Source organism: Lampetra fluviatilis, chromosome 65 (genome assembly GCF_964198595.1).
Source record: "Lampetra fluviatilis chromosome 65, kcLamFluv1.1, whole genome shotgun sequence".
NCBI lineage: Eukaryota > Metazoa > Chordata > Hyperoartia > Petromyzontiformes > Petromyzontidae > Lampetra > Lampetra fluviatilis.
The window spans coordinates 1,166,250-1,238,338 of NC_136339.1; the positions used below are offsets into that span (position 1 = coordinate 1,166,250).

The 72,089-nt window shown below is 49.9% G+C and overlaps 2 protein-coding genes across 2 annotated transcripts in view; both read left to right on the forward strand.

Annotated features, from left to right (window-relative positions):
- Positions 1-19,253: 19,253 nt before the first annotated feature.
- LOC144952013 (cornifelin-like) lies at positions 19,254-34,655 on the forward strand. Its single transcript, XM_078882402.1, has 3 exons — positions 19,254-19,374; positions 31,538-31,674; positions 34,509-34,655. The coding sequence occupies exons 1-3, from the start codon at positions 19,254-19,256 to the stop codon at positions 34,653-34,655; spliced, it is 405 nt and encodes a 134-aa protein (XP_078738528.1).
- A 28,420-nt stretch (positions 34,656-63,075) lies between these two features.
- LOC144952009 (cornifelin-like) overlaps positions 63,076-72,089 on the forward strand; it is a 17,819-nt gene continuing 8,805 nt past the window's right edge. Inside the window, exon 1 of the mRNA XM_078882391.1 lies at positions 63,076-63,196. Coding sequence (XP_078738517.1) covers positions 63,076-63,196 — 121 coding nt within the window. The remainder of the gene's footprint in view (positions 63,197-72,089) is intronic.

Consider the following 72,089-nt stretch of genomic DNA (forward strand, 5'->3'; position numbering starts at 1 on the left):
CACAGCGCCCTGAGAATGACACAGTGCCCTGAGAATGACACAGCGCCCTGAGAATGACACAGTGCCCTGAGAATGACACAGTGCCCTGAGAATGACACAGCGCCCTGAGAATGACACAGCGCCCTGAGAACGACATAGCGCCCTGAGAATGACACAGTGCCCTGAGAACGACACAGCGCCCTGAGAATGACACAGCGCCCTGAGAATGACACAGCACCCTGAGAATGACACAGCGCCCTGAGAATGACAAACCGCTCTAAGAATGACACAGCGCCCTGAGAATGACACAACGCCCTGAGAATGACACAGCACCCTGAGAATGACACAGTGCCCTGAGAATGACACAGTGCCCTGAGAATGACACAGCGCCCTGAGAATGACAAAGCGCCATGAGAACGACACAGTGCCCTGAGAATTACACAGCGCCCTGAGAATGACACAGCGCCCTGAGAATGATACAGCGCCCTGAGAATGACAAAGCGCCCTGAGAACGACACAGTGCCTGAGAATGACACAGCGCCCTGAGAATGACACAGTGCCCTGAGAATGACACAGCGCCCTGAGAATGACACAGCGCCCTGAGAATGACATAGCGCCCTGAGAATGACACAGTGCCCTGAGAACGACACAGCACCCTGAGAATGACACAGTGCCCTGAGAATGACACAGTGCCCTGAGAATGACAAAGCGCCCTGAGAATGACACAGTGCCCTGAGAATGACACAGTGCCCTGAGAACGACACAGCGCCCTGAGAATGACAAAGCGCCCTGAGAATGACATAGCGCCCTGAGAACGACACAGCGCCCTGAGAATGACACAGCACCCTGAGAATGACACAGCGCCCTGAGAATGACAAACGCTCTGAGAATGACACAGCGCCCCGAGAATGACACAACGCCCTGAGAATGACATAGCGCCCTGAGAATGACGCAGTGCCCTGAGAACGACACAGCACCCTGAGAATGACACAGTGCCCTGAGAATGACACAGTGCCCTGAGAATGACACAGCGCCCTGACAATGACAAAGCGCCCTGAGAACGACACAGTGCCCCGAGAATGACACAGCGCCCTGAGAATGACACAGCGCCCTGAGAATGACACAGTGCCCTGAGAATGACAAAGCGCCCTGAGAACGACACAGTGCCCTGAGAATGACACAGCGCCCTGAGAATGACACAGTGCCCTGAAATTGACACAGTGCCCTGAGAATGACACAGCGCCCTGAGAATGACAAAGCGCCCTGATAACGACACAGTGCCCCGAGAATGACACAGCGCCCTGAGAATGACACAGCGCCCTGAGAATGACACAGCGCCCTGAGAATGACAAAGCGCCCTGAGAACGACACAGTGCCCTGAGAACGACACAGCGCCCTGAGAATGACACAGTGCCCTGAGAATGACACAGCGCCCTGAGAATGACACAGTGCCCTGAGAATGACACAGTGCCCTGAGAATGACACAGCGCCCTGAGAATGACACAGCGCCCTGAGAACGACATAGCGCCCTGAGAATGACACAGTGCCCTGAGAACGACACAGCGCCCTGGGAATGACACAGTGCCCTGAGAACGACACAGCGCCCTGAGAATGACACAGCGCCCTGAGAATGACACAGCACCCTGAGAATGACACAGCGCCCTGAGAATGACAAACCGCTCTAAGAATGACACAGCGCCCTGAGAATGACACAACGCCCTGAGAATGACACAGCACCCTGAGAATGACACAGTGCCCTGAGAATGACACAGTGCCCTGAGAATGACACAGCGCCCTGAGAATGACAAAGCGCCATGAGAACGACACAGTGCCCTGAGAATTACACAGCGCCCTGAGAATGACACAGCGCCCTGAGAATGATACAGCGCCCTGAGAATGACAAAGCGCCCTGAGAACGACACAGTGCCCTGAGAATGACACAGCGCCCTGAGAATGACACAGTGCCCTGAGAATGACACAGCGCCCTGAGAATGACACAGCGCCCTGAGAATGACATAGCGCCCTGAGAATGACACAGTGCCCTGAGAATGACACAGTGCCCTGAGAATGACACAGCGCCCTGAGAATGACAAAGCGCCCCTGAGAACAACACAGCGCCCCGAGAATGACACAGCGCCCTGAGAATGACACAGTGCCCTGAGAATGACACAGCGCCCTGAGAATGACAAAGCGCCCTGAGAACGACACAGTGCCCTGAGAATGACACAGCGCCCTGAGAATGACACAGTGCCCTGAGAATGACACATCACCCTGAGAACGACACATCACCTTGAGAACGACACAGCGCCCTGAGAATGACACAGTGCCCTGAGAATGACACAGCGCCCTGAGAATGACACAGTGCCCTGAGAATGACACAGTGCCCTGAGAATGACACAGCGCCCTGAGAATGACACAGCGCCCTGAGAACGACATAGCGCCCTGAGAATGACACAGTGCCCTGAGAACGACACAGCGCCCTGAGAATGACACAGCGCCCTGAGAATGACACAGCACCCTGAGAATGACACAGCGCCCTGAGAATGACAAACCGCTCTAAGAATGACACAGCGCCCTGAGAATGACACAACGCCCTGAGAATGACACAGCACCCTGAGAATGACACAGTGCCCTGAGAATGACACAGTGCCCTGAGAATGACACAGCGCCCTGAGAATGACAAAGCGCCATGAGAACGACACAGTGCCCTGAGAATTACACAGCGCCCTGAGAATGACACAGCGCCCTGAGAATGATACAGCGCCCTGAGAATGACAAAGCGCCCTGAGAACGACACAGTGCCTGAGAATGACACAGCGCCCTGAGAATGACACAGTGCCCTGAGAATGACACAGCGCCCTGAGAATGACAGAGCGCCCTGAGAATGACATAGCGCCCTGAGAATGACACAGTGCCCTGAGAATGACAAAGCGCCCTGAGAATGACACAGTGCCCTGAGAATGACACAGTGCCCTGAGAACGACACAGCGCCCTGAGAATGACAAAGCGCCCTGAGAATGACATAGCGCCCTGAGAACGACACAGCGCCCTGAGAATGACACAGCACCCTGAGAATGACACAGCGCCCTGAGAATGACAAACGCTCTGAGAATGACACAGCGCCCCGAGAATGACACAACGCCCTGAGAATGACATAGCGCCCTGAGAATGACGCAGTGCCCTGAGAACGACACAGCACCCTGAGAATGACACAGTGCCCTGAGAATGACACAGTGCCCTGAGAATGACACAGCGCCCTGACAATGACAAAGCGCCCTGAGAACGACACAGTGCCCCGAGAATGACACAGCGCCCTGAGAATGACACAGCGCCCTGAGAATGACACAGTGCCCTGAGAATGACAAAGCGCCCTGAGAACGACACAGTGCCCTGAGAATGACACAGCGCCCTGAGAATGACACAGTGCCCTGAAATTGACACAGTGCCCTGAGAATGACACAGCGCCCTGAGAATGACAAAGCGCCCTGATAACGACACAGTGCCCCGAGAATGACACAGCGCCCTGAGAATGACACAGCGCCCTGAGAATGACACAGCGCCCTGAGAATGACAAAGCGCCCTGAGAACGACACAGTGCCCTGAGAACGACACAGCGCCCTGAGAATGACACAGTGCCCTGAGAATGACACAGCGCCCTGAGAATGACACAGTGCCCTGAGAATGACACAGTGCCCTGAGAATGACACAGCGCCCTGAGAATGACACAGCGCCCTGAGAACGACATAGCGCCCTGAGAATGACACAGTGCCCTGAGAACGACACAGCGCCCTGGGAATGACACAGCGCCCTGAGAATGACACAGCGCCCTGAGAATGACACAGTGCCCTGAGAATGACACAGCGCCCTGAGAATGACACAGCGCCCTGAGAATGACACAGTGCCCTGAGAATGACAAACCGTTCTGAGAATGACACAGCGCCCTGAGAATGACACAACGCCCTGAGAATGACATAGCGCCCTGAGAATGACACAGTGCCCTGAGAACGACACAGCACCCTGAGAATGACACAGTGCCCTGAGAATGACACAGTGCCCTGAGAATGACACAGCGCCCTGAGAATGACAAAGCGCCCTGAGAACGACACAGTGCCCCGAGAATGACACAGCGCCCTGAGAATGACACAGCGCCCTGAGAATGACACGCGCCCTGAGAATGACAAAGCGCCCTGAGAACGACACAGTGCCCTGAGAATGACACAGCGCCCTGAGAATGACACAGTGCCCTGAGAATGACACATCACCCTGAGAACGACACATCACCTTGAGAACGACACAGCGCCCTGAGAATGACACAGTGCCCTGAGAATGACACAGCGCCCTGAGAATGACACAGTGCCCTGAGAATGACACAGCGCCCTGAGAATGACACAGCGCCCTGAGAACGACATAGCGCCCTGAGAATGACACAGTGCCCTGGGAACGACACAGCGCCCTGAGAATGACACAGTGCCCTGAGAATGACACAGCGCCCTGAGAATAACACAGCGCCCTGAGAATGACACAGCGCCCTGAGAATGACACAGTGCCCTGAGAATGACACAGTGCCCTGAGAATGACACAGCGCCCTGAGAATGACATAGCGCCCTGAGAATGACACAGTGCCCTGAGAACGACACAGCACCCTGAGAATGACACAGTGCCCTGAGAATGACACAGTGCCCTGAGAATGACAAAGCGCCCTGAGAATGACACAGTGCCCTGAGAATGACACAGTGCCCTGAGAACGACACAGCGCCCTGAGAATGACAAAGCACCCTGAGAATGACATAGCGCCCTGAGAACGACACAGCGCCCTGAGAATGACACAGCGCTCTGAGAATGACACAGCACCCTGAGAATGACACAGCGCCCTGAGAATAACAAACGCTCTGAGAATGACACAGCGCCCTGAGAATGACACAACGCCCTGAGAATGACATAGCGCCCTGAGAATGACACAGTGCCCTGAGAACGACACAGCACCCTGAGAACGACACAGTGCCCCGAGAATGACACAGCGCCCTGAGAATGACACAGCGCCCTGAGAATGACACAGCGCCCTGAGAATGACAAAGCGCCCTGAGAACGACACAGTGCCCTGAGAATGACACAGCGCCCTGAGAATGACACAGTGCCCTGAGAATGACACAGCGCCCTGAGAATGACAAAGCGCCCTGAGAACGACACAGTGCCCCGAGAATGACACAGCGCCCTGAGAATGACACAGCGCCCTGAGAATGACACAGCGCCCTGAGAATGACAAAGCGCCCTGAGAACGACACAGTGCCCTGAGAACGACACAGCGCCCTGAGAATGACACAGTGCCCTGAGAATGACACAGCGCCCTGAGAATGACACAGTGCCCTGAGAATGACACAGTGCCCTGAGAATAACACAGCGCCCTGAGAATGACACAGCGCCCTGAGAACGACATAGCGCCCTGAGAATGACACAGTGCCCTGAGAACGACACAGCGCCCCGAGAATGACACAGTGCCCTGAGAATGACACAGAGCCCTGAGAATAACACAGCGCCCTGAGAATGACACAGCGCCCTGAGAATGACACAGTGCCCTGAGAATGACACAGCGCCCTGAGAATGACACAGCGCCCTGAGAATGACACAGTGCCCTGAGAATGACAAACCGTTCTGAGAATGACACAGCGCCCTGAGAATGACACAACGCCCTGAGAATGCCATAGCGCCCTGAGAATGACACAGTGCCCTGAGAACGACACAGCACCCTGAGAATGACACAGTGCCCTGAGAATGACACAGTGCCCTGAGAATGACACAGCGTCCTGAGAATGACAAAGCGCCCTGAGAACGACACAGTGCCCCGAGAATGACACAGCGCCCTGAGAATGACACAGCGCCCTGAGAATGACAAAGCGCCCTGAGAACGACACAGTGCCCTGAGAATGACACAGCGCCCTGAGAATGACACAGTGCCCTGAGAATGACACATCACCCTGAGAACGACACATCACCTTGAGAACGACACAGCGCCCTGAGAATGACACAGTGCCCTGAGAATGACACAGCGCCCTGAGAATGACACAGTGCCCTGAGAATGACACAGTGCCCTGAGAATGACACAGTGCCCTGAGAACGACACAGCGCCCTGAGAATGACAAAGCGCCCTGAGAATGACATAGCGCCCTGAGAACGACACAGCGCCCTGAGAATGACACAGCGCCCTGAGAATGACACAGTACCCTGAGAATGACACAGCGCCCTGAGAATGACAAACCGCTCTGAGAATGACACAGCGCCCTGAGACTGACACAACGCCCTGAGAATGACATAGCGCCCTGAGAATGACAAAGCGCCCTGAGAACGACACAGTGCCCCGAGAATGACACAGCGCCCTGAGAATGACACAGCGCCGTGAGAATGACACAGCGCCCTGAGAATGACAAAGCGCCCTGAGAACGACACAGTGCCCTGAGAATGACACAGCGCCCTGAGAATGACACAGTGCCCTGAGAATGACACATCACCCTGAGAACGACACATCACCTTGAGAACGACACAGCGCCCTGAGAATGACCCAGTGCCCTGAGAATGACACAGCGCCCTGAGAATGACACAGCGCCCTGAGAATGACACAGTGCCCTGAGAATGACACAGCGCCCTGAGAATGACACAGCGCCATGAGAACGACATAGCGCCCTGAGAATGACACAGTGCCCTGAGAACGACACAGCGCCCTGAGAATGACACAGTGCCCTGAGAATGACACAGTGCCCTGAGAATAACACAGCGCCCTGAAAATGACACAGCGCCCTGAGAATGACACAGTGCCCTGAGAATGACACAGCGCCCTGAGAATGACACAGCGCCCTGAGAATGACACAGTGCCCTGAGAATGACATAGCGCCCTGAGAATGACATAGCGCCCTGAGAACGACACAGTGCCCTGGGAATGACACAGCGCCCTGAGAATGACATAGCGCTCTGAGAACGACATAGTGCCCTGAGAATGACATAGCGCCCTGAGAATGACACAGCACCCTGAGAACGACACATCACCCTGGAGACTTGGAGCATTGAGCCGGACCCGAAACCCGGTGACCTGCCACCGTTGTAGCCGTACGAGGCACATTGCCTGTGGGTGCCGCACTGATGCTGCTCCACCGGGCCGCTTTACAAACCAACAGCTGTTCTCTACCCCTACAGACAACCAGCAGGCGAGTCGCGGCAACCTGAACACCTCGGCAGTTCTTATCACAGACCTCTCATATGCACCATCAGTCGTTACACCTGCTACTACCCGACGATCACAGCCATCCTCGTACATTCGCAATTTTTCACCACAACGGTGGCCTGCTTCGGGTACACAATGACGCATGTGGGCATGGAGGTAGTAGCAGCCACAGCTGGGACGTCGGTAGTGGTAGGCTCGGTGAAGGAATTGAGGTTTAGATGCTGGTCAATACGAAAGCATCAGCGATTATTATCACCCTGCACGTTTTTTATATGCTTCCCCACAGGGCCCAGCAGTGGTGGCCTATACAATAATTCAACCTAGCACTGGGGGAAGCATGGGGATTTTAGGACCGTTAGAGACCCAAATTAGCATGGGAAAACTGGTCGTATTGGGCCCTGTACTCGTCTCTAGCACGTTGACGTTTCCCTGTTTGCTGGTGACAAACTAATTAAATCAACTCCCGAGAAAATTTGTAATAGACAAGGGGTGCTTTGAAATGTCGTCAGGGGTACGTTGATATTTTTTCTGCCCCGACAACGGCACCCAGGCATCAGCTCAGGTGCAGGCAGTCGTTAAGGAAAAGCTTATGGAACCCCCAGCAATACAAATCTTAATTCCCCTTCAATATCGAACACCGCTGGTGACAGCTCGACCAGACATACCTGTATTGGTATCACCGGCAATGGCAATCATGGTTCCACACACCTTAGTGGGAGCGGACACCATCCTATGTCGCCACCAAAAATTTTTATTCAAGTTTTAAACACGGTGAACACACCTGTCAGTATACATGGGGGTGAAGGAGTGCAGGTAAGAATAATGACAGAAGAAACTGATCCTGTGAGCGAGGAGGCTATGCCCTGTCTTAAAACCATGACATCGCAGGATGCTAACTTTTCCAAGCCACAGCATCAGGCCCTTCCTGCATTGTTACAAGACTTTGAGGACATTTTTATTAAGGGATTTAGGTCGCACTAATTTAATGTCTCACCACATAGAGACGGGAAATGCGCCGCCCATGCACCAAAATCGATATCGCATGGGACCTGTCGAGAAAGCTCACTTACAAAACGCAATCGACAAGATGTTAATAGCTGATATTATCTTGCCATTCATGAGTCCATGGGGGGCCCCTATTGTCCTGGTGAAAAAAACAGATGGTTCATTGTCGTTTTGTGTCAACTCCCGTCGACTGAATAAAGTCACAATGGCGGATGCTTATCTGCTACCGTGGATAGAAAATTTCTTGAACGCATTAGCGGGAGCCAAATACTTTTCTACATTGGACCTATCATCAGGGTTTTGGCAGCTACCGTTGGATGAGGATTCAAAAAACACCGCAGGGGTTATTTAATTTTAACTGTCTCCCCATGGGATTACAAATGGCCCCAGCCACATAACAATGGCTCATGGAACTGGTACAGACAGGTCTCAAATGGGACGTTTGCCTGATATATTTGGACGACGTAGTTGTGTTTGGACGATATTTCCAGGAAAACTTACAGCGGCGTAGGCTGGTTTTCTCATGAATCAGGGAAGCACATTTAAACCTCAAGCTGTTTAAATGCCACCTTGGCCGGCCCTCGATCAGATATTTGGGGCACATAGCAAATGCAATGGGGGTAGCTGTATCCTTGCCATATATTAGAATATTTGTAGGTTTTGTTTCCTATTAACGCAGATTTGTACAGGATTTCGTGGCCATTGCGAAACCCCTACACATACAGCTAAGGGGCAAAAATTACAATGGGGTACGATAGAGAACAGGGCTTTAAAAAATCTGTGGATGCTCCTCACGGAGGCGCCATCATTGCCATACCCACATGTTTCATTGCCCTTCATGCTGGACACAGATGCAAGCGATGTGGAGATTGGGGCCATCCTGTCTCAGGTGCAGTTGGGCAGAGAGGTGGTGATAGTATATGGCACCTGGGTATTGTCATCGGCCTACTGTGTAACGAGGAGAGAACTCCTGGCCATTCTGAATTTTGTACAGCAATTTTGCCCATACTTATATGGACGAAAATTTTACCCAGCACTGCAATACTCGTTTTGTATCGACAAACCCTCTGATCAAATGGCCAGGTGGATTCAGAGGCTGCAATAATTCTCCTATGAGGTGGTCCATAGGAAGGGGTTGAGCCACACTAATGCGGATGCTTTATCACGTCTGCCTGAGGCAGGTACTTTTGCCTGTGCTAAGGGCTCGCTCAGGTGTAAACCACTCTCACCTGACAAGGCGTGCCTCACAGCACCTATGCACATGCGGGAAGGCAAACCGGAGCCTCCTCTGGCCGACCAGGATTTGGGAATGAGTCAAGGGGAATGGAAGTAATTGCAATGGGAAGATGAGATGATTGAACCCATTCGTGCCATCGCTAAGTCTCGCCCAAAACAGGACCGGCCTCCAACAGTTCGACATTCCTAGATTACTGTTGTATCTATGCCCTGTTTTCCAAAAAATAATATTAAGAATAATTAGGCCAAAAATTATTTTTTTATATCTATATATATATTTTTAAATAAATAATGAAAACAGCCCCTACTCCTCACAAGCACACCACGAATCTGTGAAACGGGGAGGGCCATTAAACGGTAAGACTTCAGAGCACAGAGAGGTCAGAGACATCCAGATGGACAAAAGGTCGATGGCCTAACCTTCCCAAGACGTCTGGAGATACACGTATAACGTGCAGAGCAGAAAAACACAACTGTTGCAACTCGCGTTTTCTTTAACGTTTTCCTTAACGAAAAGTAGAAACTTCACAAAAAGAATCAACCAGCCTACAATAGGGGCTTGTTATTATATATTCCCTCATATTACTCGTATTCACCGCATATATATTATTTTGTATTGTATGTTTCTATCTAAATGACCTTACCAAAAACTAAAGAATACGAATTCCAGAAAGCTTAAGTGGAAACTTAGTTACACTTAACCTCAGGACATTAAAATATAACTCAGAATAAAACATCAATCCCTGGAGACAAACGCATAACCAAACTTGGCAAAGCCCTCAAAATAATGATGTAACGAGAATCATTACGAATATTCATTAAACATAGACCGAATAATAACCACGATATACTAAGACCGAGGGAACTCATAAGAAATATCAAGAATAAATGTAACACACAGGACCACATAAATGTATTGCAAAAATCTCCTCAGCCACCTTTGTCTCCAACGGTCTGGCACAAACAGATGGCACCATAAATACTTAGGGGGTTAGAAAGGGTCGCGAGGAGGGGTCGGGAGGGTGTCTGGTTTTTTTTTCGGTTGGTTGTCTCTCTCGCAAGAGAGGAGAGGGTGTTCACGTTTTTGAGTTTAAGCAAAACGCAGAAGTCTGTGAGCAGTCTGGTTCGAGTCGCGCTCAGTCTCGCAACTCGGCTTGCGACGCGGTGTTGCGACGGGGCTCGCAAGGGAGCTGGGGCGCGTCGTGCCTCGAGGAGAGATGGAACGAGGAGGGGTCGTTCGAGTCGCAGAAGTCTGAGTTCAGCCTAGGTCGAGGCTGGGTTTCAGCCGTGCTCTGGCTGGCGGAGCGTCGTGAGGGAGCAAACACCAATACCGATGGCCGGTGTCGTTTCTCGCAGAACGGAGTGGCGAGGTGTGGTTAAGTGCGAGTGAAGCTTGAGAAATTCCAGCTATCATTCTCGTGAGAGAACCTGAACCAACGAAACCCCTGAAGTGAGGGCGGGAGAGGCATCAGCGAGTACCCGCGTGAAGCTGGTAGCTGCACGCCAAGGGAGAAAGAGTGTCAGCACTGACGACCTACGGATGAGCTGCGAGCGCTATTGGGCACCGCCGAAGGCGAGCATCGTGCCGACTCAACAATCATCCAGCAGTGGAGAAGACTGGAGCTGCCACCAAGAGAGAGAGAGAGAGCGCCATCGAATGCGCCGTGTGTTTGACACACACACACACCGACCAACACCCAGTGAGAACAGACAAGACGTCCAGCAGCGACGACGGAATCATCGCGCACCACGACGCCACTCATCTAGCAGTAGAGAGAGCGCACGAGCAGCACGACCCGGGCGTCACCGAGCGTCGTACCGACGCCATCAAGCGCCAAGCAACCAAGTTTCCTCAAGGAGCGTCGTGCCGACGCCACTCATCTAGTAGTAGAGAGAGAGAGCACACGAGCAGCACACCCGGGCGTCACCGAGCGTCGTGCCAACTCGTCATCCAGCAGTGGAGGAGCTGCCGCGCCATCCGACAACGGAACCATCACGCACCACGACGGCGAGCGTCGTGCCGACGCCACTCAATCTAGCAGTGGAGAGAGGGTGCACGAGCAGCACCAAGCCCCCGGAACCATCAAGCGCCAAGCAAGCAAGTTTCTTCAAGGAACATCGTGCCAACGCCGCTCAATCTAGCAGTGGAAAGAGGGAGCAGCACGGGCTCGCTGCGGCCACGCACAAGCGAGAGAGAACCTCTCTGGCCGCTCTTTGTATATCCCCTCCTCCCCCCCACAAGCTCCGACACAACTCTCGGCTCTAAAAAATTAAATTAATCTTACAAAGGGGACAACGCACACACAACACGCACACGAATAAGACTTTCAAAAAGTTATCTTTGTGTTTCAAAAGGGTTGCCATTTCAAGGTGGTGCGCTCAATATCAACTGATCGTGCAAAGCAGTTGCTGCCGTCGAGTTACATGAATAAGAAATGTTTGAGTCATTTATTTTCGTTAATTGCATAATCTTGCCGATTAATCTATTGACGTATACTTTTGCCTTTGCATATTAGAGTGTCATATGATTGTTTAGAATTAAAATTGCTTAACACCAAGTGTTCGAGTGCTTCTTTCCCAGTCCATGCAAAACTGTCTTATTCATAAGAACTGTAACCTGCGATGAGATATGAATTTGGAGACCTAACATAACATAAACACACTAAGATAATCAGTAAATGTTTAATCAAAGATAATCGTTTATCCCGATTGATACAACTCTGGATAACGAAACTAAGCCTAGTTATCATAACTGCACACATTAACATAATCGCAAGCATTTGCATACATTAATACGATTATATCAGTGATTATCATAATGTATACATATACTTACATACATTAACATAATTCATGCGAATTATGTATTTTTTAATTTTTTGTTAATTTTAATTATTTTCATCTAAATTTCATAATCCGGCATATACAACATTACGAAGGGCTGTTGATGCATTGGGAAATCGACACACGGTCCTACTGTGTCATCATACTGACTTCCAAACGCAAAAAGTTATTTGCGAAGGTGCAAGGCAGCTGCCTCCTGCATTTGGGGGAGCTGGAAACACTCTCTATTATAAAAACGTATTCTTTTTGGCCGGGCATGATGGCAGATAATCAAGGATAGATGGCCTCATGTGTAGAATGTGTGTGGCGGAAACTGCCAGCACACCCGGTCAAAGTTCCCCTACAGTCAATCGAGGTTTACCAGGTCAATGAGTTGGTGGCCCTAGATATATTTGGACCCCTACCTCGTACCGACAGAAGTCACAAATATCTGCTAGTCGGGGCCGAGTAGTTCATGCGATGGCCAGTGGCATGGCCCCTGCCAGATCAAACTGGCAGGGATTCATCTTCTTGGTTCTTTCGGTAAAGTCAAGTAGAAGGGAAATAATAAAATAATAAAAATAAAACATAATCAAATAATTATCACGACGTTTTGGCCACAACGCAAGCAGCCGTCCTCAGGTGAAGACCAGGTCTGTCGGGGAGACAGCGTCTGAATGCGCTGTCTCCCAGACAGACCTGGTCTTCATCTGAGGACGGCTGCTTGCGTTGTGGCCGAAACGTCGTGATAATTATTTTATTATGTTTTATTTTTATTATTTTATTATTTCCCTTCTACGTGACTTTACCGAAAGAACCAAGAAGGTGCGAAAGAAGTTAAACATTCATACACCGCACCTTTGAAAAGGCACAGTTGGCTATGTACGGTAGAAAAGAAGTTCAACATACATACAAAAAGCAATGGAATGCTAAACCACTGATAACGGAGTAGCTAGCGGTGGTCCTATCATGAGCCACATAAAATACAATGATTAGGGGTAAGTTAATTATCACCACCTTGACACACACCCTTCTGTGTCCAGCCGTCGTGTCACGTGAGCATGGATTGGGGGAGGCTTGGGTTTAAAAGTGAGGCGGGCATCCCCCGTCCTACCTGCACCCCACCTCCGATCCACTTCTCGTCGAGTGCCGAGGTGAGTGGCGGTGTTTGCAGCACATGCAGGGTGGCAACGGTAAAGCATTGTTGGGGGAGGGGACGATGGTGATGAAGGTGGTGATCGAGTTGGTGATGGTGGTGATCATGGTGGTGATTGATGATGGTTGGAGTGGTGATGATTGTTGTGATGATGGCGGTATTGGTAATAGTAGTGGTGGTGATGGAGGTGGTAATGATGGCAGTGGTGGTGATTGTGGTGCTGGTGGTGCTAGCAGTGGTGATAGTGGTGGTGAGGATGGTGATGGAGGTATTGATAATGGCGGTGGAGACGTTGGTGTTTGTAGTTGTAGAAGCGGTTGTTCAGGTGATTGTGGTTCCTAATTCAATTTTCAATTCAATAATCAGCAATTTTTTTGTTTTTACTGCCTTTCATTTTTTTCTGTCTTATTCATATAATTTTATTCACGTAATTATCATGAATTTAACGTTTGGATGCAGTTTGCATGACATTTTCACAGATAAAAATGAAAAAATCCATTCCCAGACAGACATTCTATGACTCTAACGTGATCGTGACAATTTCTTGCGTTAAGCGACGACTTACGGTATCATCAATCTTCCTTTATCGACCATACTGCAGCAGACCCTTGGCTTTCGCGGGTTTATCGCTCTCGATTTTGACCTAACCGTAGCGCTAACCTTAACACGACCGCTTCCCACTCATGGACAAACAAACACACCCCGCTTGGATCATCATCAGTAAAGTAGTAATACTTAAACGACTCTTTATTTTCTAGGAATATTTTTTGTAACGGTTTTTTTTTCATGTTTACTTAAATGATGTATTTTTTCGTTTATTTGTCACGCATTACGGTACTGATTTAAATTGTGATGTTGCCTATTGTTGGATGCCGTGTACCTAACGTCGTTATTTAGGGTAAGGCATTGAATATCGCGGTTTTGGCTATCGTGGCACTTTCCAAGAACGTAACCTCCCCCCCGATATCCAAGTGTCTCCTTTAATGTGGAGAAACGATCCACGATTCGAATTTCCTGGCTGACTGCTAGCTGGGCACCTCTCCAGCCCAGCAATAACTCGATTGTTAGTGGCTGCTGCGGGTCTTTGCTATCGAAACTAGCTGGGTAACTGGCTCCACGGGATTTTCTGTGTAACATATGAATGTTATTTTTTTACTACGTGACTTTACCGAAAGAACCTAAGAATATGAATCCTTGCAGTCACGAAAGCTTCAAATCTAGGAATATAAATGTTGAACTGATTTGCAGAAGAGATATGCTCGAACTAAAAAAATCCTCAAATTTTTTAATCTGCGCTCCTATAACCGCAATTCTTTCGCCAGAATATCCTTTAATGCTCACAATCCATATTATCTTGGGATATCAATACGTAGAAAGCGTATTAGTGCTCCAATTGCAAGATTGAGAGTAGAGCATGAAAATAACACCCGTATCTTATTTTAGTGCCAGAACAAGTACATATACAACCTGTTTCCGTTCTATGCATGTGTGTATATGCATGTGGGGAGCGGTAGGGTGGTGGTTAGTGCGCTGCACTACGAACTCGGCCACCCGAGTTCGAGTCACGCTCGAGGGCCAAAACCAGTAAAGATTATCTGAAACCGGTCCTGGACCTCCCCTAGGTCGACTCAGCCTCAAATGAGTACCTGGTGCGGTGTGTAAACATTGCCACTCATGAGGGAAAGGCGGCCAGGCGTGGTGCTGGCCACCCACCCCCCTGTGTGCCGTGCCCTGCCTTTAAGGCTATACAAGAGGATCTTTGTCTCTGTGCCACTTTGAACAACCCTTATACCAATTCAGATTTTTCAAGCTGTGTGTGTGTACAAATTTGGTAACAATCGAAAGTGGGTTATCTGCAGGCGTGCAAGCATCTACAGATGACGACCTTTTATTCACAAGCTATGGGCGTGAAAGAAAACATGTCGCTTGAACTATAACATTCAAATAATCCGAAAGCTTTTGTGTGCACCACAAAGTCCCCCTAGCAACGGTATCCCTTAGCAACAGGCGTCCCACGCAATAGCGTCCCTAACAACAGACATCCCTAGCAACGGCATCCCTAGCAACGGCATCCCTAGCAATAGCGTTCCTAACAACAGACATCCCTAGCAACGGCGTCCCTAGCAATGGCCTCCCTAGCAACGGCCTCCCTAGCAACAGGCATCCCAAGAAATAGCGTTCCTAACAACAGACATCCCTAGCAACGGCGTCCCTAGCAATGGCCTCCCTAGCAACGGCATCCCTAGCAACAGGCGTCCCAAGCAATCGCGTCCCTAACAACAGACATCGCTTGAAACGGCGTCCCTGACAACAGCATACCTAGCAACATGCTTCTCGAGCAATGGCGTCCTTAGCGACAGGCATCCTTAGCAACGGTGTCCCCTAGCAACAGGCGTCCCTAGCAACAGCCATCCCCTAGCAACGGCTGGTCCTGAAGGACGCCTCGTGAGAGGTGCTGGAATGGAAGGAATGAGAATGCATTTGATGAATGAGTTATCGAATGAGGTAAGAATAAAAAAAATGTTGCCTCAAAAACGTTCACAATGCTGCTCATATGTACTGAAAAATTCAACAGCTGATGCCTTAAAGCGATTATGTGGTTGTAAAATCAAATGTTTCGCTGTTTTATAGCACACGTGCGTGAATGATCAGATTAGTTATAAATGACTGAAAAATGAGAGTGCCAAGATTGAATGAATGAAAGTACGAGTAACTGAATGACAGAGAAATTAGTAGGAGGCAAGAGTGAGAGACTGAGGAAAGAATGAAGACATTATAGAACGAGTGAGTAAATGAGGAAATGCACGTGTGAATGGAAGGATTGAAAGGATTGAGGGAGTGAATAAATTAGTGGAATGAGAGATACATCAGCAAAGGTGGAAGAGAAAATTGGCCAGAACAAATTAAACGAATGAATTAATGGAATGAGTGACTAAAAGAGAGATACACGAGATACACGAGTGAGGGAGGAATGAGTGCGATAATGAGGGAGAAATGTGTGCAAGTTACAGTGTGCTTTAGTTGCGTGATATAGGGTTAAGTGGTGTAACTGTGTGGTATAGGGTTAAGTGGTGTAGCTGTGTGCTATAGGGTTAGTGGTGTAGTTGTGTGGTATAGGGTTTAGTGTGTAGTTGTGTGGTATAGGGTTTAGTGGTGTAGCTGTGTAGTATAGGGTTTAGTGGTGTAGCTGTGTGGTATAGGGTTTAGTGGTGTAGCTGTGTAGTATCGGGTTTAATGGTGTAATGTAATGGTGTAGTAGTGTACACAAGTGGCATCGTGTGTACTATAGTGGTATGATGATGTCGTGGAATGTATTCGTGCAGTGATGTGGTGCAGTGGTGTGCTGTTTTGGTTTGGTGTAGTCATGTGGTAGAGTGGTTCAGGATGTAGTGTGCTGTAGTGCACGGTGTAGTTGAGAGTCTAGTTTAGTGGTGTGGTGTAGTTGCGTGTTGTAGTGTGGCAGTGGTGTCGTGAAATGTGGTGGTCGTGTACAGCAGTGGTGTAGTGTTTCGTGAGTTAATGTAATGGTGTAGTGTAATGGTGCAGTGCAGTTGTTCAATCTTGATTTGAAGCTTTCGTGACTGCAGGAATCTATACTCTCTGGTTAGTTATACCTACGTGACTTTACCGAAAGCACCAGAGTAGTGCAATGGTTATCAACCTTGATTGGCTCCTGTACCCCCTCCCCTCCTTGTCTGACCCAACACGGTTTTGATAAATAAATGTAACGAATGATAAACATTGTCAAAAACATTTTTTGTAAATGTTTTAATCTTGTGAGGTTTATCCGAACGAGCGAGTAACTGCGAGTGAATACAAAAACATTCTACGGACTTTCTGCGCAGGTGACGAGATGTGTTCACGCTGGACGGTTACTCTTGGAAACCAACATTGTTTCCGATCAATGAGTTTAGAAAGGTCTTTCACGTCGTTCTAGGTTACAAAACGGATTACAATGTTATCATAGTTATTTCATTATTGGCAGATCCGTACAACATGATTATTCACCAATGATTCTCACCTACGATGTAATTTCACACATTTATAAATCACCTCGCGTACCACCCCCTGGGACATTGACAGGGGGTGAGGTGATGCCTCTGGTGTGGGTCAATCAGTTTCAAAGACAATGTACACATTATTAACAGAACATGTTTGTTTTCACGTTCTATCCGTAACGTGTGTGGTTAATGCAGACTTGATGCCTTGCAAAAGGTGAGCCCATTTGGTGTTTGAACAACTTAACACCATGCCTGTTTTATTGCTAGAATGGTAAAATATATTCTTACGTTTGCATCACATGAGATGCAAAGTGTGAAATCACAGCCACCGAATAAGCCCAAGGATACTCTTTGGTTCATTCGGTAAAGTCGCGTAGGTATAAAATTAAATAAATCACGACGTTTCGGGCGCAACACAAGCGTCCGAAACGTCGTGATTTATTTTATTGTATACCTACGTGACTTTCCCGAATGAACCAAGAGTATGGATTCCTGCAGTCACGAAAGCTTCAAATCTATATTGATGCCCAAGGATATTCGAACCACCCCTCTGAGCCTTCCCTCTAGGTCAGGCATGGTGCAAATATAACTGATGGCTGTCCACCTTAATAGGTGCTCGCTAAGCAGTACTTGACCATGCGGACAGATAGTCAATGTACACGGTGGTTCCGATTGTCTTTCGACCCCCCTCCCCATTTAAACACATTCCTGCGTAGGGAGCTGGTAGGAACATTGGATTGCTCGGTCAATGGCTAGGGTCAACGGCGGCGTGGTGTATTCCGCAAATATTTCCGACTGTGAGGGCGGGCACAAGCCGGCGTGAGTAGGTTAAACGTTGAGTTTTATAAGGGCACCACGGGGTGACCAGCCCCTCCCCACCCAACCCCACCCCTCCCACCCCCCACCCAGCCCCACCCTCTCCACCCAGCCCCTCTCCACCCTCCCCACCCTCCCCTCCCCACCCAGCCAAACCCTCCCTACCCAGCCCCTCCCCACTCTCCCTTCCCCTCCCCACCCAGCCCCTCCCTCCCCATCCAGCCCCTCCCTGCACGACGGACAGACGGACAGAATAATCCCCTGTGGGCTGGTGTAACCATGAGGTTCCTACCAGTATTATCTAAGAATATTTTTTTAAAGTAAGGTTTCATTTATAATCAACGATTTTTGGGTTTAGATCGCGTTATTTATAAATGTGTCGTAACCCTCCACCACCCGACACGGCCAATCAGTAAAAAAAGTGTCACGTTGACAAAAGACAAATAGTTCACTGCTTTAGCCCACCGGTGTGTTGAAGCGTGAAACCACAACATTTACAATTTGAGTACGACGTTTCGCTGGTAATTGCATCCAGCATCATCGGGCAATTCGCCAGAATGGTGAGGCTCTGCTGTGTCTCCCGTTCTTATATAGAGCAGCAGCAGGGTGACGTCATCATTAACTCATTAACTCATCAGGTGCAAAGATTTGAGGGGGGGGGTTATTGTAATTATATACTTGATTAGTAATAAGGCTATTGTTACGATGCGAGTTGTAGATTAGTAATCATTTGGAATGTGTTCTATTGTTATTATGCTACATTAATAATCAGTTAGTGCTTGTTTCCCTTATAAGGAATTGTAATGCATCTTCATTTAAAACATATCTGAATATGCAAAAATGGAAAAGAAAAAAATGTAGGGGTAAATTCATTGAAGGAAGTCACAAGACATCCGGACCATCTTGTAAGTTGAATCACCGAGGGCCATGGATCTCTGTGTTGTGTGTGTGGTGTCTGTGTGTGGTGTCTGTGTGTGTTTATCTGTGTGTGGTGTCTGTGTGTAGTGTCTGTGTGTAGGTTTTCGCTATGGAATTCCAGGTGCAGTACCCCGTGATCCAGCAGCAGTCCGAGCTGCAAAAGACCCACGCGGTGCAGAAGATGCAGTGGTCTACCGGCATATGCGACTGCTGTAACGACATGAATGTTTGTAAGCAATGGCCGAGAGTGAGGTGGATGGTGGGGGTGCACTGTGGGGGGGGGGGGGGGTACGGGTGGTGGGGTGGTACAGGCAGGGAAGGTTTGATGGGGGGGGGCTCTCCCCCTAAGGGAAGCAAGCCGTGAGCTGTGCCCCCCACCCCTATCAAAGGCCATCAATGTAGCAATGTCCCTTCTTCTACTGGCTCCTTATCCCCACCAAACTTGAACCATGGAATAGGACTTCGGTAGTGGCCAGCTGACTGCAACCCACCGCTCCAGGCCCACATGCAACAAAATACAAATATCGCCCCCTCCGCCACCTGTAAGCCTCTAACAGGATGATGTTGTTGTTGTTGTGCGCAATTATTGTTTACGAGCAAAACCTATGAAGGCCGGCACGGAATACTAAACTATTAACTTCTTTTTTTTTTACTAGGAAAGGCCCACTGAGCTCGATAGCTCTTTTTCAGAAGCGATCTGGCCATCACAAATTAAAGCACAAAGAAGTGGCTTATAGCGTGGAAATATAGACCAGCCAAAAGCTCTAAACGCGTGATGTTGATTCTAAATGTGGAGGGGAAAATCTGAGAACCCGGAGAAAAATCCACATGACCACGGGGGGGAGAGACACAAACTCCAAATATACAGCAGCAGCAGGCATCGTCAGGGTCGGGATCGAACCGACGACCTCCTGTAGACCAGGCGAGGTAGTCAACATCTACCACGACCTCCTGTATACCAGGCGAGGTAGTCAACATCTACCACGACCTCCTGTAGACCAAGTGAGGTAGTCAACATCTACCACGACCTCCTGTATACCAGGCGAGGTAGTCAACATCTCTGAGCCACCGTTGCGCCCTTAACATCTCGCCGCATAATAGGGGGGGGGGGGGGCAACACCACGCCCGGTCACCCGATGTCTCTCTACCATGCCGATGTGTACACAGCGTACGTACCAGGTACGAAGCATTTTAAGGCCGTTGTCTTTATAGGGAAGGTCCAGAACCGCTTCAAATTTTCCCTGACACTGTTTATTGGCCGTGAGCGGGAATCAAACCTCGGGTTCGTAGCGCAGCGCTGCGCCACCGCTGCCCATACACACACACAGAGACGACGCTGCCTTCGTATCGCCTCTAAAGACTGTTGGGGCATGTGTTGTTAGCGAGTAGAAACCATGAAAGCCGGCACGGTACACGAGGGGGTGGTGTGGCAAGCACCATGCAGGTAAGGTTTGATAGGGGGGGGGGGCGATGTTTCCACACAGGCACCAGGTAGTCATATGAGGAGGCTGAATCGACCGAACAAACACGCCCTGAAACGCACACAAAAACACACAAAGCGCTTCGAGTCACACTCTAATCCCATGTTGTCAGGCAACAGCAGCAATAAAGTACCCCCTCGTGTTCCGTGCCAATCGTCACTGCTCGTGTCACTGGGCCAATTGATTTCAATACATTACCTACCTCTCACGCAAGTGAGTCGTCTCGCACACAGTCGCACACTTTTTTTCCCCGACAATCACTCACGGGGCAAATAAATATTAGGGCATTCGTCGATTGATAAGCCGGTTTTTCTCCACCAAAATAATTTAGAGGAAAATACAATTAATAATACAATTAATAATACAATTGAAAATACAATTAAGAACACATTCCTGCGGAGGGAGCTGGTAGGAACTTTGGGTTGCTCGGTCAATTGCCAGGGTCAACGGCGGCGTGGTGTATTCCGCAAATATGCCCGACTGTGAGGGCGGGCACAAGCCGGCGTGAGTAGGTTAAACGTTGAGTTTCATAAGGGCACCACGGGGTGACCAGCCCCTCCCCACCCAGCACCATCACTCCCACCTCCCACCCAGCCCCACCCTCCCCACCCAGCCCCTCCTCACCCTCCCCACCCAGCCCCTCCTCACCCTCCCCTCCCCACCCAGCCCCTCCCTCCCCACCCAGCCCCTATCTGCACGACGGACACAATAATCCCCTGTGGGCTGGTGTAACCAGGAGGTTCCTACCAGTAATAGCCTACCGTACATTTGTAATGCGCAGCAGAGGATTCACTCAACAACTCAGAATCGCCAGAAGGAATTGCAGAAAAAGCAGCCACGCAGTGGTGAGCCGTGGCTACCAACAATGTCCCAAACTCTGCGGTCCCCTATCTATGTTAAGATGTTTTCCAGACAATTTAAGTGTTTACACGTGGGAGGATATTGGAGTACCCTGAGAAGATCCACACAGACAGGGCAGGTTGTGGAGTGCACGTGTTTAGTCTGTTGTCCTTCCCCTGCACCTCGGATTGACACAGTTGGATATGTACGGTGCGAAAGAAATTCAACATAAAGGAGTCTCTCGATGATTCGCACGAATGACTGGGAGGACGGCCGTGGATAATTCAAAATCGCGGATAATCAAAAAATATAAATTTTCTGCGGATCTCTATGACGAGAAAGTTGAGTTCGGTTTAAGCACGTGACTTGTAATACATATTTCCATGAATAACAATGTATAATTGTTTTTAGATGATTAATTTAGGCTTGAGGGAAAATGCATGAGTTATGAATTTCTGTTAAAGTCTCAGGTGCGCAATCCGCAAATCGGCTAAAGTGCACGTGGATCATCGAGAGTCTGCTGTATAGTAGACATTAATATAGACATACTGCGTTCCTCTGGTGAGCTACGGGAAGGGAATTATGCAACATCTGGGTTTGATCAACCAACCCCGCTGCCTCCGCAGTGCTGAAGCCAAACTTCCATCAGTGGAATTAAGCCAACAAACGTCTCGATGTGTTGCAGGACCCTCCTGGAAATAGCATTGAGACTCGATGAAGCTTTCTTGGTACACACAATTAACTAAAATTTGATTCTTATTCAGATTACTGATTATTATAATTGAGAGTGGATTGTATTAACACCTAGATAATCTCAGTCACTTGAAAGATACCTTCGTTTACATTTGACACGTGAAAAAAATGTGTGTCGTCACACGCTCCTCTACCCGGCACAGTCAATTAATAAAGTATGTCACGTGAGCAGAGGTCCAGGTTTTGTGACCACTTCAAGACCACCGATCGAGCGGTGGGCGTGTTGGAGAGTTTATCTGACGCGCATTTAAACAATCGGATAATTTGATGCAACGCCGATGGTGGCAGCCAGCATCGTCAGGCAATTGCGAGAATTGTAGAATTGTCCTTCAGTCTTGAACTTCGTGGCCTTGTGCCACCGTACTACGCTTTCTTCGTCTCGCTTAATGTCCCCCCCTGCCTCGCCCACTCCGATCTCAATCTCTCCCACTCCTCACCGTTCCCCCCTCTCCTTATGCACAATCACCGTTTCCGCTCCTTTTTCCTACTTTCCCCCTTGCACTGAAACAAACTTCCCCTCCACATTAAGCGAGAAGCACCCTCCCTCTCTAATTTCCGCTCCTCCCTCAAGACCACCACCTCTTCTCCCTGGCCCATCCTTCCCTCAATCCCTAGGCACCCTAGTAACTCCGGTACCCACTAACCTCCCTCCCCAAACCCCATCCCTATTTACCACATCATTTTTAGATACCCTCATTATACTAATTTTAGATTTGAAGCTTTCGTGACTGCAAGGATTCATACTCTTAGGTTATTTTGGTAAAGTCACGTAGGTAAAAATAATAATAATAATGAAATAAAATAATAATAAATGAAAATAACTATTATTATTATTTCATCTAATTATACTACTCATAACCCTTGTAAAATTCCTTGGATGAAGGCGCTATATAAATTTTAGGTAAGATAATCGATTATCCGGCACCGCGCGATTATCTGGCTGCTGCTTACAAAATTATTCAGCGGTCCCTGGCGCCTATCCGAGGAAACCGCGGAAAGGCTGTGACCGAGTCCAGCGATCGGCAGCACCACGTGCGTGACGAAGAAAGAGGCTACGGTTGAATTCAGTGTTAAATATGATATAGAGTACATTATACACTATACATACAACTTAAACGATGAAAATACTGCACGTATAGATATCACCCTATGCTGCAGAGTCTTCGAGATTGGAATTTAAGTCTGGTACAGTAATATAGTCACTTTTCAAAGGAGGATATTTATTTTGTGGATTTGTTTATTTATCCAAATTTGATATGGTAAACAAATTTAAAACAAAAAATAACCGATACAAAACACCCAAGAATATGTAAAAATGAGCTGTTTTAAATGTTAATGATGTGGCGATTATCTAGCGTTTTTGAAAATCCGGCGCCACCTCCCCCCCGAAGCTGCCTAATGATCGATGCTCTACTCTATGATTATTTTTTATTATTTGCTGTGGGATATGAAGAGACAAAAGGGAAGCCCGCGTGTAAAGAAAAGAAGAGGGTGTTTGAGGCTGGGGGATGCTCAGCAGAGAAATGCATTCGGCCATATTTGTCTTAATCAGAATTAGAACCAGGATATTTCTTCTGCAGGAGGAATCCGATGAGCTATGAAACTCTTTATTCCACAGATATCCAGTCGGGGCGCGAGGTCAGAACGGTTTTTTTTTTTCTGGCGCCCCATGCCTCACCCCTAAAGCAACCGGAAAATCGATCATCTCCTGCACGTGGTGCGATGCCATTAATGTGCATCAGCAAACTGCCCTCTACTTACCGGGGTCAGAACACTCGAGGCATAATTGGAAGCTAGTGAGGTCAAACCCTCGTTGGATTACCTCATGCACAACATCATCATCATCTCTGTGGAGCCGCTAAAATGCGAAGCCCACTAAAAACCAAAACGAATCAGTAACCAGGAGTTGCCCACAGGAGCGACTGGTCCCCATCATGCTAAACGTAGAATTTCCACCACCAGCCTAGATGATCCCAAAACCTCGTCTTCAATGAACTCTCCTCTCCCGTCTCCCACGCTCGTTAGGCTCGTGTCGCGTTATGACCGAGGCTCACTTTGGTTGGCGGTGGGGTGTCACTGCATCCCCCACTCAGTCAATCCAAAGACTCGCGACCTCGCGTGGTGCTTTTATCGTCGTTGCTCTACCAGCCCCGGCACAGATGGTGCAAACGCCAGAAGCCACAGTTTGCTGTATATTTGGTGTTGACTGTTATGTTATCCAACTCTCTGTTGTATTACATTCCATTTCTAAGTATACTAGATTTGTGTTTCTGTTTCATGTATACCTGATGATGATTGCTTGTGTTGCAATCGAAACGTCGCATGCTAGTATTTAATTTATTATTTTATCTTCATACGTTACTTTACCGAAAGAACCAAAGAGAAATTCCTGCAGTCACGAAAGCTCCAAATTAAAATTGAACCACTTCTACGGGGAAGTTTTAAGTTTGTCTTTTTCTCTCTCTGCTTGTGTATCGATCTTCGTGTTTGTGTCTTTCAAATTTCACACTTACCTTCTAATTTAGCAATTTTTGGAAGAACGTAATCAACCAGGCTATGCGTTAATTATGTGTTGACCGACCCTCTGTGTTGCATTGCATTACATTTCGAAGTTTTGCTAGATTTATTTCATTTAGTGTACTTTCTCTGTCTCCACTCGTTTTGTCGTTCTTATGTTCTGCTCTCTCTGTGTGTCTCGGCTGTTGTCTCTCTCCTTCTCTGCCTTTGTCTGTTCCTCGTGTTTGTGTCTTGTCTCTCTTTAGAATTACACACTTAAATTCTAGCTTAGCAATCTTTGAAACACGTAATCAACCAGGCTATGCGTTAATTGTGTGTTGACCGACTCTCTGTGTTGCATTACATTACATTTCGATATTTTGCTAGGTTATTTAATTTAGTGTGTCTTTCTCCTTGTCTCATAATTTTGAAGCTTTCGCACCGTACCACTCGTCGTGCTACTCATTGACATGCTAATTTCTCTGACCCCTCCCTCTCTCTCCGCCCCCGCCCCCTCTCTCTATTTAAGGCCTCGACACAGAGGCGTGGCTTTCTCTGTGTGCCTATGTTTGTTCTCTATGTATCTCTGTGATATCTGTCTGCTTATATGCCTGTCTATAAGTTTCTGGTTCTGTGTTTTATCTCACTCTCAAATTTAACATTCTCAGGAAGAACGTAATCAACCAGGTAGGGTGTTGACTGTTATGTTATCCGACTCTCTGTTGTATTACATTCCATTTCTAAGTATACTAGATTTGTGTTTCTGTTTCATTTATACCTGATGATGATTGCTTGTGTTGCAATCGAAACGTCGTATGCTAGTATTTATTTAATTATTTTATCTTTATACGTGACTTTACCGAAAGAACCAAAGAGTGTATATTTGGAGTTTGCGTGTCTCTCTCCCCGTGGTCTCGTGGATTTTTCTTCGGTTCCTTCGGGTTTTCTCTCCACATTTAGAATCAACATCACGCGTTTAGAGCATTTGGCTTGAATACATTTCACACATAATCCGTAACCCACTTTGTTACGCTATCATTTGTGATGGTCAGTGTCGCTTCTGAAAAAGAGCTACATAGCAGCTCAGTGGGGCCTTACCTGGTAACATAAATAATTTATTATATTATGGATTCACAAAAAACTCTTATTATTTATATTATGCATAAAAACCTCTTATGGATAAATACAAAGTTGTTACAGCTCATCAGACAAACCAGGCGTAAGCACGAGGACGACGAGATAAGGAGTGTATCCAACGTAGGCCTCTTATCTCACACCCTACTTGGCCTTGGTCCAATAATCTCTGGCGTCATTGTGATGATAAAAAACAGCCAAGTGAGCTGTTTTGCGGCTGTGGGCATGCCGCCTTCTCCAGACATGTATTGTCTTCGTTGCTGCATGCTCACGAACGGAATACCTGCTGCTAGTGGTGAAGCCTGTAAACGATTAACATGCTCTAATGTCCAGTATTGCTATCTTTATATTGGGGGGAGGGTGTTATCATTCAGTTTGCGTCAAAGAAAGGATCACCTGTCATGTAATCTTATCTTGCCAGGTCTTTGTAAGGCTTGAGCCTGTTGCCAGTTACGGGGTTAGTCGGAAATCAATTAAGCTGTGGAGTTTAAAGGTGGACCAGTCACGCAACATTGGAAGATAGTAGCAAAGTTGCGTGCAACGCGAAAGTTGCAGTGGCTTTACTTTGGGGAGAGATACATTCTACTACGGGTGGTTCAGAGCACTTGGCTCCTGATCGGAAGTAGGCAAGTGCACATCCCGCCTAGGAATCAACTCCGTCGATCATCACAATAACAATCCTCATCATCGTCGTCGTCGTCATCATCCTCATCGGGTTTCTCAACCATTGTTGGCTTGCCACCTGTAATGAGTTTGCAGCCAAAATGTCCAGGAATTGTGATCTCCGTTCAGGACGCGTGATAACCCGTCCAGGAGTTATCGTGCGTCTTTGCTTTCATGCCGGCCCCATCGATCTAGGATTTCCTCAAAAGGGGTGGATCGCGCAACTTGATGCTGCTCTATTGATACGATGATAGCCAGGGTAGCTTAATCATCGGGCTTGGCCCAGGGTATTTTAATTAAACATTAAAATGTAATAATTGTTCTTAACATGTTTATCTATTGATTCGGGGGGCCCCTTGTAACTGACTGGGCTCTGATGCGTCTCATAACGCTGCCACATCACACCCCCTCCCCCATAGTTACGCCCTTGGGCACCACCAAACAATGACCCAATCTTTGCAGGGCCCTCATAAGGGGCCGTCCATAAATTACGTCACGCATTTGGGGTGGGAGGTCAGACATTTGTGACGATGTGTGACGAGGGGATGGGGGTTGAGAAATGTGACGTCACATTAAAATGCGCAAATTTAAATAAATATAGACAACACGTTCTACTTAAATAAATATACTTTTAAATCAATGTTTTCTGCTACAACATCAGAGTGCAGCGCCACATTAAATACGCACTACAATGAAAATAGTTTAAAGCGGTTTGAAGCATGTTTTATTTGGGGGGGGCAGAGCTTAGTGACGTCATATTTGAGGGTGGGGTATGACTTTTTTGACGCCCTATGAAGAGGGGGGGGGGTCGGAAAATCGTCCAAAATCGTGTGACGTTATAGTAGAACTCCTCTCAACGAGCACCCCTGTTAACGACTAATCGTTTAACAACGGGCCTCGATAGAGCCTAATGTGTAGTGTATAGTAGTGTAGTGTATAGTCATGTAGTGTATAGTGTAGTGTACAATGTGGTGTATAGTAGTGTAGTGTATGGTAGTGTAGTATATAGTAGTGTATAGTATTCAAATGTATAGTGTAGTGTTTAGTAGTGTATAGTGTAGTGTATAGTAGTGTAATGTATAGTGTAGTGTATAGTACTAGCAGTCGCCGCCCGCTTCGCGGGCGGTGTGTATATACTTGGTTGGTGGGGAGTTGAAGTGGCTGGACACAATATACATGTTTTGTTGATTTTTTATGTTTATTTGTGTGAGGTTATATGCATTTTTATGAGACGCTCAATCGACAATATTCAAGAATGCAACTTATTTAAATATAGAATTCAACTTATTCAAATATCTGGCGATACACGATATTCTTCGTGTACACTCCGTCTTCCTCCTCGTCGTCAGGTCCCTCAATAAGCGCCTTGATGTTGGATCTTGCCGTGACTCGCGATAGTGCCACGTACAGTTGGCCGTGCGAGAAGCATGGCGTTGGTAGATATAATCCCGGTTGTGAACAGTTTTCCCTTGCGCCTTGTTGATGGTCATCGCGAAGGCTGGGACAATGGGGAACTGTTTGCGCCGAAGTCGAAATGGGAAGTACTTCGTGTCCAATTCGCGGCGGATATAGTTGTTCTCAAGCAGCGAGTCCAAGACCAAGTGTGGGTACTCGGAAAGCTGCGGGAGGTCGTCAAAGTCCGACAGAGCCATCCCACCTGCCGTGAGGAACTCGTGGAGGCTGTGAAGGGTCTTGAACTTTACCATTTCTTTTTTTTTATGCTGCTAATCCTGCATAATGCACGGGTATAAGTAGTACTAATCACATACCTGCATTTCCCATATCCTCTCCCTTTGATGCTGCTAATCCTGCATAATGCACGGGCATAAGTAGTACTAATCACATACCTGCATTTGCCATATCCCCTCCCTTTGATGCTGTTAATCATGCATAATGCACGGGCATAAGTAGTACTAATCAAATACCTGCATTTTCCATAAAAATGCTAAATTTCTCTTGATATGCACATGTTTTTGTCAAGGCGCCCTTCCCCCCCTTCCAACCCAGCTTATATATATTCTCCAAGCACGTGTGCTGTTTCATTCAGACGCTGTCGCCTCGACAGACCTGGTTTTCACCTGAGGACGGCTGCTTGCGTTGTGGCCAAAACGTCGTGAGAATTATTTTATTATGTTTTATTTTATTATTTTATTACTTCCCATCTACGTGACTTTACAGAAAGAACCAAGAAGATTTACCATTTCTTCTTTGTTGGTCAGCTGGCGGTACTGGTACTCGTAATCGCGAGCCAATTTATCCCAGAGAGCCTTCGTATCTGCTGGCATGGAATACATCAGAATCGTAGCGAAGAGTTGATGAAGCTGGTACGGCATCTGAAAGAGCGAGGCTTCTTCCAGACACGCAACCCATTCGCGATCGCTCTCAAAGTAGCCTGCTCGCATGGCTGCTTCCAGCGGTTTGTTTTGTTTTATTTTATTCGTAACGCACCATCCATATGCGCGCCACCATCCACCATGCCCTTGCATCGCAAAGACACAGCTCCGGTGTGCGTCAGCGTGTGCGCCATCCACAGTGACATTGGTCAGCAATTGCACCGTTCCGATCGCACATAGATTGGCCCCTGCATCCTCCGTCTGTTTGTACACACAGACAGATCCGCTATGGGGCCACATGTTTTTTTTTCTTATAAAATTTTATTTTGTTCGTGTTTTTACGTTAACGTTTACGTATTCGCATTGTGGGTGTATTACGCATGCATCAGATTTTTGGGTTCCTCACATATGGTATCAGAGGTGGGTCACTCTCAATCGATCAATAACGGGGATCGTTTCAGTTATGACAGCTTGCAGATAGAAACATTGCATGATCGTATACTAATAATGACAGAATTTGTACCCCAGTGGAGGGCATCCCCCACCCGGCGCTTCTTACCGGTACTGTGAGACTTACAAATCCAGACCTCTCCTCCTCCTGAACCGTTCACAATACCCTGTGGTAGTACCATAATCATCTCAATAAAGCGATCACTTTCCAATGCCCATTTTGATCCCGGGAGTTACCCGGGTGGTGTCACACTGTACTCATTGTTTTCGCATGTCGCAAATTCCGATATGGCTTGTGCAACGTCCAGAGAATGACAGCGGCGGGGGCCGGGCTGCAACCTTTTTAGACAGTTTATTACATTTCAAAGTGCATGGGATTGGCACTCCAAAACATGAAAAATGTACAGTAACTCCAAATGCATCTGTGCCAAACATGATACGCGGACACATGCTGCATATTATGCAACACATGCCCTTACCAGCAGCAGCATGCACAACATCTCAATTACACAACCGAAGTAGACAGCAAGCCGTCCATGGAGACGTGATCAACGTCAATACATAATAATGGTAATAAGCCGGATAAACCGAAAAGTACCCATTGTACCCATCAAACAGTCAGCTGGGTTGCCCCATGGGGGTATCGACCCATGGGCGAAACTGTAGGGGGCGCTACGCAACTGGCCGTGGTCCCGGCAGGTGAAGCTGCCAGCTCAGTCCGCTAAGACTCACTGTATAGCGACCCCTGCCTACTCGTAATGTAAAGTTGTTTGGGGACTCCACTAATCGCAGCACGCAGCACCCATTTTTTACATAAATAAACGTAATATTAGCGTAACTACCATTCGCACACTTGCATACACACCACACTCACACAGCGCAGGGTCTGCGCCCACAGTGCACTGCAGCACTGCGGCGCAGACCTTGCCAAACCTATGCTATCGCTCTCTTCGGGGCGTGTTAATTATTTATTTTTTATCGAATCAAAGTGAGCTGTGGCTTTTTGCCGGCTGTTTTATTTTTATCGAATCAGAGCGAGCTGTTTGGGCGGGTCCGTGAATAAATTAACGTCCAGATACGCACGCAGACGACCAAACCAGCGTAGTTGTTAAAGATTGTAATGTATAGTGTAGTGTATAGTATTCAAATGTATAGTGTAGTGTTTAGTAGTGTATAGTGTAGTGTATTGTAGTGTAATGTATAGTGTAGTGTATAGTATTGCAATGTATAGTGTAGTGTATAGTAGTGTAATGTATAGTGTAGTGTATAGTAGTGTAGTGTATAGTGTAATGTATAGTGTAGTGTATAGTAGTGTAGTGTATAGTGTAGTGTATAGTAGTGTAGTGTATAGTAGTGTAGTGTATAGTGTAGTGTATAGTGTAGTGTATAGTAGTGTAATGTATAGTGTAGTGTATAGTAGTGTAGTATATCGTAGTGTAGAGTAGAACCCCTCTTAACGACCACCCCTGTTAAGGACTAATCGCTGAACGACGGGCCTCCATAGAGCCCAATGTGTCGTGTATAGTGTAGTGTATAGTAGTATATAGTAATATAGTACATAGTGTAGTGTATTGTAGTGTATAGTATTATCGTTTATAGTGTTTTATATAGTAGTTTATAGTAGTGTTGTATACAGTAGAGTAGTGTTTAGTAGTGTAGAGTAGAACCCCTCTTAACGAGTACCCCTGTTAACGACTAATCGCTTAAGATGGACCTCCATAGAGCCTAATGTGTAGTGTATAGCGTAGTGTATAGTAGTGTAAAGTGTAGTGCCTCCATAGCGCCTAATGTGTAGTGTCTAGCGTAGTGTATAGTAGTGTATAGCGTAGTGTATAGTAGTGTATAGTGTAGTGCCTCCATAGTGCCCAATGTGTTCGCTTACTGACCATTCCCCTGTTAACGACGGGCTGTTGTAGGTACGGTAAATATTAAATAATGCATTGATTAACCACGTTTCTTTTAATATGATGCGTTTATGTTGTTGTTAGTGTCTTTATGTATTAATATCCATTGTTTAAATATTATGAAGTACGTTTTTTGGGTGAAAAAGGTTAACTCTCGATGCTATCGGAACGAATTAAGCCTTTAAGGTGCATTTTCTTGACTCGCTAAATGACCAATTCACTTAACGACCGGTTTCATGGAACCAATTACCGTCGCTAAGAGGAGGGGCTCTACTGTCGGGCCAATTAACGAGCGTTGGTGTGGACTCTGCTGTGACGATGCCGTTGCTGCGTTCCCAGGTCTCTGCGGCACCTTCTGCATGCCCTGCCTCCACTGCCGGATGGCCAATGGCTTTGGCGAGTGCATCTGTTTGCCCCTCCTGCCCGGCAGCTCCGTGGCGCTGAGAACCGCCATACGTGAGCGCTACCACATCCAGGTGAGGAGACGCCAGCTCAGCGGTGAGCTCTTGTCGATGTGGGCCCTGCCACTGGCTTATTGCACGTGTCCTGTGATCCAGCCACTGTCGATGCGAGGTTTTTGATAGATCGCACAAGTGTTGGGAAAGTATGTATCTTCTTTTCGTGGATCTGGAGCAGCAGCCATAGCCTGCGTGTGCTAGGATAAGGTGATACAAGAGGACCCCCCGACTGGATTATTGCACGTGTCCTATGCTCCGGGCCACCCGGAGTGTCGATGTGAGGGTGATGATGAGTCGCAAGCTCACAGGTGTTTGGGAAACAACGTCAGTCTATGGGCGTCGAGCAGGAGCCGTGCCCTGGCATTTTACAGGAGCAACAATGTGTAATAAAGGTCGTGGAAGCAACTTCTAGAATCAGGTTCTTTATTTCTATTTCGTTTACAGCTCTCTTCATATGAACTCTACTACTGTCTTACTCCTTCACGCTGTTGACCGACAGCGTGAGAGGGAGGGAGAGAGAGAGACTCTTGCTGCCACGTGGCAGGCCCTGAACCCCCGCTTCTGCATGGTCTCACCCTCCGTTCGTTCCAGATCTGACCACGTGTTGCCCGTCTCAACCCCTTTTAATACCTGGGTCACGTGGTACCTTTCAACCAGTCGTGGGTAACCTCCCTGGAATCTTCCAGATTCCATCCTACGATCCCAGGACCACGCCCCTAACTCGTCCCCCCATTGGCTGTGGCTAAAACCAGCAAATCAAATCATCTCCTTCCAGGTGTCACCTTCCCATTACGTCAGGGCCACGCCCCTAGACCTCTCCCCATTGGTTATGGGCCTGGACCGGTAGAGCCAATTATCATGACGAGGTGTGATCAATCAACCACCCGGATATACCCTCACATTACATCAATGTACAGAAACAATGTCCAGATTGGAACACGTGGAGTTTCAACTCCACGTGTTCGGTATGTATGTGGATAGTCTTTTTTTATCTCTGTCCCCCTGGCACGCGAGGGTATTTTTCCAGGTTGTCCGGTTTCCTCCAACACATAAGCACTCATTAATTTGCCAATAACACCGTGATATGTAGAGGGCCGCAGAGCTTGGAGTAATAGTTGGTGGCTGCTGCTATTGCCTTCATGCTCGTATGTGGATCGTCCTCCTCGCGACCCTGAGTCGCCTCCTCCCCCCTCTCGCTCTCGACGAGAGCGAGCTGCGTCCTGCGCCTGTCGCTAAATGATTCGTCATATGCAGCGGCGCTCCACTATATACTACCCTACTATAAACTTGATTTGAAGCTTTTGTGACTGCAGGAATTGCTCTTTGGTTCTTTCGGTAAAGTCACGTAGAAATAAAATAAATTTAATAATAGAGCACGACGTGTCGATTGCAACACAAGCAGTCGTAATCAGGTAGAACTAAATTTGAGGGAGATACAAAGCACAGACACGGAGACACACAGACAGACACACAAGCAGAGAGAGACAACACAGAGACACACAGAAAGAGACACACACAATAGACACACACTACTATACAATACACTGTACACTACACATTGGGCTCTATGGAGACCCGTCGTTAAGCGATTAGTCCTTAACAAGGGTGGTCGTTGAGAGGGGTTATACTCGACATCCGTCGGAAACCAGCGGCCAGGAAATGTAGAAAAGAAGGACTTCACGCGCAACCATTATTTAGTTGTTGTCGTAATCATTGGTCGGAATCATTGCTGTGGAGGATATAAAATGCAACGAAAGAGATAAACGGGGCGTCACCCCTCTTGCCTCCGCATTGACAAAACAAATTAAACTCAAAAGTACTTCTCACGAATCGAATCAGCCGCACACACTGATAATTGCTCCACGTCACGCGCAGTGCATACACATCAGCACTGAGGAGACAAAGGCGGCCAGGCGTGGTGGTGGCCACCCACCCCTTCGTTGCTCCGCTAACACCATTTGCCCCGACGGTCTGTTAAGGGGCCGTCAATAAATGACGTAACGCGATTTTGGACGATTTTTTACCCCCCCCCCCCCTTCGTCACACGGCGTCACAAAGTCAGACCCCCCCCTCAAATATGACGTCACAAAAAAAATAAAACATGCTTCAAATCGCTATGAACTATTGTCATTGTAGTGCGTATTTAATGTGGCGCTGCACTCTGATGTTTTTGGAGAAAACATTTGTTAAAACGTAGATTTAATTAAGTAGAACGTTATGGGAACCTCATTTGCCAGTAAAAATATGATAATTGTTTTTTTACCCTTCTATCTGGCAACAAAACTGACACCTTTTTAGAAGGAGTCATGTTTGCATAGACCGCAATACCTGCAGTCATAATACAAACAAAAGACATAACTCTGATAATGTGCACTGTCCTTGAAGTTGATTGGTCCACACCCGAGACAGCTTTCCTTAGAGCCTAGTCTCACATGGGATGGACCAGATGACGCCTTTTGGCTCTAAGGAAAGCTGTCTCGGGTATGGACCAATCAACGTCAAGGACAGTGCACATTATCAGAGTTATGTCTTTTGTTTGTATTATGACTACAGGTATTGCGGTCTATGCAAACATGACTCCTTGTAAAAAGGTGTCAGTTTTGTTGCCAGATAGAAGGGTAAAAAACCAATTATCATAAGTAGAACGTGTTGTCTTTATTTTTTTAAAGTTGCACATTTTGATGTGACGTCACATTTCTCACCCCCCCCCCCCTCGTCACACATCGTCACAAATGTCTGACTCCCCCCCCCCGCTAAGTGCGTGACGTTATTTATGGACGGCCCCTAATGCCATAACTGGGGATCTTTGTCTCTGTTTAATTTCATGTTTGTTTATGAATTTTGTGTTCTAGGGCTCCATATGCGACGACTACGCGATGCACATCTTCTGCTGCTGCTGCATCTCGTGTCAGATGGCGCGAGAGATCAAACTCCACACGAAGCAGCCTGGCCCCATGCAGATCGTGAGAACCGCCGTCATCGATGAGCAGAAGCAGTAGCAGCAGCATCCACAGTAGTAAATACAACAGTAGCAGCAGCAGACACAGTAGTAGATACAAGCAGTAGCAGCAGCAGTAGCTACAGCAGTAGCAACAGTAGTAGATACAGCAGTAGCAGCAGCAATAACCACAGTAGTAGATACAGCAGTAGCCACAGCAGTAACCACAGTAGTATATACAGCAGTAGCAGCAGCAGTAACCACAGTAGTAGCTACAGCAGTAGCCACAGCAGTAACCACATCAGTCGCTACAGCAGCCACAGCAGTCGCTACAGCAGTAACTACAGCAATAGCCACGGTAGTAGCTACATCAGCATCCACAGTAGCCACAGCAGTAGCCCACCATTATTTTGAGCCGTAAAAAGGGTCTGGGAACTCTGTTCCAGGAATTGCTGTTGTTGTTGGCATCCCAAGTTGAATCTCGCCGTATGTTGTCCTCTTTGATTTTGCGTTGGGGCATTGCTGCTCGTGGTGGTGGTGCGTGCGTGAATGTTACGGATAGACTTACATTTGGCTTACCAAACAGACGTTTTGGAATCTTATCTTAACGGGATTTAAATAGCGCATTAATCAACGTGCTTTACGGATAATTAACAACGATACAACAACAATAACGCGTGTGTGAATGTAATGGTGGGAAATGAGGTGAATGAAATAGATGAGAGGAAGCAATGGGGGCGAATCTGTCGTGATGATGATGCGTGAATTCGGTGAAAGCAAAATTGATGACAGTAAATGACGATGGTGAATGGATTGAATGAATTGGGTTAATGAGTGATAGCCGTGTCGTCGGTTAAATTGAGGCGCACACTGGACTTTGGAGGCAACACTATTGATTAGCTAACACTTAACACTTAACATCACGAATTAAAGTGGTAGCCACCGTTCCTAACTTAGCTAACCCACGGGGGTTCTACATCACTGGACCAGGACCGCCCACCACGCTTCCTGGTCGACTAGCGGAGAGCTTCATCCCAGAGTTTCAGTTTCATGTATATGGTATAGCCCTGTGAGCCATTCGGCTCTTGAATCGGGTGCAACCGCAACAAACAAAAACATGAACAAGAAACATCTTAAAGTGACTACGCGCAAAACAAAAAAATCCAGGAAAAACAGCAAAGTCTTCCAGAAAAAGCACCATATATCAATGCTGTGTGCAAAAATTCCAGTGGCATGCAAGTCAAACAATAACAACCATAAGACAATTTATATGTAAGTTATTAGAGATGACAAAGCAGCATAGCAGAACAGCACAGAACAGCCCAGTTGTCTGTCCACACCCCGCTTATAACCACTCCGGCGTGGCCAGCTCCGCCCCAGGCCACGCGCCCCTTCCCGATCCTTCGTGAAGGCCCGAGTCCCAACCGCGTGACCCCCCTGGGGTCCCTGGCCCCCCTTTATCCAGTCACGTGTCCTGTTGGGTTCACGCAGAGTGTGTCACGGACCGACACGACCCCGTGACACCTGCCTACAGCCCCCATATCGAGGCAATGCAGTAGTGTCGTTCTACTACACTACATCCGTATAAAGAGAATAATCATTATTATTCTGACAGTAGATGATGTGTGAGCATGACGACTGTGATTGAATGAATTGCGTGGGGGGCGAGAAGAGAGAGAAATGGCGAAGGCGTGGATTGAGCACAAGGTGGGTCGTGCGGTCAGTGAGCGCCTACGAAGGCCGCCACGTTGAGATCTGTGCCGCCGCGATGACGAGTGTGTGTGCGTGACGACTGCGCGATGACGAGTGTGTGTGCGTGACGATTGCGCGATGACGAGTGTGTGTGCGTGACGACTGTGTGTGTGACGAGTGTGTGTGCGAGCTTGGGGAGCGGTGGTGTCGTGGTCAGCGCTACGCTGCGCTACGAACCCGGCGACCCGATTTCGATTCCCGCTCGCGGCCAACACCGTTGGCGATTATTTGAACCGGTCCCGGGCCTCCCCTAGGTCGACTCAGCCTCAAATGAGTACCTGGTGTGGGGAAACAAAGGCGGCCGGGCGTGGTGTTGGCCAACCACGCCTCGTGTGTCATGCCGTACTCGTTAACAGCACTTGCCTCAACAGACTGTTGAGGGCTATGGGGGGGATCTTTGCCTTTCATTACTGTGTGATGTTTGGAGTGCATACGATTTCATAAATAAATAAAAAGATTCTGATCTGATAAATACATTGAACCTTGCCTGTGTTGGATCGATTTTGATTTGTCAATCGCTTTGCGCCGGGCACAATTGCCAGAAACGCGAAGCAGCCAGCAACAAGAAGCCCTATCAAAGTTGTAATACAGTTTTTGTATTATTATTATTCATCGATTTGTGTTGAAGTGTTCATACGTGGGTGGAGCGGCCAGTGGTGACTCGAGTTCGATTTAATTCTGGCCGCACGGCTAACATTTCCCGAATGTTTTGCGTTAAACATCGCCAATACTATATCCTTTTGTTCTTTTGGTAAAGTCACGTAGGTGAAAAAATAATAAAATAAAATAATAAAATTCAATCACGACGTTTCGATTGCAACACACGCAACCACAGCAAGAATTGTTTTACTGAAGTGGGAGAGATGCCAGGGTTATGGCAGTTAAATGAGTCAGAGAGGGGAGGGTGGGTGGGAAAGAATATCGATCCTTGCAGTCACGAAAACTTAAAATCTAGAATGAATCGCCAATACTGCAGAGAAAAAGGCAGCCAGGGAAACGATCCTTTGCCACAACACCTCATGGTGCGGCTATGCTGGCCGTTAATGGAATTTGCCACAACAATCTGTTGAAGGCGATATGGGAGATCTTTGTTGTGTGTGTGTGTACCTGTGCATAACAACAGCATTTGCCCCAGCAGTGTCCGTAGGCTACACTGGATCTGTTTAACACGTAGGCTTTCGCGACCAATGTTATTCATAATCAACGTTTTTGGGTTTAGATCGCGTTATTTATAAATGTGTCGTAACCCTCCACCACCCGACACGGCCAATCAGTAAAAATGTGTCACGTTGACAAAAGACAAATAGTTCACTGCTTTAGCCCACCGGTGTGTTGAAGCCACAACATTTACAATTTGAGTACGACGTTTTGCTGGTAATTGCATCCAGCATCATCGGGCAATTCGCCAGAATGGTGAGGCTCTGCTGTGTCTCCCGTTCTTATATAGAGCAGCAGCAGGGTGACGTCATCATTAACTCATTAACTCATCAGGTGCAAAGAAGCTTTAGCCCACACCGGTGGGCTAAAGCAGTGAACTATTTGTCTTTTGTCAACGTGACACATTTTTACTGATTGGCCGTGTCTGGTGGTGGAGGGTTACGACACATTTATAAATAACGCGATCTAAACCCAAAAACGTTGATTATGAATACACTGGATCTGTTGGAAGTGGGAGGTTTATTCGATGAGCTATGAAGCTCTTTTTCATAAATGTCAAGACAGGGCACGGGGGTAAGAGACAGTACAAAACATGATAGTAGTGCAAAGTACAATAAAGGTAAACAATTTAACACGTACAGTAGGCTTTCGCGACCAATAATATTCATAATAAAGGTTTTTGGGTTAGATCGCGTTATTTATAAATTCATGGAGGGCTTCACTATTCTTGAAAATTGCCCGATGATTCTAGATGTAATTACCAGCTCAACGTCGTACTAAAAAATGTAAATGTTGTGGATTCACTCTTCAACACACCGGTGGGCTAAAGTAGTGAACTATTTGTCTTTTGTCAACGTGACACATTTTTTACTGATTGGGCGTGTCGGGTGGTGGAGGGTTGCAACACATTTATAAATAACGCGATCTATCCCAAAAACCTTTATTATGAAAGGTAAACAAATTACCCAAACACATACAAATACAACTAAACCATCCCCATCCTACCAGGCAAAACCCACTGAGGTATTAACTTATTTTTCAGAAGCTACCTGGCCACAAAGTGGCTAATCAGTGTGACATTTATAGCACCTCACTTGGTATGCAGGAGAATATGGACTCCATCCCGACCCTGACGCCTGCTGTATAAATTCTAGATTTGAAGCTTTCGTGACTGCAACCAGTCTACACAACAACCAGTCTACACAACAAAGGCTCATACCTAGCAGCCTGCTTCAGCTGCACCGAACCTCACAATAATAATTTCCGGGTGCCTGCCTTGGCTCCTCCCACGCTCAACCAGTATATATACAAGTGTAATAATCCTTCGGGAGACGGCTTCGGAATCAGTCCTTTTATTTCCACTCCACAGTACACTTTGCTCACTCACTCTCCGTTGCTGGCAGACAACTGAGAGAGGACAGACTACGCACTCAGTCCCCACCGCGCACGTGGCATCCCGAGCCCCCGTCCGCGCGTGACCCTGCTCTTGTCAGTTTCAGTCTGCTCCCGATCGTTCTCTCTCACTCGCTCTTAATACCTTCGTCACGTGGTTCCCCCAGCCAATCGTTCATGGACAGCTTCGACCATTCTCGATGGTTTCCTGTCAATCCCGGGACCACGCCCCTCATCCGGCTCCCCATTAGCTGGGGCCCCGAATGGCTAGGCCAATCACTCCTGATGACCTGTCGTGATGACGCATGGGCCATGGTCCCTATCTCAACCCTTATTGGCTACAAGCAGGACCGGCAAGCCAATCCCCACGTGAACCCTCTATGGCTGTTATTACATCACCCCCCCCCCCGCCCCCCCGGTGAAAAAATTTAGCCGTCTCGGCTGGGAAAAGGGTGAAGAACCAATTCCGCAACATCTTATTAGGGCACCAAGGTGCGTTTAACAATTTGAGGGTGAACCGGCATTCCCGCGCCTAACAACATGTAAAACAGTCACCCATAATAATTGTAAAAAAAAATCACAACATACATTAGGGCGCCCCTGCAGCGCGGTAAAGACAGGGAATCAGCGAACGATCAAACGTTAACGAAACGGAAGAGATTTCGACCGCGTACGCGACGCGGGACCCTTTCCGCTCCCAGCGCAAGGTCGCTTTGCTTCCGGATGGACAGGAGGTGGCAGGCTCGAAAAAGAAGTCGGTTGTTGGAGCTTGGTCACGTCCAGGGCGGGCCCCGTTGGAGGGGGGGCAGCGGGGGCTTCCTCAGCCCTCAGAACCTGTTCATCTGCAGGAGGCACAACACAGTCCCCCCTGGGATCAACGGGCGTGTCAAGCGGCGCAGTCGGCCCAGCAGAACCCAGCAGGTCAGCTATTGGGGATGAAGGACCGACACGCGCGTCAACATAGGGTTTAAGTCGCGAGGAATGAACATACCACCGACGTTTGCCGTATTGAACGCGGATACTTTGCGAGTTCCGAACATCTACGAGCGTCACAGGCCCCCGCCATGGCCTGTGCAGTTTAGGGGATGTGCCCACCGATACCTGGGGGCAGTGAAGCCACGCCAGGTCTCCCACTGACCAAGGCATGCGAGTATGCGATCGACGCGCATACCGTTCGTTCCTTGCCTGAGCACGGGCCGTCACACACCGGGCAGCCTCTCGCGCTTCCGTTACTCGTTCAAGCGAGTCACGCACGTGGTGAGGCAGGGAGCGGGACGGTTGTTTACTCGGCGTACCCAGTTGCACATCGATGGGTGGAACATTTTCACGGCCATACATAAAAAAAAACGGTGAGTATCCCGTGGACGTGTGCGGAACCATGCGGTATGCCGCCAAGACGCCTGGTATGTGCAAGTCCCAATCGGTTTGCTTTTCACTGACCGTGTGACAAAGCATAGCGGAAAGGGTACGGTTGAATCGTTCCACCATACCATCTGTTTGTGGATGGTATGGGGAGGTGCGAACTTTCTTTGTACCTAGCGCGTCACAAACTTCCCTAAGCAATTTAGAGGAGAAATTCCGGCCTTGATCTGTGAGCAGCCTTTCAGGTGCCCCCTTGTCCATGACATACCCGTTCAAGAAAGCGTCGGTGATGGACGCTGCCGTTTGGTCGGGCAGAGGCCAGGCCATCGGCCATCGAGAAAAATATTCCACCCCGACCTGAAGGTATTTATTGCCCCTAGCCGACGGGGGAAACGGCCCCAGAATGTCGAGAGCCACTAATTCGTTGATACGGGACACTTCAATGGAACGCAACGGTGGTACATAGTGGTTCCGAGGCAGCTTACTTTTCGCACAGTCATGGCACGAGCGGACAAAATCATTGATGTCCGCCGTCATACCGGCCCAGAAAAAATCCTTTTGCATCGCGGCCACAGTCTTTTGGACGCCGAGGTGCATCAACTTATCAGCGTGCAGAGCACGGAGCAGGTCGTAGCAAAGCGAAGTAGGCACCACCAAGCGTGGTCGGTCAGACACCCCGTCAGTACACATTAGCAATCCCGACTTACCCCGGAACATCTGCTACTTCCAGCCCGCCAATTGCGATTTCTGTTTCCCAACCAATTTACGTAGCGGAGACAGCGAGGCATCGGCCTCCTGCTCGCGCATCCAGACCGCGTGCGGCAGCCGTAAGGTATCATCGGTGTCCACCGACACCTGCTGGTCCTCCTATTTCGCTTTCGCCCCTGCGTCGTCCTCATTCGCTATCGCCCCCATAACCGGGCAGGGCGACGTGTGCGGTGCGTGCCCGTCAGGCAAGTGCACGGAGAAACGGGCGGCAGCCTTGAGAGCGCATCAGCATTCGCATGACGGGCCCCCTTTCGGTATGTTATATCGAAGGAAAATTCCTGTAACGATTCCAACCACCGGGCCAATTGGCCTGACGGCTGATCCAATTTGAGGGAATATTGCAAAGCCGCATGATCAGTGCGGACCAGGAATTTCCGTCCATACAGGTACGGTCGGTACAATCGAACAAAATGGACAATTGCCAAAAGTTCCCGCCTTGTCACGCAATATCGCGTTTCCGCAGGGGACAGAACCCTGCTGCCATACGCCACCACCCTCTCAACCCCGTCCTTACGTTGCGACAAAACGGCCCCAATGCCGATATCACTAGCATCCGTATCAAGGATGAACGGCTGTGAAAAATCTGGGTAATGTAACGTAGGCGCCGTGGCAAGGTGGTCCCGAAGTGCCATAAAGGAACTTTCTTCCTCCGCCCCCCATTTAAACCTTTGATTTTTGCCAGTCAGAACGTGTAATGGTTTTGCCAACGTCGCAAAGTTCTTAACGAAGCGGCGATAATAGGAAGCGAATCCAATAAACCGCCGAACATCACCCACTGAAGTGGGTGTGGGCCACTCACGTACACACTTCGTTTTCAGAGGGTCAGTGGATACACCGTCCGAACTGACAATATGACCCAGGTAACGGATGGAGTGTTGCAGGAGGTGGCATTTCCTCGGTTTAAACTTAAGGTCAGCCGCACGCATTCTTTGAAAAACTGTCTCAAGGCGTTGGAGATGTTCCTCGAACGTGCGGCTAAAGACAATTATATCGTCTAGATATATGAGGCACGTTTCCCACTGCAGTCCCGCCAACACCAATTCCAAGAGCCGCTGAAACGTGGCCGGAGCCGCGTTCAAAGAGGCCTTGCGGCGTGCGGAATGCCGTTTTGGGTTTTGACTCGTCATCGAGGGGAAGCTGCCAGAAGCCCGAGGACAGATCAAGGGTGGAAAAGAATTTAGCACCCGATAAAGCATCTAATGAGTCATCCATCCTCGGTAAGGGGTACGCGGCCGCTACCGAGATTTTGTTCAACCGGCGGAAATCAACGCAAAACCTCGTACCACCATCTTTTTTCTAAACCAAAACGACGGGCGCGCCCCAAGGACTATTGGATGGCGAGATAATATCCGCCGCCAGCAATTCATCTACCGCCCCACGCACGTGTTCCCTTTCCGCCGGGCTCATGCGGTGAGGGTGCATACAGACTGGCGGCGACGCACCGGTTTCAATATGGTGCGACAAAAGCGATGTGCGTCCGAGGTCCAAATAATTTCTGCTGAACACATCAGCGTACTGCAGCAACAGTGAACGCAAGGCGTTCCTTTGTTCATTTGACAAGGAAGAATTCTCTCCGCATAAATCCGCGATCCAGCGTTCTTGTGAACGATCATGCGGAGGCCCATCCGCGGGCATCCGAGCGCGCGGCGGTTTTTCACAAGAGGCGAAATTGGTAGTGGCGTGAGCCAGCACCGATCCCTCCGGAACAACAACGCGATCAGGTCCCCCATTCAAGACCTGTATGAAAGGTGCCTGACCTGGGCGCACGATCGTTTGTGCCGCCGCCAAAGAAAAATATTTCGATACGGTATTCGATGGGATAATAGCACGCCTTTCGCACGCCTTTCGCACCCCTTCCCATTTGAAGTGGTTTTCGGTAACGTAGCGGAATAAGCATTTGCGCTCCCGATGGAACCTCCACCGTAGCCGCAACTACAGCAGTAACTGCGTTACCTGTAGGCGCCTTGGCCAGCAGGGAAGGCAGGAACGCCATCCTACGACCCCCCGGCATTTCCAAACAGTCCTGGTCGACCCGTATTCGGAACGGCATCCGGCGCAGGAAATCCGTACCCAACAAGCATGGAACAGCTAGCGAGCGAGAAATTAACACAGGTCCTGCGGCGGTAATATTTCCGATAGCGATGCTCACATCCACCTGTCCGCAGATACCCATGCTCCCCCCATTGGCGGCAACACACGCATCATTAACCTTGCGTATTCTCGACGCAGGAATGGACAACAAATGAAAAATTACATCCGAAATGATGGTAGCCGATGCGCCAGTGTCCACCAAGATACGGACGTCAACGCCGTCGATGGTACCGTGTACCGTCGACGAGCCTGACGCCGCAGCCACAATCCTGCGAGCCAATTTCTTCCACTGTGTAGCAGAGCGTGTCAATCGAGCAGGAGAAGTAAAATTACCCTTAGGAGTGTAAGAATGAGTGCGAGTGGATGAGTGATGTGACATGACCTGCCGGGTGTGCGATTTGTGCCAACTCGCCCGAGGTTGTTGCAGTTCCGCAGCAGGTGGAGGAGATGGAGGTCCCCTCGGCGGAAGAGGCGAAAGCAGAGGTCGGCAGCAGCCGTCGCGGGCGAAATGGCCTCATCTGCCGCACTTGAAACACGCGGCCGACGTCGGCCGGCGGTCGGACGACCCGGCCCTTGCGCGCGGACGGCCCGTGTAGTCGCCACGCTGGTCGCGCAGCTGCCGTCCCGGAATCCCGTGCGGAACAGCAGCAGCCAGCAACGTCGTCGTCGCCCGAGTCGTCAGAGCAGTGGACAACCAGTCGCGGAGACCACCCCAAAGGCGGCCCGCCGATATCGGGTTTCCCCGTCCACGCCGCCATCTGGTCCCAACGCTTGCTATTAAACTTAGCGTCCAGGCAGCGCGCCACCCATCGCGATGAAAGCGGTTCATGGCCGCACACTGGTAGAGAGATGTTGAGCTCCTGAGACAACTCCAGCATGCGGGAAAGGATGAGTGGATCCAAATGATCGGCCGTCGCGTCGGGGTAGGCGGCCATGGCCAGCGCCATCAACGCCCCTCGATAAGCCAACGGCGATTCCTCTGGTGCTCGGCGACGCGACATAAATTTTCTGGTGGCTGATGTCGGTGGGTCATAAAATTCCGCCATCTCTGCGAACGCATCCCGCAGTGTCTTCTTCTTGGACGCCGGGATGGAGCGGAAGACTCCCAGAGACACATCATCGAGAAGTGTAGGTAGCGCTCCCAGCGCTTCTTCCTCCGTCCAGTTCACAGATCTAAAAGCTGACTCGAAGCGCCACGTAAAAGCACTCCAATTGCCCCCGGCGATAAATTCTTTCATTTGTGGAAGGCGATGTCCGCGGTGGCACGCGCGCGCCGCGGGCGTCTCCGACTGCCGTTCCCGCTCTCCACCCGCTGCAGGCAAAATGGCGTCCGGCGGCCGCGTGGTGGTAGGTGCGCTCAAAATGGCGTCTGACGACTCCGGCGCAGCCACCCCACCCAAGACGATGGCGTCCTCCTGCGTGGCAGGAGCAATGACGGACTCCGATTCCTTTTCAGGACCTCTTCCCGCGGCGTCCAGCTGATCGGCGATCTGGCGACCCACGGCTGGTGAGGACGCCACCGCGGTCACCAGGCTTAGCAGAATGGCGCGTAACGACTCAATCTGCACCGCCATCAGCCGCCATTCGTCTTTTGTTCCTGCGGTGGTCGCATCTTCCCCCGGTCGACGCTGAGAGGCGTCGAGGAGAGTGTCATCAGCAGGCGGCATAAGGGCTGTAGCTCCCAACAGCTCATCTTCATCCGTCTCGACCTCTTCCTCCGATAGAGGCACGGGCAGGTTCTTTTTTCTGGGGTGTTTAGACATCTTGACGATCGTCCAAACATTCGCAGAATTACTTCTGACACCAGTGTAATAATCCTTCGGGAGACGGCTTCGGAATCAGTCCTTTTATTTCCACTCCACAGTACACTTTGCTTACTCACTCTCCGTTGCTGGCAGACAACGGAGAGAGGACAGACTACGCACTCAGTCCCCACCGCGCACGTGGCATCCCGAGCCCCCGTCCGCGCGTGACCCTGCTCTTGTCAGTTTCAGTCTGCTCCCGATCGTTCTCTCTCACTCGCTCTTAATACCTTCGTCACGTGGTTCCCCCAGCCAATCGTTCATGGACAGCTTCGACCATTCTCGACGGTTCCCTGTCAATCCCGGGACCACGCCCCTCATCCGGCTCCCCATTAGCTGGGGCCCCGAATGGCTAGGCCAATCACTCCTGATGACCTGTGGTGATGACGCATGGGCCATGGTCCCTATCTCAACCCTTATTGGCTACAAGCAGGACCGGCAAGCCAATCCCCACGTGAACCCTCTATGGCTGTTATTACACAAGGACTGTTTTCTTGGAATTTCTCTGACTTGATACAGCAATCGTGCTGTGACGGTTCCACCTGAAGACGGAAGCTTATGTTGCCTCCGAAACGTCGTGATTTTTATTTTACTTTTATTAATTTTAATTTTTTACCTACGTGACTTTACCGAAAAACCTAAGAATATGCCTGCTGTATATTTGGAGTTTGTATGTCGCGAACCCTGTGGTCGTGTGGTTTTTTCTCCGGGTCCTCTGGTTTTTGCCCGCCAAATTTATAAACAACGTGCATTTAGAGTACTTGGCTGCTATACATTTCCACGTGATAAGCCACTTTGTTGAGTTATCAATTGTGATAGCCAGGTCACTTCTGAAAAAGAGCCACATAGCTCAGTGTGGGCCTTATCTGTTATCATTCTAACAAATATTTAGTTTAATAGTTTAGATTGGTTTAATAGGGTTTAAGCCTATGGGAACCTCATTTGCCAGTAAAAATATGATAATTGTTTTTTTACCCTTCTATCTGGCAACAAAACTGACACCTTTTTACAAGGAGTCATGTTTGCATAGACCGCAATACCTGCAGTCATAATACAAACAAAAGAACATAACTCTGATAATGTGCACTGTCCTTGAAGTTGATTGGTCCACACCCGAGACAGCTTTCCTTAGAGCCTAGTCTCACATGGGTTGGACCAGATGACGCCAAAAGGCGCACAACTGAAAGACAATGCACTATCAGAGTATGAGAGCTCGGGGCAAGCATCTACACTATGGGAACCTCATTTGCCAGTAAAATATGATAATTGGTTTTTTACCCTTCTATCTGGCAACAAAACTGACACCTTTTTACAAGGAGTCATGTTTGCATAGACCGCAATACCTGCAGTCATAATACAAATGTAGGGGTGTTACGGAGGGGCTGTATACAATGGGATCAGATGGGAAAGAAACACAGTGGGCGTGGCTATGTCGGTGCACGGGCAGGTGCTCCCAGCGACGTCCGCATCGGGCAGCCTGGGGGGCTGACTCGGAGCTGGGATCCCCCGGGGCCCCACCCCTCAGCGGGGGGTTTGGTATAAAAGGGGATGAGCTGGTGGGCTCGGGAAGATATGTTAAGCTAAACCAGTGAAGACCGAAGATCGTCTAGATAGGGCCCTGGACTCCCCTGGATCGCCGCCCTTATCAGGGCCGCACAGGACCGAGCCAGCGGCGTGGTCCCGAGAGCCAGAGCCAGTGCTCTGGGACTCCGGGTACCGTAAGCCCGACTTACCAGTGTCGGGCCAGATAGCCTCCCCTAGCCCGTTAGTAGAGGACTAGGAGGTAGGTTAGGCATAGCTAGCAAGTGTATCCCCAGCTAGCCGGGTGAGGGGGCCGATACCCCCTCCAATGTTGTATGTCCGTGATTGTGCCAACTGACGCGGAATAAATACGTGTGCCTCCAACCCCGGCGTCCAAGAGTCCTCAACGATATTACACAAACAAAAGAACATAACTCTGATAATGTGCACTGTCCTTGAAGTTGATTGGTCCACGCGTGACGTTGTTTCTAAATGTGGAGGGAAAATCCAGAGGAACTGGAGAAAAATTCACGCGACCATGAGGAGAGAGACACGCAAACTCTAAATATACAGCAGGTGTCAGGGTCGGGATCGAACCCACAACGTCCTATATACCAGGAGAGGTTGTTAACATCTCATAGCAACCGTGACGCCAAACCACACGAACTCTCTTCTCTGTTGAAGCCCTCCCTCTGTTCGTGGCCAGCAGAAGACATCGACACTGAGAATCAGAACATTTATTTATACTGGAGGAATCCAATGAGCCTATCAAGCGCTTTTTTAATAGATGTCTCGTACACTGATATCGTCATCATCATCTCGTTGCTGAGCTCATTGATGCTGCTTCTGCTACTGCTGCCATCTCGTGCAACAGAGAAGCAGCAGCACACTCAACTTGTTGATGTCCAACTGAACACCGCAATTCGATGGTGTATCACTGGAACCCTGAAGTCGACCCCAACACCTTGACTGCCCCTGTTATCACCACGTCTTCCCCCCCCCACACCCATCCGCCGCTACGCTGCAACCCTCTGGGAAGTGCCCTGCGAATGGAGGATAACAGTCGCCCGCTTTCCATACATCAGGACCTCAATAGCGCCCTTCGTCGTCGCTTCAAGCCACGCAAGCCTCATTTTGGACCCCATGGGCTTAACCTTCAACGATGCAAGTTCAACCCCCCGATGAAGATTGGAGAGCTGAAGGGAGTTAAAAAAAAACTCACGATCATACCATCAAGGACTGAAGGGGTTTGGGGAATACGGAACAAATAAGATGAAGCCGAAACAGATACGGGCCCGGGCTATGCTCCCACGGTTATGAACAACCACCGCATGCAAGACCACTGAATTGCAGATGAAAATGACACCGTTGTTCCTTCGTGCCAGATGTTGATCATCGGTTGTTCGCTTGTTACGGTTGGAAGATCCGGCAGACCTTCCAATCATAACTCGTTTATTGCTGTCTTGAATTCCGTTCTGTATACACATGCACTTCACACCTACACACACAAAGTGTTTAATAACCAACAAAAGAGTTGTTTCTCTCTCCCTTCTCCCCTACCATCAGGGTTACCGCGAATCCATTGGATATGCACAGCTCGTGTTAAGTTGAGGACTTTTTCTTCGGGGCGGGGGGGTTATGTAGTGCGAATACTTACATTATCCGAGAATGCTGTCAAGGGGGGAAGGAGAGAGACAGTGAGTTGAGAGCGAGAGGGAACGCCCAAGGAGAGATAAATTACGTTATCGGGTGAGGTGGGGCGAGCGGGGCTCTTCATGGAGGGAATCGGAGTAAGGTGGACACGTGGGGTGTGAGCTCACGCAAGAATAAAGAAAAGTGTGGCCTCTTGGACTTCGTCTGGTGGACTCTTTACACATACATACACCGCACCTCCGATTAGCACGGTTGGCTGCGTACGGTGCAAAATAAGTTCAACATACATACACCACACCTCCGATTAGGGTGATTGGCTACGTATGGTGCAAAAGAAGTTCAACATACATACACCGCACCTCCAATTAGCATGGTTGGCTATGTACGGTGCGAAATAAGATAAATATACATAGATACACTGCACCTCCAATAAGCACGGCTGGCTATGTATTGTGCGATATAAGTTAAACATTCATACACCGCACCTTTGAAAAAGCACAGTTGGCTATGTACGGTAGAAAAGAAGTTCAAAATATATACAAAAATCAAGGGAATGCTAAATCACTGATAACGGAGTAGCTAGCGGTGGTCCTATCATGAGCCCCACAAAATACATTGATTAGGGGTAAGTTAATTATCACCACCTTGACACACACCCTTCTGTGTCCAGCCCTCGTGTCACGTGAGCATGGATTGGGGGCAGCTTGGGTTTAAAAGTGAGGCGGGCATCCCCAGTCCTACCTGCACCCCACCTCCGTTCCACTTCTCGTCGAGTGCCGAGGTGAGTGGCGGCGTTTGCAGCACATGCAGGGTGGCAACGGTAAAGCATTGTGGGGGGAGGGGACGATGGTGATGAAGGTGGTGATCGAGTTGGTGATGGTGGTGATCATGGTGGTGATTGATGATGGTTGGAGTGGTGATGATTGTTGTGATGGTGGCGGTATTGGTAATAGTAGTGGTGGTGATGGAGGTGGTAATGATGGCAGTGGTTATGATTGTGGTGCTGGTGGTGCTAGCAGTGGTGATAGTGGTGGTGACGATGGTGATGGAGGTAGTGATGATGGAGGTATTGATGATGGCGGTGGAGATGTTGGTGTTTGTAGTTGTAGAAGCGGTTGTTCAGGTGATTGTGGCTCCTAATTAAATTTTCAATTCAATAATCAGTAAAAAAAAATTGTTTTTACTGCCTTTCATTTTTTTCTGTCTCATTTATGTAATTTTATTCATGTAATTATCATGAATTTAACGTTTGGATACAGTTTGCATTACATGTTCACAGATAAAAAAAAAATCCATTCCCAGACAGACATTCTATGACTGTAACGTGATCGTGACAATTGCTTGCGTTAAGCGACGACTTACGGTATCATCAATCTTCCTTTATCGACCATACTGCAGCAGACCCTTGGCTTTCGCGGGTTTATCGCTCACGGGTTTGACCTATCGCAGGCAACCTCTGCACACCCATTTAGTTATGGCGGGGGTTCGTTTTGGCCTTTCGCGGGCATGCCCGAAAGGATCACTTGAGAAGCTTCTCGATTAATGGTGCTATGTGGCTGATGCCTGGCTGGGCGAGCGAGGGATGCGAGGCAGTCAGCTCCACCTCAACCTTTGAATCTCGCAGACAATCAAAGACCCGCCGACAATGATCACCCTGTATAGCAGGCATGTCCAAAGTCCGGCCCGCGGGCCAATCACGGCCCGCGGTCAGATTTCATACGGCCCGCAGCTTCGGTCTCATAATGTGTTATTCATGGCTCGCTATCGTCAGAAAAAATAAATCATAAAACTTCCTCCTTCTGCCACACGGTGGGAGCACCATTATAATGCCCTCTGGCTTTGCATACGTGCCGCGAACCTTTTTCGAATTATTTCTGCCATGGCGACTGCAAAAAAAAGAGAAAAGTTGACAGTGAGGGCCGCCGCTTTCAGGAGCGGTGGGAATTACAATACTTCTTCACTGGAAATCGAGGCAATTGTGTTTGTCTAATTTGTAAAGAGACGGATGCCTTTTTTAAGGATGTCAACGTAAAGAGACACTACAAAACTAAACATGCTACAACATACGACAAGCTAACAGGGAGTGACCGCGCTGAAAAAGTGAAGCAACTCCGTGCTGCTCTGGCATCGCAACAGCGATTCTTCACGCGGGCCTGTGAGTCAAAGAAAAACATCACCAAAGCCAGCTACGAAGTGGCCATGTTAATAGCTAAACATGGCAAACCTTTTACTGAAGGTGCATTTATCAAAGACTGTGTCATGAAAATGGTGTAGAACATTTGCCCCGAGAAGAAGCAAGAATTTATGAATGTTTGCCTGGCACGCAACACTGTGGCACGGAGAATTGAGGACATATCGTCAGATATTCAGAGACAACTGGGGGACAGGGGAGTGGCTTTTGATTATTTATCATCAGCCTGCGATGAAAGCACCGATGCATCTGACACTGCATAACTATTTATTTTTTTAAGGCGGAGTTGATGACAACCTGAACGTGACAGAGGAGCTGCTTGACCTCAAAAGCCTTAATGGGCAAACCAGAGGAACAGATTTTTTCGTTTCTGTTTGTGAAGCTGTTGATGATATGAAACTACCATGGAGTAAAGTTTATGGGATCATTACCGATGGTGCACCTGCCATGGCTGGTGAGCGAAGTGGATTGTCCACACTGATCTGCAATAAAGTCAGCGAAGAAGCAGGCAACGCTTTTAAACTTCACTGTATCATTCACCAGCTGGCTCTCTGCGCCAAAAATCTCAAATTTGACGATGGTATGAAACCAGTGGCAAAGGCAATCAATTATATTCGCTCTAAAGCTCTATACCACTGACAGTTTCAGCAGTTCTTGCGTGACATCCAGGCTGAATACGGTGACGTAATATATCACAACAATGTGAGGTGGCTAAGTCGGGGGTCCGCACTGCAGCGATTTTTCTCTCTCAAAGAGGAAATTGGACATTTTTTGGATGAGAAGGGACAACCAATGGAAGAACTGTCCGATCCTATATTGTTGGCAAATCTGGCTTTTTTGGTTGACATAACAAAGCATCTGAATGCGCTGAATGTTAATCTTCAAGGAAAAGATGCAGTGGTGAGCCAGCTATATGCTCACATCAAGGCCTTTGGAACCAAACTGCAACTTTTCCAAAGACACTTGTCCCAAACAGAGCCCTGCACCGTGCACTTCCCAGCTTTGAAATAGGTCATTGACAGTTTCCCACAGGACAACATCGGTGCGTAAATGAAGAGTTATGCAACAGCTATCGCAACTCTTTCTGTGGAATTTAACAAACGCTTTCGGGACTTTGCAGTTATTGAAAAGGACATGTTGCTTTTCTCTTCTCCCTTCTCGGTGAACCCTGATCATGCTCCTCCACAGCTGCAGCTGGAGCTCATTGAGCTGCAGTGTGACGATAAGTGCCGCGGAAAACACCAGCAGTGTTATCTTGTTGACTTTTACCAGCAGCTGGACAAAAGCAGGTTTCCAGAAATGCGGTCATTCGCTAAGAAAATGCTGAGCTTATTCGGCTCCACATATTTGTGTGAGCAAACATTCTCAGTCATGAACTTAAAACAGAACCAATTGAGGTCAACGATGAGTGACTCCCACTTGCATGACATTTTACGCATCTCAACCACTGCCCTCAAGCCAGACCTGGTCTCTTTACTGAAATCTAGATCTCAGTATCACCCTTCTCATTAGTATCAGCAAGTTATCTGTTCCTTGATCAATCTGAAATTGAGTGTTTTGAACGGTAACATCTGTCACTATTAACAGTGAAAAGCCTAAAGCACACTAATGCACTTGGACTTATGGCACTTGTTTTATTAAACGCTTGAATAAGATTTGGTTATAACTGTTGATGTTATGTACCTGTAGATGTGACACAAACTATTGCTTTCTGAAAGATCTTGTAAAAGGCAAGGGCAAAATTCACTCATTTAAAAGTTTAATGATAACAGACCACTTTGCATTACTTATAACTCCTGTTTAAAATGTTCATGAGGTAAAGATATTTAATTCATGGAAATTTAAGGTATTCTATACAGTTTGTTCAATGTTATCTGACTGAATGAAAGGCAGAATTGTGTTTTTAGAATTGTTCACGTCTGCCTGAGTGACTTATATTTGGTTACATTGTCATTTGAAAAATAAAGGTAATTGTGACAATGAAAATTGTTTTATAACAGTGTGTGTTTTCACGTAACTTTTGTGGTAAAAAAATGTCGGAAGGAACTATTGACCCCCGGGCATCTTCGCTTTATCAAATTTGGCCCTCTTTGCAAAAAGTTTGGACACCCCTGCTGTATAGCCTATTAACAGACTGTTGGGGCAAGTGCTGTTAGCGAGCACCTTTTAAGGTCGTAAGGGGTGGGTGGTCAGCTGCCTTTTGTCTTTCTAGTGGCGACATATATATATAGAACCAGGTTCTTATTTGAGGCTGATTTAACCTAGGGGAGGACCCAGACCGGTTCAGATTATCTTCACTGGTGTTGGCCGTGAGCGGTAGTCGAGTTCGGTCGCCGGTTTCGTAACGCAGCGTAGCGCTAACCTTAGCACGACCGCTTCCCACTCATGGACAAACAAACACACCCGCTTTGGATCATCATCAGTAAAGTATTGAGTATTTAAAGATTTTTTATTTTCTAGGAATATTTTTTGTAACGGTTTTTTTTCATGTTTACTTAAATGATTTATTTTTTTGTTTATTTGTCACGCATTATGGTACTTATTTAAATTGTGATGTTGCCTATTGTTGGATGCCGTGTACCTAACGTCGTTATTTAGGGTAAGGCATTGAATATCGCGGTTTTGGCTATCGTGGCACTTTCCAAGAACGTAACCTCCCCCCCCCCATATCCAAGTGTCTCCTCTACTGTGGAGAAACGATCAAAGAGTCGAATTTCCTGGCTGACTGCTAGCTGGGCACCTCTCCAGCCCAACAATAACTCGATTGTTAGTGGCTGCTGCGGGTCATTGCCATCAAACTAGCTGGGTAACTGGCTCCACGGGATTTTCCGTGTAACATATAAATGTTGAACTGATTTGCAGAAGAGATATGCTCGAACTAAAAAAATCCTCAAATTTTTTAATCTGCGCTCCTATAACCGCAATTCTTTCGCCAGAATATCATTTAAATGCTCACAAGCCATATTATCTTGCCATATCATTACGTAGAAAGTGTATTAGTGCTCCAACTGCAAGATTGAGAGTAGAGCATGAAAATAACACCCGTCTCTTATTTTAGTGCCAGAACAAGTACATACAGTGAGGGAAAAAAGTATTTGATCCCCTGCTGATTTTGTACGTTTGCCGACTGACAAAGGAATGATCAGTCTATAATTTAAATGGTAGGTTTATTTGAACAGTGAGAGACAGAATAACAACAAAAAAATCCATAAAAACGCATGTCAAAAATGTTATAAATTGATTTGCATTTTAATGAGGGAAATAAGTATTTGACCCCCTCTCAATCAGAAAGATTTCTGGCTCCCAGGTGTCTTTTATACAGGTAACGAGCTGAGATTAGGAGCACACTCTTAAAGGGAGTGCTCCTAATGTCAGCTTGTTACCTGTGTAATAAAGGACTCTTTCACAGTGTCGATCTCTGTTGTCCTTTATTTGGGTTCGTGTAATCTCGCTCCCACGGCGTCCTTGCTCAGGCCCGCTTCTCCTCCGTCGATCACTCCACAGCCACCCTGCTGCTCTGTTCTGCAACCACACTGCTGCTCTGCCCTGCAGCCACACTGCTGCTCCGCTCTGTAGCCCCACTGCTGCTCCGCCCTGCAGCCACACTGCTGCTCCACTCTGCAGCCCCACTACTGCTCCGCTCTGCAGCCCCACTACTGCTCCGCTCTGCAGCCAGCCTTCCACAGCCCGCTAGCCCCCTGCGCCCTGACACCGTTGGCCGACGGTGCCCAGGTCTCCCAACACGTGGCGATCGTGCCACCCTCCCCGTACTGCCCAGCGTGGCCTCCTCCCGTTTCACTCCGTCTCAACTCCCCGATCCCCTTCCGGTTCTCTCCCTAAATCCTCTCCCCCACGTGACCCTAACTCCTCCCTCTCCTCACGTGACCCAGACTCCGCCCCCCTCAATCCTTGCTCGCATTACACGACCCCCCCCCCCCCCCCCCGATGAAAAACCCAGCCGTCCCCGGCTGCAACAGAATAAAATAATGCAAGCAACTTTTTAACCATCGGGCATCACCGGACAACGGAGATTATAACAAGACGATAACAAGAACAACAAGAACAACAATCAACGAAAGGAAAGGGATTTGGAACGTGTGCGGGCCGGCGGCCAGTCCCGATTGGGCGGCGGCCCCCCCACAGACCGAGAATGCGACGGGGTTTCAAGAGCGACGGGATTAGAACCGCCCGCCGCTGTTGGAGGCCCGTCAACACCAAGGTCCCGTTCCCCAGAGAGACCCGAGTCCGGGTCTCCCGCAACCGTGTCTGTGGTGGGGTTGGAAGGGCAGCGGGGTCAAGTTTCCCCATCGCCGTGGTAGGCCCACCCAGAGCAGGATTCGTTGCATCCGCCTGTGTCACGGCCGGTTCGTCTGTAGAAGGCACGACAGGCGCGCTTGCAGGGTCAACAGGCAAAGGCAGAGGTGTGTCAGATGCAACAGACACCGGCAAGGCAACATCAGGAGATGACGCATCCGTCAGCGGGGCCACGTAGGGCTTCAACCGAGACGTATGGACGTACCAGCGCCGCGATCCGAACCGAACACGCGCGGACTGCGGGTTAGGAACCTCAATAAGCTTAACCGGCCCCTGCCATGGTTTATGCAGCTTAGGGGAGGACCCCGCCCGCACCTGCGGGCAGTGCAGCCAGGCCATGTCCCCCACTCGCCAGGGGCATTTACCATTCGAGCGCCGGGCGCAACGTTCATTCCGTGCCTGGGTCTTGGCAGTAGCCAATCGGGCCCCCTCCCGTGCCTCGGTGACGCGTCAAATAGTGTCTTAAATGTATTCGGGGAGAGGCTTAACAGGACCCTTCGCCCCCGTACCCAGCTGTACGTCCACCGGCGCCACATTCTCGCGGCCGTACATTAGAAAAAATGGAGAATACCCTGTAAACGCATGAGGCATCATCCGATACGCGGAGAGTACCCCAGGGATATGCAAATCCCAATAAGCTTGTTTATCGTTAACCGTGTGACATAGCATGGCCGACAGCATCCGATTAAGCCGTTCCACCATGCCATCCGTCTGCGGGTGGTAGGGAGACGTACGAACCTTCTTGGTTCCCAGAGCAGCGCACACTTCCGCCAATAATTTAAAAGAAAAATTTCGCCCCTGATCCGTGAGCAGCCTTTCCGGCGCCCCTTTGTCCATTACATATCCAAACAGGAAGGCGTCCGTGATAGACGCCGCCGACTGGTCGGGTAAGGGCCAAGCCATCGGCCAGCGGGAAAGATATTCCACCCCGACCAGCAAAAATGTATTGCCCCTAGCGGATGGCGGGAAGGGTCCCAAAATATCCAACGCCACCAACTCGTTAATTCGAGACACCTGTATAGACTGCACCGGCGGCACATATGGGTTTTTAGGCGGATTCCGCCGGGCACACTCGGGACACGCCCGAATGTGTCCGACGATATTCGTCGTCATGCCGTGCCAGAAGCAGTCTCGCTGCAACGTCAACAAAGTTTTCTGCACCCCGAGATGTAATAGAGTGTCGCAGTGCAGAGTCCGAATCAATTCGTACCGTAACGACGACGGTACTACCAGACGCCAGCGATCATGCAACCCCTCCCTCCACATCAGCAACCCATCCCGGAGAGCGGCCCCCGGCGTCCCACCGGACAGCAGTCCCCCCGCTCCCTTCGCAGCCTGACTCCGTAAAGTCCCCAACGAGTCATCAAGCAATTGCTCGCGAATCCATACCGAGCGCAGCAGGTTCAGAACGCCATCGGCCGGTCCTGGGCACACTGGAGCCTCAGGCACCTCGACAGCTGACACAACAGGCCAAGGGGGTTGCTGAACCGGCGTACACCTATTCGTACCCGACGCGCAAGTGCAAGGGGACCCCTGCGGTAATCTGGAGAGCGCGTCCGCGTTCGCGTGACGCGACCCCTTCCGATATTGAATTTCGAAGGAAAATTCCTGCAGGGTTTCCAACCATTGTACCAGTTGGCCACATGGTTGGTCAACTCTCAGGGCATATTGCAGAGCCGCATGGTCCATGCGCACAATAAACGAACGGCCGTATAGATACGCCGATATTGGTGGAGAAAATAGACAATAGCCAATAGTTCGCGGCGAGTAACGCAGTAGCGGGTTTCTGCCGGGGACAGTACGCGGCTACCGTAGGCCACCACGCGTTCCACGCTGCCCTTGGACTGTGACAGAACGGCCCCGATCCCGGTGTCACTAGCGTCCGTATCCAGAATAAAAGGGCGATCAAAATACGGATAGTCCAATGTCGGCGCCATCGCCAAACGATCGCATAGGCCCTCAAACGCCGTTTCCTCCGGCGGTCCCCAACTGAATCTCCGACCCTTCCCGTAACGAGGTGCAAGGGTCTAGCGATCATAGCAAAGTTCGGAACGAACCTGCGATAATATGAGGCGAACCCAAGGAAGCGACGTACGTCCCCAACTGAGGCCGGGGTTGGCCAGTTGCGAACGCACGCCGTCTTCTCTGGGTCCATGGCCACCCCGTCCCCACTGACTATGTGTCCCAAATAACGCACGGATCGTTGCATTAGGTGACACTTTTTGGGTTTAAATTTCAGATTGGCGGAGCGCATCCTAGCAAACACCGTTCCCAATCTCTATAGATGTTCGTCAAATGTGCGGCTAAAGATGATGACATCGTCTAAATATATCAAACATGTCTCCCACTGCAGACCCGTTAACACCAGCTCCATCAACCGCTGAAAAGTGGCGGGGGCAGCATTCAAGCCCATCGGAAGACAATTAAACTGAAATAAGCCCTGCGGCGTACGGAAAGCCGTCTTTTCCCTCGAGGACTCATCCAGGGAAAGCTGCCAGAATCCCGAGGAGAGATCAAGCGTTAAAAAAATATTTCGCCCCAGACAAGGCATCGAGGGAATCATCCATATGCGGCAGGGGGTACGCGTCTGCCATGGACACTTTGTTTAATTTGCGAAAATCAACGCAAAATCGCAGTTTCCCATCCTTTTTCTTCACAAGGACTACCGGCGCGCACCATGGACTGTTAGACGGGGATATTATGTCAGCAGCCAGCATGTCCTCCACTGCACCGCGAACATGATCCCGCTCCGTCGGGCTCAACCGATGCGAGTTCAACCAAATCGGAGCGGCGTCCCCCGTATCAATGTGGTGGGAAAGCAAGGAGGTGCGTCCCAAGTCAAAATCATCCGAGCTGAACACGTCGGAATAGCTTAGCAACAGCGCGCGAAGCGCGGACCGTTGTTACCCGGTCAGGGATGAGTTCTCCCCGCACAACTCGCCAACCCATCGATCATCCTGCCCCGTGGGGCCCGAAACCCCCCCCTACCATGTCCCGGCGGCCCCGGTCGTCATGGGCCGTGAACGCAGTCGTGGCATGAGCCAAATCCGTTCCGGCCGGTACGCTAACATTCTCCGCACTCCCATTCAGCACTTGTAAAAACGGAGGCTGACCCGGCCGGACAATCGTTTGTGCCCCAACTAGTGCCGAGCCGCCCGTTATAGCAAAATTGCAGTTCAATGCAATTTTGATTAACCCTTATTTGAATGGGCATTTTTGCAAGGAAATCGGTCCCCAACAAACAGGGCACCGCGAGGGACCTGGAAATCAAAACGGTCCCTGAAGCCGACACCCCCCCAATCGATATGTTGGCATCCACCTGGCCCACAATGCCCATACTTCCCCATTTGCCGCTATGCAAGAGTCATAAACCGGTCGCACTCTCCCCGGCGGAATGCCCAAGAGATGGAAAATGACGTCTGAGATAATGGTCGCGGACGCACTGGAGTCCACCAAAATACGCACCTCGACCCCCTGAATAGAACCAGGCACAGTGGACGACCCAGTAGCGGCCGCAACCACCCTTCGTGCCAATCTCTGCCACTGCGTCAGCGAGAGACATGGGTCAATCGGCGGCCCCCCGTTGTTAACGACACACGGACCGCGCGGCGATGGTGATGCATGAGGTGACAGGCCTTGCCGGGTGTCTGATGCGCACCGACTTGCCTGTCCTGGATGGTCCTTTCGCGTCACGTCCGTGGCCGAGGCCTCCTGCTGGGGCGGTCCCGGGATGCGAGCCCAACAATCCCTGGCAAAGCGGCCCTTACGGCCACAACGGAAACACTCCACGTCGTTTCGGCGCGCGGCACCCCCTCTGTCCCGACGCTCCCGCGTCGGCGGCCCGGACCCCAGCCCCGCTCCCCCTCGAGCAGGCCACTGGGCGGAAGCGGCCGTCAACTCCTGCGGACCCTTGTCGTCAGGAACGTAGACCGCCTTCTTAGGATCCCACCCTGTAGCACCGCCTTCGACGATGGGGCCCCCCATCCAAGCTGACACCTGTTTCCACCGTCGAAGGTTAAATTGGGCATCTAAGCACTTAGCTGCAGCACGGGACGTCAACTTATCATGGCCGCACACCGGCATGGGGATCCCCAAGTCTCTCGATAATTCCAGTATCTTGCCCAATACGAGGGGTTCCAACAAATCAGGCTCCGTCTCAGGATATGCGGCCATAGCCAGTTCCAGAATGGCGCCTCGGAATGCCATTCATCAGGCGCCCGTTGCCGCTGTACGAATCTACGATGAGCATCGTCCGGAGGCTCATACGCGTCCGCCATTTCCTCAAAGACCCCCTGTAGCGTCCTCTTCTTTTCGGCCTTGATGGAGCGGAAGAACCTGACAGACTCGTCGTCGAGAAGTGTTGGTAGGACTTCCAGGGCCTCCGCGTCCGTCCATTTGGCGAATCGTACAACCGCTTGAAAACGGCAGGCGGACGCGCTCCAATCGCCACCGATGGAGAACTCTTTAACAGTTGTTAAATGATGGCTGCGGGTCCTTGCTCCGCCGTCCTCCGTCGATGGTGACTCGTGCGGCAGCGACAAGATGGCGTCACTCCGCAACGTGTTCAAGATGGCGGCTCCCCGCGGTGGAGGGCGTAAGATGGCGGCTTCCCGCCGTTCCTCCTCGGCCACGCCCAAGATGGCGGCTTCGTGCCGCGTGGTGGAGAGGACTGACGGCGTCGGCAAGGCCCCGGCCCGCTGTTCCCCGCTGGGCCTCCCCGAAGTCGTCGCCGGCGTCACGAGGCCGCACAACTGCGTCAGCACCGCCTTAAGTGGCTCCAGCTGGGCCGTCACCTGTCGCCATCCTTCATCAGTGTCCACTTGCGCGGATGGACCCACCGAAGCGGCAACGTCCTGCAACCCCGGACCGTCGCTCATCCCAGCGTCGCTTCCCCCCTCCATCGTTGGTAGCGCCACCACTGGAGGGAGGTCGTCTTCAGAAGATGCTGCAGAAGATGGTGCAGGGACGTTCTTTCTTCTGAGCTGTTTTGACATGCCGTTTCACTTCTGACACCAGTGTAATAAAGGACTCTTTCACAGTGTCGATCTCCGTTGTCCTTTATGTGGGTTCGTGTAATCTCGCTCCCACAGCGTCCTCGCTCAGGCCCGCTTCTCCTCTGTCGATTACTCCACAGCCACCCTGCTGCTCCGTTCTGCAGCCACACTGCTGCTCCGCCCTGCAGCCACCCTGCTGCTCCGCTCTGCAGCCTCACTGCTGCTCCGCCCTGCAGCAACTCTGCTGCTCCGTTCTGCAGCCTCACTGCTGCTACGTTCTGCAGCCTCACTGCTGCTCCGCCCTGCAGCCCCACTGCTGCTCCGCTCTGAGTGCAAGTTACAGGATTAGTGGTGTAGCTGTGTGGTATAGGGTTAATGGTGTAGTTGTGTGGTATAGGGTTAGTGGTGTGGCTGTGTGGTATAGGGTTAGTGGTGTAGCTGTGTGCTATAGGGTTAGTGGTGTAGTTGTGTGGTATAGGGTTAGTGGTGTAGTTGTGTGGTATAGGGTTAGTGGTGTAGTTGTGTGGTATAGGGTTGGTGGTGTAGCTGTGTGCTATAGGGTTAGTGGTGTAGTTGTGTGGTATAGGGTTAGTGGTGTAGTTGTGTGGTATAGGGTTAGTGGTGTGGCTGTGTGGTATAGGGTTAGTGGTGTAGTTGTGTGGTATAGGGTTAGTGGTGTAGTTGTGTCGTATAGGGTTAGTGGTGTAGTTGTGTCATATAGGGTTAGTGGTGTAGTTGTGTGGTATAGGGGTTAGTGGTGTGGCTGTGTGGTATAGGGTTAGTGGTGTAGCTGTGTGCTATAGGGTTAGTGGTGTAGTTGTGCGGTATAGGGTTAGTGGTGTGGTTGTGTGGTATAGGGTTTAGTGGTGTGGCTGTGTGGTATAGGGTTAGTGGTGTAGTTGTGTGGTATAGGGTTAGTGGTGTAGCTGTGTGGTATAGGGTTTAGTGGTGTGGCTGTGTGGTATAGGGTTTAGTGGTGTGGCTGTGTGGTATAGGGTTTAGTGGTGTGGCTGTGAGGTATAGGGTTTAGTGGTGTAGTTGTGTGCTATAGGGTTAGTGGTGTGGCTGTGTCGTATAGGGTTTAGTGTGTAGTTGTGTGGTATAGGGTTTGGTGGTGTAGTTGTGTGGTATAGGGTTAGTGGTGTAGCTGTGTGGTATAGGGGTTAGTGGTGTGGCTGTGTGGTATAGGGTTAGTGGTGTAGTTGTGTGGTATAGGGTTAGTGGTGTGGTTGTGTGGTATAGGGTTTAGTGGTGTAGCTGTGTGGTATAGGGTTAGTGGTGTAGTTGTGTCGTATAGGGTTTAGTGTGTAGCTGTATGGTATAGGGTTTAGTGGTGTAGCTGTGTGGTATAGGGTTTAGTGGTGTAGCTGTGTAGTATCGGGTTTAATGGTGTAATGTAATGGTGTAGTAGTGTACACAAGTGGCATCGTGTGTACTATAGCGATATGATGATGTCGTGGAATGTATTCGTGCAGTGATGTGGTGCAGTGGTGTGCTGTATTGGTTTGGTGTACTCATGTGGTAGAGTGGTTCAGGATGTAGTGTGCTGTAGTGCACGGTGTAGTTGAGAGTGTCGTTTAGTGGTGTGGTGTTGTTGCGTGTTGTAGTGTGGCAGTGGTGTCGTGAAATGTGGTGGTCGTGTACAGCAGTGGTGTCGTGTATTGTGAGTTAATGTAATGGTGCAGTGCAATGGTTATCAACCTTGTTTGGCTCAATCTTGATTTGAAGTTTTCGTGACTGCAGGAATCCATACTCTTTGGTTATTTCGGTAAAGTCACCTAGGTAGAAAATAAAACCAAATAAATAAAATCACGACGTTTCGGGCGTAACACAAGTGTCCGTCATCAGGTGGGACAACCCCCTCCCCCCCTTGTCTTACCCAACACGGTTTTGATAAATAAATGTAACGAATGATAAACATTGTCAAAACAATTTTTTGTAAATGTTTTAATCTTGTGGGGGTTATCCGAACGAGCGAGTTACTTGCAAGCGAATACAAAAACATTCTACGGACTTTCTGCGTGCGTGACGCGATGTGTTCACGCTCGACGGTTACTCTTGGAAACCAACATTGTTTCCAATCAATGAGTTTAGAAAGGTATTTCACGTCGTTCTAGGTTACCAAACGGATTACAATGTTATCATAGTTATTTATTATTGGCAGATCCGTACAACATGATTATTCACCAATGACTCTCACGTACGATGTAATTTCACACATTTATAAATCACCTCGCGTACCACCCCCTGGGACATTGACAGGGGGTGAGGTGATGCCTCTGGTGTGGGTCAATCAGTTTCAAAGACAATGTACACATTATTAACAGAACATGTTTGTTTGCACTTTTTATCCGTAACGTGTGTGGGTAATGCAGACTTGATGCCTTGCAAAAGGTGAGCCCATTTGGTGTTTGAACAACTCGACACCATGCCTGTTTTGTTGCTAGAAAGGGTAAAATATATTCTTACGTTTGCATCACATGAGATGCAAAGTGTGAAATCACAGCCATCGAATAAGCCCAAGGATACTTTTTGGTTCTTTCGGTAAAGTCGCGTAGGTTTAAAATTTTATAAATCACGACGTTTCGGGCGCAACACAAGCGCCCTAAATGTCGTGATTTATTTTATTTTATACCTACGTGACTTTCCCGAAAGAACAAAAGAACAAAAGAGTATGGATTCCTTGCAGTCACGAAAGCTTCAAATCTATATTGATGACCAAGGATATTCGAACCACTCCTCTGAGCCTTCCCTCTAAGTCAGGCATGGTGCAAATATAACTGATGGCTGTCCACCTTAATAGGTGCCCGCTAAGCAGTACTTGACCATGCGGACAGATAGTCAATGTACACGGTGGTTCCGATTGTCTTGCGACCTCCCTCCCCATTTAAACACATTCCTGCGGAGGGAGCTGGTAGGAACGTTGGATTGCTCGGTCAATGGCCAGGGTCAATGGCGGCGTGGTGTATTCCGCAAATATTCCCGACTGTGAGGGCGGGCACAAGCCGGCGTGAGTAGGTTAAACGTTGAGTTTTATAAGGGCACCACGGGGTGACCAGCCCCTCCCCACCCAGCCCCACCCCTCCCACCCTCAACCCAGCCCAACCCTCCCCACCCAGCCCCTCCCCACTCTTCCCTCCCCACCAGCCCCTCCCTGCACGACGGACGGACGGACACAATAATCCACTGTGGGCTGGTGTAACCAGGAGGTTCCTACCAGTAATATATAAGAATCCTTTTTTTAAAGTAAGGTTTAATTTAAAACATCAATGAATATGCAAAAAGGGAAAATAAAAAAATGTAGGGGGAAATTCATTGAAGGAAGTCACAAGACATCCGGACCATCTTGTAAGTTGAATCACCGAGTGCCATGGATCTTTGTGTTGTGTATGTGGTGTCTGTGTGTGGTGTCTGTGTGTGGTGTCTGTGTGTGTTTATCTGTGTGTGGTGTCTGTGTGTAGTGTCTGTGTGTAGGATTTCGCTATGGAATTCCAGGTGCAGTACCCCGTGATCCAGCAACAGTCCGAGCTGCAAGTGACCCACGCGGTGCAGAAGATGCAGTGGTCTACCGGCATTTGCGACTGCTGTAGCGACATGGAAGTTTGTAAGCACTGGCCGGGAGTGAGGTGGATGGTGGGGGTGCACGGTGGGGGGGGGGGGGCACGGGTGGTGGGGTGGTACGCGCAGGGAATGTTTGATAGGGGGGGCTCTCCCCCTACGGGAAACAAGCCGTGAGCTGTGCCCCCTACCTCTCTCGAAGTTCATCAATGTATCAATGTCCCGGCTTCTACTGGCTCCTTATCCCCACCAAACTTCAACCATGGAATAGAACTTCGGTAGTCGCGAGCTGACTGCAACCCACCGCTCCTGGCCCACATGCAGCAAAAGACAAACATCGCCCCCCCCCCCCACAAGCCTCTAACAGGCTGCTGCTGTTGTTGTTGTGTGCAATTATTGTTTACGAGCAAAACCTATGAAGGCCGGCACGGCATACTAAACTATGAACTTTATTTTTTATTTTGACAAGGCAAGTTCCACTGAGCTCGATAGCTCTTTTTCAGAAGCGATTTGGCCATCACAAATTAAAGCACAACAAAGTGGCTTATAGCTTGGAAATATATACTGTACCAGCCAAATGCTCTAAACGCGTGATGTTGATTCTAAATGTGGAGGGGAAAATCTGAGAACCCGGAGAAAAATCCACGCGACCACGGGGTAGAGAGACACAAACTCCAAATATACAGCAGTAGCAGGCATCGTCAGGGTTGGGATCGAACCCACGACCTCCTGTATACCAGGCGAGGTAGTCAACATCTACCACGACCTCCTGTAGACCAGGCGAGGTAGTCAACATCTACCACGACCTCCTGTATACCAAGCGAGGTAGTCAACATTTCTGAGCCACCGTTGCGCCCTTAACATCTCGCCGCATAATAGGGGGGGGGGGGGCAACACCACGCCCGGTCACCCGATGTCTCTCTACCATGCCGATGTTTACACAGCGTACGTACCAGCTACTAATGATTTCAAGGCCGTCGTCATTATAGGGAAGGTCCAGAACCGCTTCAAATTTTCCCTGACACTGTTTATTGGCCGTGAGCGGGAATCAAACCACGGGTTCGTAGCGCAGCACTGCGCCACCGCTGCCCATACACACACAGAGACGACGCTGCCCTCGTATCGCCTCTAAAGACTGTTGGGGCATGTGTTGTTAGCGAGTAGAAACCATGAAAGCCGGCACGGTACACGAGGGGTTGGTATGGCAAGCACCATGCAGGTAAGGTTTGATGGGGGGGGGGGCGATGTTTACACACAGGCACCAGGTAGTCATATGAGGAGGCTGGATCGACACAAACAAACACGCCCTGAAACGCACACAAAAACACACAAAGCGCTTCGAGTCACACTCTAACCCCATCTTGTCCGGCCACAGCAGCAATAAAGTACCCCCTCCTGTTCCATGTCATCCGCTGCTCGTGTCACTGGGCCAATTGATATTAATACATTACCTACCTCTCACGCAAGTGAGTCGTCTCGCACACAGTCGCACACTTTTTTTCCCCGACAATCACTCACGGGGCAAATAAATATTAGGGCATTCGTCCATTGATAAGCAGGTTTGCCCCCACCAAAATAATTGAGGTGAAACACAATTAATAATACAATTAATAATACAATTAAAAATACAATTAATAATAGCCTCCCCTACATTTGTAATGCGCAGCAGAGGATTCACTCAACAACTCAGAATCGCCAGGAGGAATTGCATAAAAAGCAGCCAGGCGGTGGTGAGCCGTGGCTGCCAACAATGTCCAAAACTCTGCGGTCCCCTATCTATGTTAAGATGTTTTCCAGACAATTTCAGTGTTTACACGTGGGAGGAAATTGGAGTGCCCTGAGAAGATCCACACAGACAGGGCAGGTTGTGAAGTGCACGTGTTTAGTCTGTTGTCCTTCCCCCCCACCTCCGATTGGCACAGTTGGATATGTACGGTGCGAAAGAAATTCAACATAGAGGAGTCTCTCGATGATTCGCGCGAATGACTGGGAGGATGGCCGCGGATAATTCAAAATCGCGGATAATCCTAAAATATACATTTTCCACGGGTCTCTATCACGAGAAGGTTGAGTTCGGTTTAAGCACGTGACTTGTAATACATATTTCCATAAATAACAATGTATAATTGTTTTTAGATTATTAATTTGGGCTTAAAGGGAAATGCATGAGTTATGAATTTCTGTTAAAGTCTCAGGTGCGCGGTTAATCCGCAAATCGGCTAAAGTGCACGTGGATCATCCAGAGTCTGCTGTATAGTAGACATTAATATAGACATACTGCGTTCCTCTGGTGAGCTATGGGAAGGGAGTTATGCAACATCTGGGTTTGATCCACCAACCCCGCTGCCTCCGCAGTGCTGAAGCCAAACTTCCATCAGTGGAATTAAGCCAACAAACGTCTCGATGTGTTGCAGGACCCTCCTGGAAATAGCATTGAGACTCGATGAAGCTTTCTTGGTACACAAAATTAACTAAAATTGTATTCTTATTCAGATTAGTGATTATTATAATTGAGAGTGGATTGTATTAACACCTAGATAATCTCAGTCACTTGAAAGATACCCTCGTTTACATTTGACAATTGAAAAAAATGTGTGTCGTCACACGCTCCTCTACCCGACACAGCCAATTAATAAAGTTTGTCACGTGAGCAAAGGTCCAGGTTTTGTGACCACTTCAAGACCACCAATCGAGCGGTGAGCGTGTTAGAGAGTTTATCTGACGCGCATTTAAACAATCGGAGAGTTTGATGCAACGCCGATGGTGGCAGCCAGCATCGTCAGGCAATTGCCAGAATTGTAGAAATTGTCCTCCAGTCTTGAACTTCGTGGCCTTGTCCCACCGTACTACGTTTTCTTCGTCTCACTTAATGTCCCCCCCCTGCCTCGCCCACTCCGATCTCAATCTCTCCCACTCCTCACCGTTCCCCCCTCTCCTTGTGCACAATCACCATTTCCGCTCCTTTTTCCTACTTTCCCCCTTACACTGAAACAAACTTCCCCTCCACATTAAGCGAGAAGCACCTTCCTTCTCTAGTTTCCGCTCCTCCCTCAAGACCACCACCTCTGCTCCCTGGCCCATCCTTCCAACTGTAGTGGTGGTATTGACGTGCGCCGACTGTGACAGTGATGGATCACGGGGCGGCGCGGGGTGCGGGGTTGGGCACGCGTTGTGGGCGTGGTGTGGACGCGCGCGCCGGGAGTGAGAGATGACAGGGCGGCGCGGCGTGGGTGGTGAGGCACGATGAGATGTGGGAAAAGAGGATCGTAGCCAGCGCCCAGCGATTGGTCGAATAAGTGGGTGCTCGCAGCGACGTCCGCAGGTGGGGTATAAAGGGGGACGCGCGAGAGCACTCGGGGAGAGTTACCCAGTTGAAGACCCGAAGACGGAGCTGAAGGCCTAGTGCCACGAGACCCCTAGTCCCGCCGTCCTTGTGGGGACCGGGGCCCTGTGTGGCTCGGAGGCGAGGCTGTGGGACCCGGGGTCCGACGCCCCCGTGGGTCGGGCTGGGGACCCACAGTCGAGACGGATACCCCGGGCAGGGAGTGTCCCGAGTAGCTCAGTGGCGTTAGTCGCCGAGTAGCTAAGTGGATGTTGGTCATCCGAGTAGCTCAGTGGGCGTTAGTCGCCGAGTAGCTAAGTGGGTGTTTGTCACCCGAGATACTAAGTGGATGTTGGTCATCCGAGTAGCTCAGTGGGCGTTAGTCGCCAAGTAGCTAAGTGGGTGTTTGTCACCCGAGATACTAAGTGGGTGTTTGTCACCCGAGATACAAAGTAGGTGTTAGTCACCTGTAAACGAGTTTGATAAAATAAAGAGTGTGTTACCCGTGAAGTCGTCTCCCGCCGAGTTACTACATTACAACTGGTGTCAGAAGTGGGGTCCTGTCTTCAAGAAGTATGGACACAAGGAAGACTACCCGTACCCACGAGCGAGGTCGGGATGATGACGGCGTACCGGGGACACCGACCTCGGGAGTAGAGGACGAGGAGTTGCCGCCGATGCAGCACTTCGGGGTGATGGCCGACGCTCCGCTTGCCTCCGACACCAGCCTCCAGGACGCGCACTCCCGGTTGGCGGAGTTGCTACTCGCCGCCGCCGCTGTCTTGGCCGACATCTCCATTCCGGCGAGCGGAAAAACGGCTGCGGGGGTCGTGGAGGAAGCGACGTTGGAGGATTCCCGCCAAAAGGCGCTTCGCGCCAAAAGTCTGGAAGTTGCCGCCGTTTTTGGGGGGCCGCCACCGATTGGCGGGAAAGACGGACGCCATGTGGCCGGACACCTCCGCGCAGCGCAGCCCACGTCATCAGCGCGCGCCGGAGCCCTCCATTTTGCGCCTGACAACCGAGCCGACATTTTACACAACTCCAGCGGAGCGCGGGAAAATCTCTCCGACGTCGACGACGATCGGGTCCTCCAGCAAAGATTGCCCGCGCTGTCGGCGTTCAAGGCGGATGGGGGCGACTGGGGAGCCTTCCAACGAAGGTTCCTCGCTCATCAGGAGATGTCGGGGTGGTCCGACACCACTGCCCTGCGTGCGTTGCCAGCGATGCTTGACGACGACGCGCTTGCAGCCTTCACATCTGCTGCAAGGTCGTCCCGCTCTACGCTCCAGGCCGCACTACACCTGATGGCGAAGGTGTTCGGGCCGCCCTCCACGTGTCGCCACCAGTTCTACGATCGGCGGAAGGTGGCTGGGGAAACGACGCTAGCCTACCGCACGGCACTACTCGCCTTGGCGGACGCAGCTTTTCCCCGCATGGATAAGGAGGGGAAGGACGCCATGGTGACGGAGCAGCTGCTGGTGTTGGCCCACGAGTTGGGGGTCCCCATCAACGTGGCAGACGAGATGGATATCTGCTCCCTGGCGATCGCCACGAGCATTCACGCGTACGAGGTCCTCAAACGCAAGCCGGGGGTCGTCTGCAAATGGGCGGGGAACGCGGCACTGGCCGCCACGATCGCCGAACCTCAGCCAGCTGCGGTGCAGGAGCAGGCCTTCGCTGCATCGCGTCCGGGGGAGTGGAGAACGGGAGGCCGTTCGCCCACACGTTCGCCCCGCAAGCTGGAGCAACCGAAACCTACGACGTCCGTCGTCTGCTACAACTGCGGCCTTCGGGGTCACGTCGCAGCCGGGTGCCGGGCCCCGCGTCAGCGCGCCACAGGACCACGTCGGGACGACGACCAGGGCCACAAGTCATCCCAACAAAACCCGGCAAGTCGCGGCACCTCACACGTTCGGTCCACAAACACGGCACATTCGGGTCGCCGCTTCGCGGTGGGGGGTTCGCGGCTGGGTGCCGGGGGTTCAATTCGGCGAGGGGGGTCCGTACGCGGCCCGCAAGCAGTCGAGTGGTCCGAATTGGCCCACAGGATCGTGGCTGCGTCGGCCGGGTCGTCCGTGGTAACGGGGTTCATTGACGGGGTTGAGGTCCGGGTGCTTGTTGACACGGGTGCGTCGGCCACCATCATCTCGGACCTTATTTATAACATTCTTCCCGTCCAAAGTAGACCCCTTCTGCCAGTAGACGTGCCATTTTATGCGGCGAATGGGGGATCCCTGGGGATCATCGGCCAGATTCGGGCGACTATTTGCATTGGTGACATTAAATTAGCGGGCCCTATTTTTGTATCATCATCGCTGGCCGTTCCCTGTTTGCTAGGTACGGACTTTTTGTCCAAAATGCCCATCAAAATTCTTATAGATCAGGCCTGCATAGAGCTTCCGTCAGGTCGGCGGGTTGCGTTCTTGTCGAGCCCTACCAAAGTGCGCACGGTTTGTGCGACGGTGCAGGCGCTGGCGACTCACACTGTACGGGTGCCCCCGGGATCGCAAATGTTAGTACCCCTTCGGTTCAGGAAGCCACTCGAGGTGGGTGCGGAGGCACAGGGGGTGCTGTTGGGGCCGTCAAACAGAGCCAGTAAGGGCCTCGACTTAGCGGTTGCTCAAACCATGGTGAGAGGGGACAGTGAGCCGTTCGTAATGGTCCTGAATACGGGGTCGCGGCCGGCCGTAATTGCGCAGGGAACGGTGCTGGCTCACGCCGCGCCGCTACCCGTTGAGGAACGGCTCGTGGCTCAAGCAGATTTCACTGTCAAGTCGCATCCTCAAAGTGATGAGGGGACTGAGTGGTTGGACTCGCTGTGTGCGGGTTCTGCTAACTTGTCCGGGGTGCAATTGGGAGCATTGAGGGGTTTGCTCATCGAGTTTGCTGACGTGTTCAGCAAACATAAGTACGATATCGGCTGCACTGACCTGTTGCGCCACCACATAGCTACAGGGGACGCGGCCCCTATTCGTCAGAATCCCTTCCGGCTCAGCCCAGCCGAGAAGGAACATGTGCAATCGGCGGTTAATGATATGTTGGCGGCCGATATCATTTCGCCCTCTTCTAGTCCGTGGGGTGCTCCTATTGTCCTAGTAAAGAAACAGGACGGGTCCTTGCGGTTTTGTGTCGATTTCCGCCGCTTAAACAAAATCTCGATGGCGGATGCGTATCCGCTCCCCAGGATGGATGAGTCGCTGGATGCCTTGGCGGGAGCGCAGTTTTTTTCCACACTCGATCTGCTTTCTGGATTTTGGCAATTGCCACTCGATAACGAGTCTAAACCTAAAACTGCTTTCCGGACACCTGGGGGCCTATTTGAATTCAACCGTTTGCCCATGGGCTTACATTCCGCTCCCGCCACGTTCCAGAGACTCATGGAATTGGTTTTGTCGGGCCTCCAATGGGATACCTGTTTGATTTATCTTGACGATATCATCGTCTTTAGTCGGACTTTCGAGGAGCACCTCCAGCGACTGAGAGCGGTGTTCCTCAGGATGCGTTCCGCTAAGCTTAAATTTAAACCGGCTAAATGTTTTCTGCTTCGGGAATCGGTCAGGTATTTGGGCCATATCGTGAGTCGTTCAGGGATCTCGACGGACCCTGCTAAGACGCATTGCGTCAGCTCATGGCCAACGCCAACCTCGGTCACGGAGGTTCGTAGTTTCATTGGTTTTGCCTCCTATTACCGTCGTTTTGTCAAGCAATTTGCCACCATAGCCAAGCCCCTGCACGCTTTGACGGCTAAGGGTGTGAGGTTTCACTGGGGGGCGGAAGAGGAGGCTGCGTTCTGCTCCCTCCGTGACGCCTTGGTGCAGGCTCCCCCCTTGTGTTACCCCGATTTCACACAACCGTTTTTGCTTGACACGGACGCCAGCAATACGGGTATCGGGGGGGTGCTCTCACAGGTGGTCGGGGGGGTTGAACGGGTGGTCGCCTACGGTAGTAGGGTTCTTTCCCCCGCAGAACAACGCTATTGCGTAACTCGTCGTGAATTGTTAGCCATTGTGTTTTTTACACAGCAATTCAGGCCGTATCTTTACGGCCGTCATTTTACGGTCCGGACGGACCATGCGGCTCTACAATACGCTATGCGCGTGGCACAGCCATCGGGCCAATTGTCCCGATGGTTGGAGGTCCTTCAAGACTACCAATTCACGACGATTTACCGAAAGGGGTTGCGACACTCAAACGCGGACGCCTTGTCGCGGTTGCCGCCGTGCACGGACTGCACATGTTTGTTGGGATCGGCGCGGTGCAAACCCCCGGTCGCCGGCACCCCGGGAGTTGCGCTCGCCGCCACTGACACCCCGGGAGAGGACGCCCCCACGGGGAGGGATTCGCTGTTGTCGTTGCCCCTCATTGAGTGGGGCCGCCTCCAGATGTCCGACAGCTCCCTACTTACGCTACGTCGGAAAGTTGGCGCTCCCGAAGAAGGGGAGGCGCGGGTCGGTTCCTGGGTGTGCAGACAGGGCCTTTTGATGAGGTGGGACAACATGTCCCGGCGTCACGTGCTCGTTGTGCCTGTTGCTATGCGGGGTAGGGTTGTTCTGGCAGCTCATGAACGGCTCATGCATCTGGGTTTTCACAAAACGCTCGCCCTACTCCAGCGAGACTATTATTGGCCGGGGATGGGTAACGACGTGGCGAATATTCTTAAGGGATGCGTAGGGTGCGCCAAAAGGAAACCGCCACCATTGGCAGCTAACCCACCGCTGCAATCCATTCAGGTTTCGCGTATAAACGAATTGGTAGCGTTGGACATCTTGGGGCCCTTTCCGGCTACACCAAGGGGAAATAGGTTCCTGCTGGTTGGCGTGGAATACTTCACCCGATGGCCTATGGCATGGCCGCTCGCCAACCAGTCGGCTGCGGCGGTGGCGGACGCCTTTGTCCAGGGTTATGTGTTGGACAATGGCGCCCCCGAACGCTTGCTGACGGATCAAGGGAAGAATTTTTCGAGCGTTTTGTTGCGCGAGGTGTGCGACCTGTTGGGTACAAAGAAAGTGCGTACTTCCCCCTACCACCCGCAGACTGACGGGATGGTTGAGCGTCTGAACAGGACGATTACGTCTATGTTGTGCCAACAGGTCTGCGACGATCAGGTTGATTGGGACTTACAGGTGCCGGGGGTACTCGCGGCCTATCGAATGGCCCCTCATGCGGCGACGGGGTTTTCCCCATTTTTTCTTATGTATGGGCGGGAGGCCGATCCGGCCATGGACGTCCAACTGGGGATTTCCCAGCCACGTGCAAAATCTAAATTGGCAGACCACATCAAATTTAATATCGCCAAATTGACTGAAGCGCGGGAGGCGGCAAGGTTGAATTCGCGGTCGCGGCAAATTGCAAACGAGAAATTGCATGAGCGGAGGGTGCATACGCATGATTGGAAACCAGGCGATAAGGCCTGGCTGCATTGTCCACATGCACCGTTGGCTACGTCCCCCAAGTTGTTGAGACCTTGGAGGGGACCGGTGGAAATTGTGCGGGTTGCACGACCCCAGAGTATACAGATTAAATGGGGGAAACGCCGTTGGTACGTGCACCCCTCCCGACTGAAGCCCTATGCGGCACCGTGTGACCCCGTTCTGTGCCGTGACGACCGGGCGTGTGA

Bases quoted from the DNA above. Each gene is read 5' to 3' on its own strand.
- LOC144952013 (XM_078882402.1), top strand. From the start codon at position 19,254: ATGGAATTCCAGGTGCAGTACCCCGTGATCCAGCAGCAGTCCGAGCTG. The intron at 19,375-31,537 runs GTAAGCAATGGC...CTGCGTTCCCAG, and splicing joins CTGTAACGACATGAATGTTT to GTCTCTGCGGCACCTTCTGC. The intron at 31,675-34,508 runs GTGAGGAGACGC...TTTGTGTTCTAG, and splicing joins GTGAGCGCTACCACATCCAG to GGCTCCATATGCGACGACTA.